The sequence below is a fragment of the Bufo bufo genome, chromosome 6, assembly GCF_905171765.1.
Source record: "Bufo bufo chromosome 6, aBufBuf1.1, whole genome shotgun sequence".
In the NCBI taxonomy this organism is placed as follows: Eukaryota; Metazoa; Chordata; class Amphibia; order Anura; family Bufonidae; genus Bufo; species Bufo bufo.
The window spans coordinates 235,822,155-235,894,243 of record NC_053394.1 but is presented as its reverse complement, the minus strand read 5'-3'; the positions used below and the strand labels follow the sequence as shown (position 1 = coordinate 235,894,243).

Genomic DNA, 72,089 nt, shown 5'->3' with positions numbered 1-72,089 from the left:
TGTTGGGGTCCCAGGAGGAGGCTACTGATTCCTGTCCTCCAGACAAGTTGTTTGTTCCTGCTGAACTGCGGTACAAGGTGTTCAAGGAACATCATGATACGGTCCTTGGGGGACATCCTGGAAGCAAATCCACTATAGATCTTATTTCCTGGAGATTCTGGTGGTCAGGGTTGCGCAAGGGTGTGGAGGGTTATGTGGCAGCTTGTGAGACCTGTGCACGTGCGAAGGTGGCTCACACTCGGCCTTCAGGATCCCTTCTTCCTTTGTCCATCCCATCTCGTCCTTGGACGCATTTGTCCATGGACTTTATTACTGATTTACTGAGTTCCTCTGGGAAAACTGTGATTTTTTATGGTAGTGGACCGCTTCAGTAAGATGGCCCACTTTGTACCGTTACCTAGCTTGCCCAATGTCAAAACTCTCGCTCATGTTTTTATCGATAACATTGTAAAACTACATGGCATTCCCTCTGATGTGGTGTCTGATAGGGGGACGCAATTTGTTTCCAGGTTTTGGAGGGCGTTTTGCTCTTGTCTGGGAATTCAACTGTCTTTCTCTTCGGCTTTTCATCCCCAGTCGAATGGTCAGACAGAGCGCACTAACCAAAACCTGGAGACCTATTTGAGGTGTTTTGTTGCCGAGAACCAGGATGACTGGTCCTCGTTCTTGTCTCTAGCCAAATTTGCCTTAAATAACCGTAGACAGGAGTCCACTGATAAGTCGCCATTTTTTTGGCCCATATGGTTTTCACCCACAGTTTGGTACTTTTTCTGGGACTGGATCTTCTAGAATGCCAGAAAAGGAGAGATTCTCTTCTGCCTTGTCATCTATTTGGCGGAAGATCCAAGTTAATTTGGAAAAGATGGGTGAAAGATATAAACGGGTGGCTGACAGGAGACGTATGACTGGTCCGGACCTGTGTGTGTGTGTGTGTGTGATTCGGTGTGGTTGTCCACTAAAAACATTAAGCTCAAGGTACCATCTTGGAAGGGTCCAAGATTTATTGGCCCTTACAAAATCTCTGCTGTAGTCAACCCAGTGGCATTTCGTCTGGATCTTCCGCAGACCTGGAAGATCCATAATGTGTTTCACAGGTCTTTACTGAAGAAATATGTGGAGCCTGTGGAACCATCTCCATTGCCACCTCCCCCTGCCCTGGTGGATGGCAATTTAGAGTTTGAGATCTCTAGGATTCTCGACTCACGTGTTCTTCGGGGTTCCCTCCAGTACCTTGTCCCGAGGAAAGAATGTGGATTCTGGCTTCTGATGTTAGTGCTAGCCGCCTGGTGAGGGCCTTTCACAGGGCACACCCGGATAAAGTTGGTCCAGGGTGTCCGGAGGTCACCCGTAGAAGGGGGGGTACTGTCACGCCTTGCCCTGTGAATGTGCAGAGATCTGTTAGACTGGCTGACCATGTCTGACTCCTCTCTTTGTTTTGGTTTGGGTTTGAGCTGGATCCACCTTCCCTCAGGTGTACTGGGTTGATTGTTAGTGAGGCTATTTATTCCTCCCTCTCCCAGTGGCCTGTGTGGGTTATAGTTCATTCCTGTGGGTTTTGGATGTGTTGTGGATCGTCTGCTTCAGTTCAGCTCAAGATAAGTCCTCTCTGTTTCTTCCCTTGGTGTCTTTTATGTAGGCCTCTAGGGAGATGCTTGCTTCCTCCTGTTTGAAGATGCAGGTCACTTCTCCCCTTTTCACTACTGCTCAGGGTTTTCCCAGGGTGTATAGACTTAGGCACGAGGGCATGTGCATATCCGCCATTAGGGTATGCACATGTGCACAGGAGTATAGGGAAAGCCTTAGGGATTGCTAGGGGGTGACCCTTTTCTCCCTATCTTTTGGGCCTAGTCAATTGTTCTGTTTGTTTTGCCTGTGTTTGGGTATTCCCCTGCTTACCTACCTACTGTGACACTCTAGGCCTTAATGAGAGACTTAATTACGGTTGCTTTATATAATTACACACTTTTTTATCATTAACCAATTTTTTTCCTTTATTGTGTATATATGGTTCAAGCAACTAGGTCGAATGCCCCTGGTACTATTATTTGGGAGCTTCTGTGTTCCCTTATTTTGCTAGTTTTTCTTTTTGCGCTTTCTTTCATGTCCTCTTGCCCTTAATTCTGCCAAAAATGCTGTTATCGTCTGTATTTACAATGTTACTATGGACTCACAGGATTGGTGTGTCCCACATGGTTTCCTGTTTACCTTGTCTCCAGGCAACCATCTGCGCCGCCTCTCCCTATCTTGTTACTGGCCGCCCGCTCCCATGTGATCGTGGCGCTGGCGTCTGGCATCACACTTGGCGCTGGCGTCTGACGTCACACGCCGACGCCCGAAGGGGCGGCGTTCTCCTTAGGAGTAGCGCGCGCAAGTTGTATTTATATTCCACTGGTTAGGTGCATTATCGTGGCTGGTAGTTCTTTATTTCCCCCAACCATAGGGGACCTGCCATATGTAGGATTATCATATCCTCCTGACCAACCAGCATAGGATCACCATTTCCTTTGCACATTTGCACCCTCTCACCTGGGGGGCATTTACAATTATCTCTACATCTGACCCAGTTATCCCTGCAGGCTGGATATTTGCTTTCTTTCCTTTTGTACTTATTCCCCTGAAGAGTCGTCACGGACAGAAATGTGCCACGTCGGGATTTCATCAGGAGATCACTAGCTGGCTACGTTCATTTTCAGAAATAGGGACCAGGTCCGAAATAGGGACAGGTATCCCGACGGGGTCGCCCCTGATGGGGCGGGTGCTCTTTATAGATAGGTAGAAGATATAGATAGGTAGAATGAAACCAGTCCCCTTCCCTACTATTAGGGCTTAACAGGGCACAGTGCTCCGTCGTCTATACAGACCCCATCCATTACTGTGGCTTTCCATCGGGCCAACACTCTGATGTCCTCTGGATTTGCCTCCCTTGAAACCATCGCTGCTCTTACCTTTCATTAGGTGGAGCAGTTTTTTTTATTTATTCTTTCTCTACCAGCGTTGGGGTACCAGGATTGGACCCCCCAAGTTTTTAGAATATTGCATCACAGTGGTGTGTTTTATCTGCATATTTAATTAAAAGTTATGTTTTAGATACTGACACTCTCCCCTTGGGGGCTTATTTTGTGTTTTGATATTGGAGTGCTGCATAAAGCCTATACACATTTAGAACTTTCATTTTTGTTGATATTACTAGGGCCAGATCTGCTTACATAGTCGTCAGCTCGAGAACTGGTGGTGCTGCTAATTCTGTGGGCGCATGTGCAAATCGTGCCAGACCTACGATAAGCTCAGCTTCTGCTAGCTCTGTGTGGGCAACTCTCAAATGGTGTATTTTCTCCACAAGGCTGGCACACAAAACCACAGCTCTGTGCAAGATCTGCAGGATTAAAATAAGTCATACTGTATATTTGACAGATGCATAGATAGATAGATAGATAGATAGATAGATATAACCTTCCAGCAAAAGCCAGTTTGAACCAAATGCCAAAGCTAAATTTTTTAAATCTCACGTGTCACTTTATTTGATAATAACTTTGGAATGTTTTCACAGACAGCATGGAGTTAAAACAAAACTTTTACTAAACATAGAAATAAAAAACAATAATGTTGTTTAAAAAACATAGGGGCCCAAAAAATTGGAGACAAAAACAAAAAGAACAAGGGAGGGCCATAGAGCGGAATTGGCTAGATGGGGGTGGGGGGTCGGATACTCTCCCTATATTACCCTAGCCTCTGTGAAGAAGCCCTCAGAGTTTGAGCAATCTCTCAGAAGTCTTAGATATTGTCCTTTCAAAATCCTTCTCTTAAGGGTAGTAGTTTCCCCAGTGTAGGAGATTATTGGTCGCATTTGGCTTATGAAAAACTGTAGAAACCAATTAGTCTCCTTCCTTAGTAATTTTTACATTGAGAATGGCAATAGAATCCAAATGGACTTCACTAGTAAAGGAAAGGCCGATATTGTTGTTATTAAAGGAAGTGATAAAATCTGTGAATTCATTAATGGCACAGGTCCAGATAACAAAGACATTGTCTATATACCCTGTCCAGTATAGGATCTTGTCACTCCACCACATCCGTGTGTCTGGAAATACAATAATGTCTTCCAATCAGCCCAGGAGAAGATTAGCATAAGTGGAGACACACTGGCTCGCCATTGCGGTCCATCTAAACGGTGGTAATAAAGTGAGTAAACAAAAAAAAAGTTATGCCAGAGAACAAATTCAAAGAGAGATAGTACACATTTATTGTGCGCCTGAAGTGGACACCCCTGGTTTTTAACTAATGTTTTACAACAGGTAATCCCCAGTTGTGTGGAATTGAAAGATAATGATTCAACATCTATACTTGCCAAAAGACAAGATGGGTCAATACTGAGAGATTCACTCTTATTTTAAAAAATCCATCGTATCACGCGTATAAGGGTGCATTTTGACGTCTGCGCCGTGTTTTGCTGTCCACAAATTGGTTTAGCAATATAGGTTCCACTATTTTGTGTTACCGAGTCCACCCTAGAGACAATAGGACTCCCCTTTAGACGAGATAGACCTTTGTGTATTTTGGGCGGCCCATAAAAAGTTGCAATCTGGGGTGTACTCGGTAACAGGAACTGGTGCTCAGACTGGTTTATGACCTTGTCCTTTAGACCTAGGTTAAGGATCCATCTAAGATCTGTTAGAAAACGTTGTGTTGGATCAGTACTCAAAACCTGATAGCAGCAATTGTCAACTGCCAAATTCATACACATTTTTTTATAAATGTCATGGTCCAAAACCACCAGATTGTCCCCCTTGTTGGAAGGTTTGATTATAATCGAATCACCTTTCTCAAGACTAAGAAGGCCATCAAGTTCTCCCTTAAATTATGAAAATACTTTGTCAATCTTTTCTAGGTCAGAGATAACTATCTGTAAAAAGATATCGATATGATCCGAACTTACAATACTCACAAAAAGTTAGGGACATTTGGCTTGTGGGTGAAATGTCAGGATGAACTTAAAATGCACTTTAACCTTTACGGATGAACTTAATATGACCTTCTCTAAACATTTGAATGCACGTGTCCAACTGTTCAATGTTTCAGTACTTTTTGCACAACTTGCTGTTCCCTAACTAGGAGGTTAATGGCAAAATTCACAACAGGTGTTTGATCCATGATTTACCTAATACATTTTCTTGTTTAATTAGAATTGGTATTTAAACAGTCTTCCTTTTCATGCTGTTCACATTTTGAATCATGAAACCAAAACGACACCTAACAATTGATCAACAGTACCTTGACATTGCTTCAAGCATGATGTTCTCAGACGGAAGTGGCCACTCAGCAGGTTGCAACAGAGATACAGAGAGACTGGAAGAGTCACAGAAAGGCATAAAAGTGGATGTCCTTTGGCCCCATCTCACATTGATGATTGCTTCATTGTAAGCAATACCCAGCGGAACCGGATGATGAATGCCACACAACTCCAGGAAAGATATGAGTGAACGGTGGCGTTACATAATGGGTAGTGTTGATCGAGCATCGTAGTGCTCGGGGGCTCGGGCCGAACACATCGTGATATTCAGGTGCTCGACCGAGCACCCGATTATAATAGAAGTCAATGGGAGAACCCGAGCATTAAACCAGGTAACTCCTGCTCTGAAGAGGGGAGGGTGCCTGGTTCATAAGAAAATGTCAGAAATTGTTGGTAACACCACCGAAATGGTTCTGTAACAGCATGAGGAGGATGTATGGATGCATCTTGGACTCGATGGTCGCTGCTGGGAACTATGTTGTCCGAATAGTACGCCACTTTTACATAATGACAATAATGAGCACAAAACCAATGGGAAAAAAATAGATTTTAGAGGAAAAATTGATAGAAAACATTCTTTCCTGAATATATACTTGCATATAAATTGCAAGTGCTGCGAAAAATTACAAGGAAGAGGCACTCCGATACACCCTTAGTTACACATAAAGGAGGGCATCATACACACCCTTTAAAAATTATGATTGATGGCCTGCTGGTGACCCTCAAAAACATTAGGAGCAAGGGCCTGCTGATCTGACCATCTAAAACATTATGGGCGGTGGCCTGCTGCCACTTTGGTGACTCTAGTTATCCTGGGGCCGATGGCACGTCCCCGTGACGGCGACAATCCGTTCAGATATTTGGCCCATCAACTTTCGATGTAATTGTCAGCTCAAAACCTTTGTAAACTATGTGTAACGGGGAATCAGTGTTTGATTCCGGAGAGGGAGCCTGAAAAAATGGCTACCACATCCAAGGAAGGCAAGCAGGTGGCGTGGAGGTAGTGACGATAAATAACAATACAGGACTCTTAAGATGCCCTGTTATTGGAATGAGTAATACAGGGAATGTCTGTCACGACGGGGAGTGGGGAAAAAACCCCACCGTACGATGACTGGAGGATAAGGAAAGCAACTAGGCCTGAACACAAGGATAAGGGAGCAGGTCACCTCCTAATGCATCCCTATACCTGGCCCTAACTCCTCACCGTATGAGCGGACCTGGATGGTAGGACGGCTCATACCCTGGATACCTAAGGCCCTGAGTCGCCCTGAGAATCCCTCACAAAGGAGCTGAGGAGAGGCGCCCTGTTCTTCCAGGACACGGAAGAACAGGAGTCTCAAAAGGCCTAGAAGCAGGGAAAGGAAAAGACCATATGCAGCAAGAGAATCGGCAGGTAAGAAAACAAGACAACACACTTACCTGCCACTGCCACCACGACTGGAACCCGTGAATACGTACCGGAGCCCTAACACCAAACAGGACACCAGACCAGCAACTTACACAGGTATCCAGCACACCAGACTCCGCCAGGACCCCCATACCGCAAGGTGCATGGCAGCCCCAGGCGGCACTGCATACAGGCTAGGAAGTCAAGCAACCATGCTGGAAGATATCACCAAACATACCAGACATGGAACACCAAGCTAGACATGCAAACACCCTGAACATAACCCACTCAATACAAATAGGGACAGGGAGGGAAGGAGACACCGGGATGACATAGAACATCTATGACCACAAAGGTGGCCCTCACTGGAAAGATGGTAAAGCCAGGAGCAGTGAACCACCAGCACACACCAAGCCTGGAGAAACACTCAGCTACAGGCTTCCAGCAGAGACTAAATAGCCCAAGCAGCCACACCCACAAACACATAAACGCAGTGTTCACAAAACACTAGGAAGGGAGTTAACCCTTCCAACACCAGACAGAGGAAGGAAGCCACTTAAAGGGGAAGTGCGCACACAAGCAAACTAAGCCACACGTTACCACCGGCAACAGCATGCGTGGCAACCATGTCACGGCAATCACCCAGAAGGCTGAGACACTGCCACCACATGCTCTTACAGCAACACGTTGCCGCGGGCAACAGCAAGTGTGGCAACAGTGTCACAGCGTACACTATAGGCCGTGACAATGTCACTGCGGTATTTTGGATGAGAAAACGTTATACAGGAGAGGCCCTGCTGCCGCTTTGTTGACTCTAGATAACTTCTGCCTGATCGCATGTCCCCGTGACGTCCATGATCCATTTGGATATCTTCCCTATCAACTTTCGATGTAACAGTCAGCTCAAAACCATTGTAACTAAGGGTAACAGGGAATCAGTGTTTGATTCCGGAGAGGGAGCCTGAGAAACGGCTATGGCTACCACATCCAAGCAAGGCAGCATGCACGCAAATGATGAGAAGTTATTTTTGTAGCGGGGGTCAAGAAGGGTGAACAACCAGTAATCTGTGTTGTTTAAAATGCGTATAACACGCGGTTCACGGGAAAGGCAGCCTAACATGAAGTCATAACGGTATAGTAGGTGTAGCAGCACATGAGGGTATACTGGCCTTATATGTGGTGGTGCATTCAGTGTTAGACGCCAGTCCGTAGCGCCCCTCCAAGTAGGCAACCATAAAACAGTAGAATCGCAGCACTCTCTTGTCTCTATAAATCCTTTATTCCATCAAATTCATGCGACATTTCGACCTGAGCTGTCTTTTTCAAGCAACTGACAATAGATCATTACCAGGCTTAAATATCCTCCTTCTAGGAGGGGCTACCACACATGTCATCACAAATTAAAAACAATCTTAAAACAGCATAGGGTAAGTCATCCTTTCAAAATTAGCAAATCAGCACTTACTTTGGTACAGCTGGTGGAGTACTGGTGGGGATATATGGCTATTAAATTCCAGGCGTCATGTCAGTGTGATAGTGTTCCCTTAGCTCCTGCGTATATGCGCAGGCGTGCCGTGGCTAGATGCGCGCCAAAAGTCTTTGAATAACGGCGTCCCCTAGTTCCCAGTGCGCCGGCGCGTCAAAGCGGAACCCGCGCTTGCGCATAAGCACGTTTGATGTGCGCAGGCGCACCAGGTCAAAGACTCACGCAGGCGCACCTGTTCACTGCAGTCCATAGTCCTGTTGCGCAAGCGCTTGTTAGGGAGCTCACGCAGGCGTACACATGTACTGTCGGCTAGCGCAATGATGGGCATCTCGGTAATTCAGCCATATCTTTAGGGCACTAAGTAGGGAGGACATACAGTATCACATAATGATGTATAGTTTGGAGCATTAACAATGGTCTGTCTCAACAATCTTATTTAACTTTGTCAGATCGCAGAAGTAGATAACAGCAGCGTGTAATGACAATTAGCGGAATGCTATTGGAATTATATTCCACATTGTCTAGGTAAAATATAGGTATCAGCAAGCATACACACACCAATCCCTCGAGACAGTCTATTAGTGTTACTGACCATACTAAATAAATTTTTAGTATTGTGTGATCTCACTTTAACAGAGGGGTTTTGTGCCTTGAGGGTAAGCCCTTGAGGGAGTGAGGGACCCAGGGATGGGTCTCCTGCCTCCCCTCCTTGGTTAGATGTACATGGTTAATCGCCTCCCCCTACAAATATGATGGAGTTGGCGTTTACCATACGCAATGGCGGTCGCATGGAATGAAGGGGCTTCCTCCCGTTTCCCCGGTTGGACCCCGTCACACTATGACCATAAGCGTTGAATGGTTTAGGACTATAGGGTAGCCACATATCACAGTGTGATTCTACCACTGTCCGTGTACATGTCTATTTGCCTATCTCCCTGCTTTAGTGATACACACATTTATAATCATCAGAGTTTTCCCTATTAACTTGTTAGACTGTCAGCGAGGGTTTTATTGAAGTGTTATAACAATTGCACTCTGCTGTTATCTACTTCTGCGATCTGACAAAGTTAAATAAGATTGTTGAGACAGACCATTGTTAATGCTCCAAACTATACATCATTATGTGATACTGTATGTCCTCCCTACTTAGTGCCCTAAAGATATGGCTGAATTACTGAGATGCCCATCATTGCGCTAACCGACAGTACATGTGTACGCCTGCGTACATCGAAAGCGTTTATGCGCAAGCGCGGGTTCCGTTTTGACGCGCCGGCACACTGGGAACTAGGGGACGCCGTTATTCAAAGTCTTTTGGCGCGCATCTAGCCACGGCACGCCTGCGCATATACACAGGAGCTAAGGGAACACTATCACACTGACATGACATCTGGAATTTGATAGCCATATATCCCCACCAGTACTCCACCAGGTGTACCAAAGTAAGTGCTGATTTTCTAATTTTAAAAGGATGCCTTACCCTATGCTGTTTTAAGATTGTTTTTAATTTGTGATGACATGTGTGGTAGCCCTTCCTAGAAGGAGGATATTTAAGCCTGGTAATGATCTATTGTCAGTTGCTTGAAAAAGACCGCTCAGGTCGAAACGTCGCATGAATTTGATGGAATAAAGGATTTATAGAGACAAGAGAGTCCTGCGGTTCTACTGTTTTATGGTTGCCTAACATGACGTCAGCCATGTGTGCCTGTCGTTATTAGGAGGATCACTCCCAATCTCCTCATCCTCTTCCTCCTCTCCTGCCCACCCACGCAGAACAGATGGAATTAAACTTCCATGGGTACTACCCTCTGTAGCTGAGACAACCGTCTCCTGCTCCTCCTCCTCCTCTTCAGCCTCCAATTCACGCTGAGAAGATGAACTGAGGGTGGTCTGGCCATAAATTCATATTGAGGTCTTCCAGCTCAGGCCCTGGCGGAAAGTCCTCCTATCTAGTCTATCCCTACCATCAGGGGTACTGTGAAGAACGAGGGGCTCACTTAGACAATGCCCTTAGAAGAGGTAAGACACGTGGCTCACACCCGCTGGTTTGTGACAGTAAATTCAGGCCATGGACCCCACTGGTCACCCCAAGCCTGTTGTTCAGGAACTGAGATGAGACATCAGAGCGAATAACAGGATGTCCTGATGCAATTCATGCACAATGTCACTGCCGCCTGGATGCCATCTCTTCTCCAGCTACTGTAGGGTCGCTGCTACCCCTGCAATCCGGATTTGTGTGCCACTGGTGTGCAACTCCCTCTACCTTCACGCTGTTGTGGAGATTTAAAAACCTGTCGTGGCTTCCTGAACCAATGCTTCCCACTGAGCAGTCCAAGGTTGCCTTTATTGTGTCCCTGCTCTCTGATAAGGCCCTTGCTTGGGCAAATCCTATTTGGGAATAATGATGAACGGCATAGGCAATATTCGAATTTGCTATATTTCGCGAATTTTGGGCTGAATATTCGCCATAAATTTGCAAATTCAAGAATTCGTGATCTCCAGTCATTATTTACTTGATTGCGAAAATCGGCAATGTAATATATTCGCGATAAAAAGTTGCGATTAGAATATTCACGAGGGGAATACTAAGGGGTAGGCAACTTTCCTATTGGTTGCTAGGGATGTTGCTAATTGCTGATATTCTCGATAAATTTGCGATAAATTTAGGATTAGAATATTCGCGATCAACACTATTCGTGAATATGAATAAATAGCACTATATTCTAAATATTCGCGAATTCTCAAAGTGGCGATTTTCTTACCCTAGCTGCCGAACTTGCATGGAACAACGAGGCTCAACTAGCAGTGTTCTGGGGGGAGCATTTCTGACTGGATTAAGGATGAATTAGCTGGTTACGACCGTCCGTCCACTCTGACTGACCTGATCACTTTGGCCACAAGAATAGATTTATCTTTCAGGGAACGTTCTAAGAAAGTTGCATGCAGCAGAAGACAACCTTGCTTGGCTCTATCCTTCCAGAGGCCGGTTCTTCCTCTAGTGTCCACCTAATCTGAAGAGCCCATGCAAATAGAACACCTTTGATTGTCTGACCAGGAACGTCTATGCCGCAAAGCAGAGAACCTGTGTCTGTATTGTGGAGGCAAGGCGCCCTTTGTGCATAATTGTCCACAGAAGCTGGGAAACGCCAATATCTACAATCAGTTGGAGAGGTGGTCCTAGACAAGGTGAAGTCCTCTCGAAACTTTCAGATCTAGTGACTCTCTCTGTCTGTGCCTGAATTCTAGGACTTTGGGTCAGCCGGTAACTTCTTTCAGCAGGCTCTGGTCTATCAGTACCGGCTCCCTACCATCCATCTAGAAAGGCCTCTGTCAGTGGCTTCTGTAAATGGACTGCCACTTCCGTCTCACAAATGCATTGCAAGGACGGATCCGTCTCTCCGCTTGTCATGCGGACCGACGGATCCGTCTTGTACATTTTTTCACATTTTTACCGATCTGCGCATGCGTATTCTGAATGCCGGATCCGGCGCTAATTCATTCCTATGGGAGAAAATGCCGGATCCGGCGTTCAGGCAAGTCTTCAGTTTTTTTCGCCGGAGAGAGCATGCTACGGTTTTCTCTTTTGCCTGATCAGTCAAAATGACTGAACTGAAGACATCCTGATGCAAACTGAACGGATTACTCTCCATTCAGAATGCATGGGGATAAAACTGATCAGTTCTTTTCCGTTATAGAGCCCCTGTGACGGAACTCTATGCCGGAAAAGAACAACGCAAGTGTGAAAGTAGCCTAAGTTGCAAATAGGGGTTCTGCATTCAGAGATCTCCTTTTATGTGCTGCCAGCGTCTGTGAATCTGGTTATCCTTGGTCTTCCCTGGCTGCGTCCGCACACTCTTGATTGTTGGAGGTCCAACCTGCTTCCTCGCCTACAGTACCTGAAAACCTGCCTGGACTTCCACAGTAGTATGTCTGTTTTGCAGATGTCTTCAGTAAGAAAGAGGCTGAGGCCCTGCCTCCTCACCGTCCATATGATTGTCCGATTGATCTTCTGCCTGGTTCCACTTCTCCTCATGGTCGAGTCTACCCAGTCTCGCTTCCTGAGACTTAATCGATGTCTGATTACATCAAGGAGACTCTCAAGAGGGGATTTATCCAGAAATCTACTTTGACAGCTGGTGTCGGCTTCTTTGTGCAGAAAAAAGATGACCCTTACAGTCCTGTATCGACTATCGAGGTCTGAATAAGGTCACAGTCAAGAATCGATACCCTCTACCGCTAATCTCTAAACTCTTTGACATAATTCGGGGAGCTATGGTCTTCACAAAATTAGACCTGCGTGGTGCATACAACCTTGTCCGCATTCGCAAGGGCAATAAGTGGAAGACTGCTTTCAACTCGTCACCCCTTTTGGTATTCCAGGAGTTGGTAAACGACATCTTCCGGGATCTGACTCTATGTCTGCGTGATAGTGTACCTGGATGATATACTGATCTATTCTCCAGATTTGACCTCTCACCATAGGCATGTACGTTTAATATTACAACGGTTGAGAGAGAATCGATTTCATGCCAAACTCGAGAAATATATTTTTGAGAAGTCTTCTTTACCATTTCTGGGATACATCATCTCTGATGCCAGCCTGCAGATGGATCCTGAAAAATTTAATGCAGTAATGCACTGGCCCCGCCCACAGGGTCTTCGCTACATACAGTGCTTTCTAGGTTTTGCTAATTTTTATCGCCAGTTTATTCCTAATTTTTCATCTTTTACATCCCCGATCGCCGCCCTTACTAAGAAAGGGGTGAATGCCAGAGTCTGGACTCCTGGGGCTAAAGCGGCATTCATCCAATTAAAGGAGTTCTTTGCTTCTGCACCTGTTCTGCATCATCCAGATGTCTCAAGCCAATTATTTTTAGAAGTGGACGCCTCCTCCATAGGAGCTGGTGCTGTTTTACTACAGAAATGTTCCAAGCGCAAAATGTTTACCTGTGGATTTTTCTCCAAGCTCTTCTCCCCTGCTGAGAGTAATTACTATATAGGAGATAGAGAGCTGCTAGCCATAAAACTAGCCTTGGAGGAGTGGCTTTATCTATTGGAGAGGGCCCTGCATCCGATGATAATCTTCACCGACCACAAGAACCTTACGTATCTGCTAACAGCTCAGGATCTGAACCCACGCCAAACCAGATTAATTTTGAGCTTCACTTTCGCCCGGCCGAGAAGAACATCAAGGCGGATCCTCTGTCTCGGTCATTTGATTTCTCCATCCAGAAAGAGGAGCCCCAGTACATTGTAGATCCTGCTCGCTTGATCACAGTGGCTCCTGTCCTGGTCAAAGACATCCCTCCCTGGAAGACATTCGTGCCATCTGCCAAGAGAAAATGTATTCTAGCTTGGGGGCACAACCCCAAATTGGCTGGTCACCCAGGGATCCGCAAGACCATAGAACTTTTTTGTCTCGACACTACTGGTGGCCCACACTGCCTAAGGATGTACGTGATTATGTGTCTGCCTGCACCGTCTGTGTTCAGAATAAAGTCTCCAGGACCAAACCACCAGGGCTGTTGTTACCTCTTCCTGTCCCTGATGCCCTATGGCAACACATTGCCATGGACTTTGTTACGGATCTGCCCTCTTCTGCCAGATGTACAGCTATCTGGATAGTCGTGGACCGTTTCTCCAAGATTGCACACTTCGTTCCTTTGGCTGGACTGCACTCGACTGTTGAATTTACTGGACTAACTTGGCACATAGTTTCCGATCGCGGAGTCCTGTTTACCTCTAAGCTCTGGAGAGCTCTTTGCTGCTCGAAATTGAGTTAGAGTTCTCTTCTGGATATCATCCCCAGACCAACGGGCAAGTAGAGCGGGTAAATCAAATATTAGAGAACTATCTCCGGTATTTTGTTTCATCCCAACACGACAACTGGGTAAAATTGCTACCTTGCGCTGAGATCTCCTATAATCACCACTCTAGTGAGTCTACTGGATCCTGTTGATTCTTTGTCATTTATGGACAACATACTCTTACTCCTCTCCCTGTTCCTACATCTTCTGGGTAGTGATGAGTGGCTTAGGCAATATTCGAATTTGCGATGTTTCGTTAATTTTTGGCCGAATATTCGCCATAAATTGGCAAATTTGAGAATTTGTGATCTCGTCATTGTTTACTTTATAGCAAAAATCGGCAATGTAATATACTCGTAATAAATTTGCGATAAATTTGCGATTAGAATATTTACCACTATTCACGAATACGAATGTATAGCACTATATTCTATATATTCGCGAATTCTCGAAGTGGCAAAATTCGCAATTCGAATATTCGCACCCAACAGTACTTCTGGGGTACCAGATGCAGATTCCTCTTTTAAGGATTTTTTTTTGAAGATTTGGCGTGGGACCAAGGACTGCATCAACAAAGCGGTCACTCGCATAAAAACTAATGCAGACAAGAGAAGAAGAAAATCGCCTCAGTTCTCTTCAGGGGATAAGGTATGGCTCTCCTTTAAAAATACCCATTTAAGGGTTCCCAGTTTCAAGTTTGCCTTTAGGTTCCTTGGACCCTTTGAAGTATTAGAGGATCAACAAAGTAACACATAAGTTACATCTGCCTCTCTTTGCGGATTCCTAATGCCTTCCACGTGTCCTTACTGAAACCAGTAGTTCTGAATTGCATCCCTACTGCTCCTTCTACTCCAACTCCGGTATCTGGAGATTCTGAGGATGTATTTGAGGTCAAAGACATCCTGGACATCAAGAAGCATGAGAAGAAGATCTACTATCTCGTGGACTGGAAGGGCTTTGGCCCAGAGGAGAGGTCTCGTCTTGGACTCAAGAAAAGAGTGCGTAAGGGGGGGGTACTGTAAGAGTGCTGATGTTCCCCTGCTTACCGCCGCAGTCCCGGGCTCCGTGTTCAGCGGTAATCGGCTGCCGGTGTTTCCATTCACCGCTGTAGTCCTGGGCTCTGTCTTTGCTGGCATTGTTTGTTCTGGAATCCGTTCCACAGTTTCCTTCCAGCCCTGGCCACAGAAAAACTTACTGCTTATTCCCTGTAGCATGTCCATAAGGGCCCATGCGCATCACTTCCTGTGTTTTATGGGCTAGCTCATGTGACCTTGCTGACCAATCCTAGCCCTCCTGCACAGGTGTGTCAAGGTCCTTGTGTCCTGCAAATGTTGTGGATATCTCTGCTTGTGTTCCTGGACTCCGCTACCTGTTTGATCCCTGCCTGCTTGCCTTGACTCTCCTGTTGCCAACCTGGATTGCCTGATCTGTACCTGTGCCGCCTGTCCTTAGGACAGCGATACAGATAAATGGTGCGGCGTGGCAGGGGCAGCCTATCCCTATTCCTATGATAGGCTACAGGCACAAGACCTGCAGCCTATCAGAGGCCGGTGCAGGCATTGCGATGACGTCATCACTCCTCCTGAACCATACAGCGGACACAGGCTGGAAGAGGCCTGCATCACATTGCTGAAAGCGCCATAGAGGTAAGTATATGTGTTTATTTTTTTCATTTACCTACGGGTGCACTATGGAGGGAGAGGAACACTATGGGGGGCATCTACTGGGGCCCTATCTTATATAATACTGGTACTCATGGGGGTCACTATGGAGAAGGGGGGAGAGGAGCACTATTAGGCATCTACTGGGGGCCCTATCTAATATACTAGCACACATGGGGGGCACTATAGAGGGAGTTGAGGAGAGGAGCACTGAGGTGGCCTCTACTGGGGGCCCTATTTAATATTCTGGAACACATGGGTGGGCACTATGGAGAGGGGGAGCACTATGGGGCATATAATGGGGGCCCTATCTTATATGATGGCATACATGGGGGGACTATGGAGAAGTGGGAAGGAGCACTATGGGGGCATCTACTGGGGGCCCTATCTTATAAACTGGCACACATGGGGGGACTATGGAAAAGGGGGAGAGGAGAACTATGGGGCATCTACTGGGAGGCATTATATATTGGCACTCATGGGGGGCACTATGGAGGGGGTGGGGGAGAGGAGCACTATGGGGCATCTACTGGGGGGCATAATATACTGTCACACATAGCTGGCACTATGGAAAAGTGGGGGAGAGGAGCACTATGGGGGCATCTACTGGGGGGCATTATATACTGGCACACATGACGGGCACTATGGAGAAGTTGGGGAGAGGAGCACTATTGAGGCATTATATAGGGGCATTATACTTGCACACAGTATGGCGGCACTATAGAGAAGGGGGTAGAGGAGCATATATATATACACTCACCTAAAGAATTATTAGGAACACCTGTTCTATTTCTCATTAATGCAATTATCTAGTCAACCAATCACATGGCAGTTGCTTCAATGCATTTAGGGGGGTAGTTCTGGTCAAGACAATCTCCTGAACTCCAAACTGAATGTCAGAATGGGAAAGAAAGGTGATTTAAGCAATTTTGAGCGTGGCATGGTTGTTGGTGCCAGACGGACCGGTCTGAGTATTTCACAATCTGCTCAGTTACTGGGATTTTCACGCACAACCATTTCTAGGGTTTACAAAGAATGGTGTGAAAAGGGAAAAACATCCAGTATGCGGCAGTCCTGTGGGCGAAAATGCCTTGTGGATGCTAGAGGTCAGAGGAGAATGGGCCGATAGAAGAGCAACGCTGACTGAAATAACCACTCGTTACAACCGAGATATGCAGCAAAGCATTTGTGAAGCCACAACACGCACAACCTTGAGGCAGATGGGCTACTACAAATAGGAAAAAGAGGCTACAATTTGCACAAGCTCAACAAAATTGGACTGTTGAAGACTTGAAAAATGTTGCCTGGTCTGTTGAGTCTCGATTTCTGTTGAGACATTCAAATGGAAGAGTCCGAATTTGGCGTAAACAGAATGAGAACATGTATCCATCATGCCTTGTTACCACTGTGAGCATCTTTGGGATGTGGTGGAACGGGAGCTTCGTGCCCTGGATGTGCATCCCTCAAATCTCCATCAACTGCAAGATGCTATCCTATCAATATGGGCCAACATTTCTAAAGAATGCTATCAGCACCTTGTTGAATCAATGCCACGTAGAATTAAGGCAGTTCTGAAGGCAAATGAGAAATAGAACAGGTGTTCCTAATAATTCTTTAGGTGAGTGTATATATATATATATATATATATATATATACCGTATATATACAGTTGTGTTCAAAATTATTCAACCCCCAATGCTGTAAAGGGTTTTAGGGAATTTAGTGTACATTTGTAATTGTGTTCAGAATGAAATCTTACAAGGACTTTTTAAAGAACCAAATGCAACTAAAATGACATCAATTGTTTTTGTAATGCAGTATTAAATGTTTTTTTTGTGATTTCTTCATTGACACAATTATTCAACCCCTTAAAGACTACCACTCTTAAGAACAGAGGTTCATTCAAGTGTTTTCGATCAGGTATTGAAAACACCTGTGGATGTCAAGGAGCAGCAATCAAGCATAATAAGCACCAATTAGGCAGATTTAAAAGAACTGTGATACTCAGCTCCTTCTAGACATTTACTGGTGTGTTTACAAACATGGTGAAGTCAAGAGAATGGTCCAGGAAGACAAGAGAAGAGGTGATTTCTCTTCACAGGAAGGGCAATGGCTATAAGAAGATTGCAAAGATGTTAAACATACCAAGAGACACCATAGGAATCATCATTTGCAAATTCAAGGCAAAGGGCACTGTTGAAACGCTACCTGGTCGTGGCAGAAAGAAGATGCTGACTTCGACCTGCTGTGCGCTACCTGAAGCACAAAGTGGAGAAAAGTCCCCGTGTGACTGCTGAGGAACTGAAAAAAGATTTGTCAGATGTGGGTACTGAAGTTTCAGCTCAGACAATAAGGCGCACACTGCGTAATAAAGGCCATCATGCCAGAACTCCCAGGCGCACTCCAAAGAATAAGAAGAGTCGACTGCAGTATGCCAAAAGTCATGTGGACAAACCACAAAAGTTTGGGGATAGTGTTCTGTGGACTGATGAAACAAAATTAGAACTGTTTGGGCCCATGGATCAACGCTATGTTTGGAGGAGGAAGAACAAGGCCTATGAAGAAATGAACACCTTGCCTACTGTGAAGCATGGCGGGGGGGTCAATCATGCTTTGGGGCTGTTTTGCTTCTACAGGTACAGGGAAGCTTCAGCGTGTGCAAGGTACCATGAATTCTCTTCAGTACCAGGAGATATTGGATGAAAATGTGATGCAGTCCGTCACAAACCTGAGGGTTGGGAGACGTTGGACCTTTCAACAGAACAATGATCCCAAGCATACCTCCAAGTCCACTAGAGCATGGTTGCAGATTAAAGGCTGGAACATTTTGAAGTGGCCATCACAGTCACCAGACTTAAATCCGATTGAGAACCTCTGGTGGGACTTAAAGAAAGCAGTTGCAGCTCGCAAGCCTAAGAATGTGACTGAACTGGAGGCTTTTGCCCATGAAGAATGGGCGAAGATACCCGTAGATCGCTGCAAGACACTTGTGTCAAGCTATGCTTCACGTTTAAAAGCTGTTATAACTGGAAAAGGATGTTGTACTAAGTACTAAGATTGAATGTCACTTGGGGGTTGAATAAAACTGATAATGATGTGAGCACAGAAAAGACATTTGTGGTTATTTCATTATAAATGTTATGTTATATTTGTCTGACTTACAAGTGCCTCTTTGATTTAATTGTAAACAATGATCAAAATCAATGTCAAACTGGCCAAAACACTCAATTTCAGTGGGGGTTGAATAATTTTGAACACAACTGTATGTTTATATATTAGTGCAGACAGTTACAAATAGTGTTTGGCACGAATATTCGAATCACGAATATTAATCGTGAATATCGGCACTTCGAGAATTCGCTAATATTTTGAATATAGTGATATATATTCGTAATTTCGAATATTCTAGATTTTTTTTTTTTTCATCAGTAACCTCCCTTCTTGCTTGTGGGCCAATGAGAAGGCTGCAATGTCTTTGTCTGAGCTTAGCAACATCCCTAGCAACCAATAGGAAAGTTGCCTACCCCTCACTATATAAGAACCTCCCCAGCAGCCATTTTCTACAGTTTTTTAAAGTTCTGAGAGAGACAGCAGTGTCATTGCTGTGCTCTGTGCTTTCCACACTACATTAGATAGATAGTTAGAGAGCTTATATATATATATATATATATATATATATATAATACAGATAGTTAGTGGGAGATAGTCAGTGTAGGTTATATCCTGATATAGTGTAGCTGTTGCAGTGCAGCGTGTTAGGTAGTGTGATAGGTCCTGCTGTCCATACATACATGCAGACCTGCTAAAATGTGAAGTTTCACGTATTGCACCAAAATATTCGCATCATTAGTGCCGATTAGCGCAATCGCAAATATATTGGAGCGCTCTAACTGCATATAAAGCCATTTTTAAAGTTCTGCCATGCCAACCATTTTCTCCAGTCTCAGGAAACTTCTAGCAGCTTGGAAAATGTAGCAAAAGTGACCCACGCCTGTATTTTGCGCGCAATACGCGAATATTACATTGCCGATTTTTCACAATCAAGAAATTAATCGCGAATTCACTAATATATGATGAATATTCGCCCAAATATTTGTGAAATATCGCAAATTCGAATATAGCCCCTGCTGCTCATCACTAGTTACAACCACTATTACCTCATGTACCTCACACAATAATCATAATACTGTATATAATTGACCATATATATCTGTACACATTGCATCTATTAAACCTTGTCCTTGTCACATAAGTACACTGCACTATAAATATTATGTGTATATATATATATATCTACACATACACACTGCATATATTATACAGTATAATAGATGCAGTGGACACAGGTATGTAGTATACCCAGCAGTGCGCTGATATATGACGTACAAGGTACAATAGATGCAGTATGTTAACATACAGCAGTATACTGATATGTGAGGCACGAGGTATAATAGATGCAGTGTGTTAAGATATATAGGGGTTCATTTATTATTAGATATATGCCAATTTTTGGCGTATCTCTGTTGCAGATCTGGTCGCAATGGGGATTTGCAGCTAAATGTGCGTCTTTTCCCAGCTCACGCAAGGTCTAAAAGAGGGGGCTTGGCGTGGACGGTGAAGGCAGTGGTCTGGCCAGCCCATCTTATTTATAATTTTCGACATCTGTTTTAGGAATAGAAAACTATCTAAACCTATGCCAGCAAGGTAGCTGGCGTAGATTTAGGCCGGCGGTGGATGCACCTAAGTCATGTAGAGGGGGGGTAAAGGAGTATTAAGACCAGCGTCTAAAACACCGGTCTTAATAAATGACCCCAACAGTATATACAGCAGTGTACTGATATGTGAGGTATAAGCTGCAATTTATACCCCATACCTCACATATCAGTACACTGCTGTATATACTGCCCAAGAACGGTAGTGGGAATGGGGCATGGAGGCACAATTTAGATTCTTGCTATGGGGCCCAGTGATTTCTATGTACACCCCTGTGCACAGCTATATGACATGCTAAGTGTGTTGTCCCTGGTGATGAACTTTGAAGTTTTGAAATTTCTGTGTTGATAACTTTTGAACCACAAGAGATATTGCAAATCTGATTGTCTCAAATGATTTCTGAGAAATTCTGGCCTTTTTTGATATGCTACATGACCCCCTTCCCACTGGAAAAATTTGCCCTTGATCCAATAAGGCAGCTTTTAAGATGGCGGCCATGTTTCAGACATAGCCTAAAACATAGGGTCCCTCACGCATTACATATGTATGTAGCAGAAGTGTATTGAGAGCAGCATCATCTATATCAGCTTAAACGGAGTGCCAGCAGTTCAAATGTGTCCCAACAACAAAATACCAAAAAAGGCCGCAGCACATCCAAATGGTGAAAAAATGTGTTGTCCTTTTATTTAACCATATAGCGACGTTTCAGTCCTCTTAGGGCTCTTTCACACTTGCGTTCTTTTCTTCCGGCATAGAGTTCCGTCGTCGGGGCTCTATGCCGGAAGAATCCTGATCAGGATTATCCTAATGCATTCTGAATGGAATGAAATCCATTCAGGATGCATCAGGATGTCTTTAGTTCCGGACCGGAACGTTTTTTGGCCGGAGAAAATACTGCAACATGCTGCGCTTCTTGCTCCGGCCAAAAATCCGGAACACTTGCCGCATCGACGGATCCGGAATAATAGCCCATTGAAATGTATTATTCCGGATCCGTCCTAACATTTTCAGACGCAACGACGGATCCGGAAGTTGCGTCTGCGCCTGCGCCAGGAAGTAGGAAGGTCTTGGCTGGCGCGAACTTCCTCAGACAACCCGCCCGGGAGAGGACAGGTCGTGTCTTCAGCTCCTGGAGGTGAGTATTCAGTGTGTGTTTTGTCTTTTAATACATTAACTACATGCATCTACTATGTCCTAGACATAGTAGATGCATGTAGGAGGCAGCAAATGAATTTCGGGGGTAGTAGTCCCCTGGGGAATGCTGCCCCCAGCACCCACCATGCAGTCACCCCAGCTTCAGTCCCAAGTGCTTTTACTTTGGGACTGCAGCTGGGTGGGGTGACTGCATGGTGGATGTTGGGGGTAGTAGTCCCCTGGGGAATGCTGCCCCCAGCACCCACCGTGCAGTCACCCCAGCTTCAGTCCCAAGTGCTTTTGCTTTGGGACTGCAGCTGGCTGGGGTGACTGCATGGTGGATGTTGGGGGTAGTAGTCACATGGGGAATGCTGCCCCCAGCACCCACCGTGCAGTCACCCCAGCTTCAGTCCCAAGTGCTTTTGCTTTGGGACTGCAGCTGGCTGGGGTGACTGCATGGTGGATGTTGGGGGGTAGTAGTCCCCTGGTTAAGGTGGTACTGTTGTTTAATATTAATGTGTTAACTTTCATCTTTTTGTTCTCATTTTTCTTAGGTTATATTTTTTGGGAGACAGACCTGATCAAGAAACTTTTTAAAAAAATGTCCAGTAAGTATCATTTTTGAGTTTTTTTTTTCAATGATTCAAAATCAATTGATTAATTATTTTTAATTGTTTCAATAGGCGATTCAAGTGAGTCCGGGAACTCTCCTCCAAGGCGACGAGTTCGCTTGGAAACGGTATGTCATTTTTAAAAGTTTTATTTTACTATCCCATCCATGTCCAAAATATTATTATTTTTTTTCATTTACAGCAATCGTCAACGGAGGAGAGGTATTCCGGCCCTGCTCCGACAGCGGGAGAGGAGGAAGTCGGGGGTGGACACCATGAATCGGTAATTTAAAAAAAAAAGAAATGTATTGTGTTTTTTCTTAATTCTTAAAATTTTTGGTTATTAAAAGTTTGATATTCTTTTATTTTAGTCTAATCCTACTGTTGCCTCAAGAGGTCGTCAGCAACCACCCACAAGACGCCGGGGAGCACGCGGCGGTCGGGGACGTGTGAGTATATTGAATCTTGTTATATCATATGTGTAAAAATTATTAAATTATTTTTTTAAATTAATAAATTATTTTATCATTTTTTTTAGGGTTCAAGGGCCTTTGCCAGAACGGATGAGGAGGAATTGTATGGTTTCTATATCGACAATGATCTCCTCATCCATCTGGTGGAGGAACGCATCCCACTCTGGGACCATACCGACCGCCGCCATGCAGACCATTACCTGACCCGGAGTCTGTGGATGGAGATTTGCGGAAAAATGCTAACGGATTGGGACGACCTCAGTGAAGGCAAACAGGAAGATTGCAGTAAGTATCCTTAATTTTTTTTAATTGATTAGTTATCTGTCATGTCCAAACTGCGGCCCTCCAGCTGTTGCAAAACTTCAACTCCCAGCATGCCCTATCCAGGCATGTTGGGAGTAGTAGTTTTGCAACAGCTGTAGGGCTGCAGTTTGGTAATGCCAGTAATTTGAGAGTAATGTTTATTTTTATATTTTTCAGAGACGGCAGTCATGGTGCGATGGCGCTCAATAAGGGACCGCTATAAGAAAGATTACAACGAGGAGGTCAATCGCCAAAGTGGGTCTGGTGGAACCCGCCGGCAGCCGTTCCGCTATGCAGCTGCCCTAGGGTTTCTACGTAGAACCCTAGAGCTGCGAAGGTAAGTAAAAAAAATGCCTAAAAAAATTGTAAAATGTTGAAAACAATTTTAAAACCATGCTAATTTTTTATTTTTTTTACAGAACAACTAGCAGTACTCGGGCGCCAGAACCTCCTTGTGAAGGTCATCAAGAGGCGGCCCCTGCTGAGCTGCCACCCGCGGATCCCTCTCCACCTCGTCCAGCACCTGGTCAGGACCCAAATCGTCCTCTATTGGTGCCCTCTGGTGACTCAACAATGGCCGTTATGGCGCCAATTTTTGAGGCGTTGATGCGTCGCCAGAGGGCCGGTAGAAGCCGCCAAGCTGATTATGAAGACCTCACAAGGCTCTTGTATGAGACCTTGTGTGGTTACAGCAATAGGATTGTAGCCATGGAGGCCGAGCTGAGAAGTCTGCGGGACTGTGTGGCGCAGTTTTCTCAGCCGGGCCCGCTACAACCCTATTGGCTGTCAGTTAATCAGCTGGTGGCGGACTTCACGCCCGACCAGGTGTTGGAGTTGAGACGTAGGGTGGAGGATGCGGTGTGGGATTTGAGACACCGCACAACTTCCGTCCCCCAACCACCAACCTATCCCCCCCTCCAATTCCTATTCCCCCTCCCATTCCTATCCCCCCTCCCATTCCTATCCCCCACCACAACCTCCTCACCACTTCCAACCTCCTCACCCCTTCCAACCTCCGCAAACTCCAACCCGTCCACCTCAACCACCTCCCCATTCTACAACCCCCGAGCCTTTTCAACACTGTTCTCTCTCTCCTCCTAACTATTTTCAACAATCAACTTTCACCACTCCTTCTTCGCTGGCTCGGACAACTCCTTCACCCAATCCCCAATCCATACTCCCGCTGTCTCTCCTCCCACATCGCACATTTCAGTCTCCACCAGAACTTACGAAGGTGGAGAGGGATCAAGCCGTGCACTGCCTTCCACCCCCCAACCTCCTCCTCCAAATCCTCAATACCAGGATTTGTAATTTTTGTTGTTTGAAATTTTATATTAATATTGTTTTATTTATATATATTTTTATTTTTTTAAATTCAGTAAAATTCAGTTAAAAGTTTTTATGTGTCCTTGTGTTTTTTTTTACTTATCTAAAAATAAAGGCCTGACATGCTCTCCCACCGCTTGTGGAGCGACACTGCAACTGTCGCTCTACAGGCGGTGGTAGAGGGTGTGGTGGATAAAGGCCTGACATGCTCTCCCACCGCTTGTGGAGCGACACTGCAACTGTCGCTCTACAGGCGGTGGTAGAGGGTGTGGTGGATAAAGGCCTGACATGCTCTCACACCACTTGTGGAGCGACACTGCAACTGTCGCTCTACAGGCGGTGGTAGAGGGTGTGGTGGATAAAGGCCTGACATGCTCTCACACCGCTTGTGGAGCGACACTGCAACTGTCGCTCTACAGGCGGTGGGAGAGGGTGTGGTGGATATAGGCCTGACATGCTCTCACACCACTTGTGGAGCGACACTGCAACTGTCGCTCTACAGGCGGTGGGAGAGAGTGTGGTGGATAAAGGCCTGACATGCTCTCACACCGCTTGTGGAGCGACACTGCAACTGTCGCTCTACAGGCGGTGGGAGAGGGTGTGGTGGATAAAGGCCTGACATGCTCTCACACCGCTTGTGGAGCGACACTGCAACTGTCGCTCTACAGGCGGTGGGAGAGGGTGTGGTGGATAAAGGCCTGACATGCTCTCACACCGCTTGTGGAGCGACACTGCAACTGTCGCTCTACAGGCGGTGGTAGAGGGTGTGGTGGATAAAGGCCTGACATGCTCTCACACCGCTTGTGGAGCGACACTGCAACTGTCGCTCTACAGGCAGTGGTAGAGGGTGTGGTGGATAAAGGCCTGACATGCTCTCACACCGCTTGTGGAGCGACACTGCAACTGTCGCTCTACAGGCGTTGGGAGAGGGTGTGGTGGATAAAGGCCTGACATGCTCTCACACCGCTTGGGGAGCCAGCCAATGATAGTGGCTACTCATGCGGTGATAAGATTTTTTGTAAAAATAATATAATTTATTTAAAAAGAAACACCATACTACTATATTTGAAAAAGTTATTAAACTTTATTAATGAACAATTTTTTGGAGAAAAAAAACAGCAACAGTAAAAAATTTCAATTTAAACATTCTGGTCCTGCCACTGTAAACGTCCAGCATCTGAGCTGAAGTAGGCAGCAAATGAATCGCGCATGGCGGACACTGCCACAGTACCACGTGTTCCAAAAGTTTCAATACTAGTCATTTCGCTGTCCTTGATTATTCGCTCAATGGCGGGTTCTTTAGTCCGTATGAAATTGTGAAGAACTACCCCACACTTTACCACTTCGTCTACTGTTTCAATCTTCAACTGAATCGGTTTAGCAAAAACTCTCCATTTAGAGACAAGGATCCCAAAGGTGCACTCGACCATTCTTCGTGCCCTTGTTAACCGATAATTAAAAATGCGTTTTGTGGCATCCAATCCACGGCTGAAGTAGGGTTTAATCAGGTTTCCAGACATTTTGAAAGCTTCATCACCCACCAAGACGTATGGCAGTGGTGGACTGTCGGTTCCAGGCATAGGTTCAGGAGGTGGAAAGTCAAATTGCCGATTGTACACGCTCCGTCCCATGAAAGAGTTTTTAAAAATCATTGAATCATTGGTGCGGCCATATGCACCAATATCAACTGCCACAAACCGGTACTCAGCATCAGCGATGGCCATTAAAACAATTGAAAAATACTTTTTATAATTAAAAAATTCAGATCCGGTACCTGGTGGCTTTATAACACGGATATGTTTTCCGTCCACTGCGCCGACACAATGCGGAAATTGACACACCTCATAAAAATTTTTTTCAATTTGAAGCCATCTCTGCTGATTGGGAGTAGGTATGAACTCCTCATGCAGTTCCTCCCATAAAACTTGACACGTTTCTTTAACAATTGTTGAAATCGTTGAAATCTCAAGCCGGAAATGGTAGTGTAGCGACGTGAAACTGTCACCTGTAGCCAGAAAGCTGAAGAAAAAATAAATAAAATATTAGATTAGTAATTTGAAATACTTAAAAATTTTAGATTATTAATTTGTCAAATTTGATATGGCCTGAATCACTATAATTATCATAAATATCGTTATGAGTAAAATTTTTCTATACTTGAAAGCATCAATATATATTTACCGTAATATTTAAATACATACAGATTATTATAGCTGCAAAAAAAATATTTGTAAAAAATTTAATGAAATGTAAATACTAAACAACACATATAAATAATTAAAATTAATATATCTTCCATTATCTTACCGGATGGTCAACATGAGTCGTTCTGTAGGTGACACACTCCTGCGGAAATACGTATCCATCCTGGCCAGTCTCTGTGATACTCGGTCTAGGAGCTCATCAAAGCTAGCCATATTCATGCGAAAAAAATTATACAATTTTTCAGGATAATGACACAATTCCGGGTACAGGACTTCAAATGCTCCTTCGGTAATCCGTGCTGACGAAATTGGATGAACCCAATACAGACGAAGACGACGCCGACGTCTATCTCGCTGTTGTTTCCTCCATCTTGAAACCAAGATCAGGGCTTTGAAAGCAAACTCTTGTTCAGGCATCATCCTGGCGACAATCCTAACAGAATCTGAGCTAGTCCCTTATTAAGGTTTACTTTTTATAGACCAAAATATTTGCATATTTTATTGGTTTCTGATTAATTTTTAGTGATAGGATAAGATTCTTATAAGAAATTAATTTGCATACCGGATCCGCTCAAAAATACACGACGGATCCGCTGTTTCGACGGATCCGTACGACGGATCCGGAAAAAAAGCGTAAGCATTGCATTCAGGATTTCCGGATCCGTATCTCCGGAAAAAAAACGGAAAGACGCATCCGGAATGAAAAAATGATGCATTTTTCCGGATACGGCGTGTAATTCCGGCAAGTGGAGTACACGCCGGATCCGGACAACGCAAGTGTGAAAGAGCCCTTACTGGGACTGTTCCCAAGCAAGTGCATACAAATCAGTTGTGCATAGTTAAAGGTATAATATAATTTACATATATGATTAGTAATTAAAAAATGTGTACAAAATAATAACATATCTTTCACAAAATACAATATAAGGGTCTATTCACACGTCCTTATGTGTTTTGTGGATCCGCAAAACACGGACACCGGCAATGTGTGTTCCGCATTTTGCAGACCGCACATCGCGGGCACTCTCATAGAAAACGCCTTTTCTTGTCCCTAATTGCGGACAAGAATAGGACATGTTCTATTTTTTTGCGGAAGGGAAGTGCGGATCCAGAAGTGCGGTTGCAGACAGCACATTCCGGCCCCATTGAAAATGAATGGGTCCGCACTGTTCCGCAAAATTGCAGAACGGATGCGGACCCATTTAGCAGACGTGTGAATGGACCCTAATAGTGAGAACCATTATTTGGAATAGTGAAATAATAAATAGAAAAATAGTGAGAACCATAGATGAAAGAACATACTAATTTACTTAGGCACTTAGAACAGTGAATGTTGGTTATTACCGCTATGTGGTTATTTATACCATGCAGTATTTCCAATTTCCTGCCAGTGCTATAATGGTCTCCTGACAGGGATACATTAAATACTACTTTTACTTAACTGCATACAGGGTCATAATTCTACTTGGAGTGGGTGATTACAGTGCACGACAGGTAGACTATGTCTATTTGGAGTCTTGGTGTTCTCTGGCAAATGCCAAACGTCCTGCACGGTGTTGGGCTGTAAGCACAACCCCCACCTGTGGACGTCGGGCCCTCATATCACCCTCATGGAGTATGAGCAGACACATGCACATTTGTTGCCTGCTGGAGGTCATTTTGCAGGGCTCTGGCAGTGCTCCTCCTGTTCCTCCTTGCACAAAGGCGGAGGTAGCAGTCCTGCTGCTGGGTTGTTGCCCTCCTACGGCCTCCTCCACGTCTCCTGATGTACTGGCCTGTCTCCTGGTAGCGCCTCCATGCTCTGGATACTACGCTGACAGACACAGCAAACCTTCTTGCCACAGCTCGCATTGATGTGCCATCCTGGATAAGCTGCACTTCCTGAGCCTCTTGTGTGGGTTGTAGACTCCGTCTCATGCTACCACTAGAGTGAAAGCACCGCCAGCATTCAAAAGTGACCAAAACATCAGCCAGGAAGCATAGGAACTGAGAAGTGGTCTGTGGTCACCACCTGCAGAACCACTCCTCTATTGGGGGTGTCTTGCTAATTGCCTATAATTCCCACCTGTTGTCTATCCCATTTGCACAACAGCATGTGAAATTGATTGTCACTCAGTGTTTTTTCCTAAGTGGACAGTTTGATTTCACAGAAGTGTGATTGACTTGGAGTTACATTGTGTTGTTTAAGTGTTCCCTTTATTTTTTTGAGCAGTGTATATATATTAGGCAGCTTACCCGACAATTTCCTTACAGGGGTTTTTCCACTAACAATACATATTCCCTATCTACAGGTTAGAGGATATCTGATTGCTGGGGGTCTGATTGCTGGGATCCACAGGGATCACGAAAACAGAGGTCCCAAACTACCCCTTGAGAATCGTGCGGCGGGTACGCCTGTGTAACCACTGATCTGTTCACATCTATGCGACTGCTTAAGATTGCGTGGCCCAATGATTGGACGCTTAAGGCAGGTTTGCACGTCCCGATGTTATAGCCGATTGTTGGGAAGGAAGGGTTCCTTCCCGACAGTTGGCTGCTTGTTCAGTGAAGGAGATCACTGCATTTACATGGAGCGATCTCCTTCACAGTATGAGGACAAGGCATGGCTATTGCGATCCCTTGTCCCCATACAGAACCATTGTTTCTGGGCAGCAGATCACTGTTTAGATCGCACAATCTGCTGCCCAGAAACAATAATTGGTGTGCCTGCACGAACTACAGGATCTCCTGATGAATTAGTGTTTCCCTTGTGCATCGGGTGATCATCGGCACATTTAGAGTCTGGAACGAGCATTTGCAATAATCTTCCCAAAAATCGTGCAGTCTAAATCCATCTTTATGCTTTATCCTGTGGATAAACCCCTTAACTTGCATAGACAAAAATGGAAGGAAAAAAGTTATGACTTTCAAAGCCACATGTACTAAAAAAAAATGTGTCTGCTTAGGCAGGGGGGTAAATAGCCCAGTATTGAACTGGCTAACTTCTTCCTCAAGCATTTCTTCAGTAGTGATGAGCGGCAGGGGCTATATTCAAATTCGCAATATTTCACGAATATTTGGGCGAATATTCGTCATATATTCGCGAATTCACAAATTCGAGATCATTTTTTTGATTGCGAAAAATCGGCACTGTACGGTAATATGCGCATAATGCGCGTGAAATACAGGCGTGGATCACTTTTGCTACATTTTCCAAGCTGCTAGAAGTTTCCTGAGACTGGAGAAAATGGTTGGCACAGCAGAACATTAAAAATGGCTTTATATACAGTTAGAGTGCTCCAGTATATTCACGATTGCGCTAATCGGCACTAAGGATGCGAATGTTTTGGCGCAATACGTGAAACATCACATTTTAGCAGGTCTGCATGTATGTATGGACAGCAGAACCTATCACACTACCCAACACACTGCACTGCAACAGCTACACTATATCTGGATATACAGCAATACATTATATCAGCAATACATTGGAAGAACAAAAAGGACACTAAAAAAGAGAGTGTCGGAACACATTGCGAATATACGCAAGGGATATGAGAAGCATACGGTCTCTAGGCATTTTAAAACTCATCACAATCAAGATCCGAGTACACTACGATATGTGGCCCTAGAAAGAATACAACCCAATTGGAGGGGAGGGAACCACATTATGCATATGTCCCGGGTAGAGTCAAAAAGGATTTTTGAATTTGGCTCGTTGGTTCCGAAAGGTCTCAACGCAGAATTAGAAGTATTCGGCTTTCTATAGGTTGCCTGGGACCGATGAGACATCGGGGTTAGCTGTTTTTAATCCAGCTCCCTGATCTCCCCTTGCTCCCAGGCACCACTATATCTACATTCAGCGAGAAACAACATTTCAGCTGAATAAACATATGAAGAAAGATGTGCAAAAATATATGATAAGTTTCTGTTGAATTACTATAAGAATATTGTCTGTTGAACAACTATGCGAACCTTGGGTTGTAGGTTAGGGATTCTTATATATATAATAATTGAAAGGGTATATGAATTTTCTCCATTAAAATGTATGAGAACAAAAAAACGCATAGGAAATGCATGTGTGCATTGAGACCTATTATGGTGTCACTATGAAGGAATTATGCTAATACTAACTTGGTCATTATAAGTATGTTTGCGATTGTGGACATTTGGCGAAAAATACATAAAGGATATATATATAGTTTGTGTGATATGTAATAATATTTGATATTTCGACATTTGTCTGTTTTTATGCTTGTCTCCATTTTAGAATCCATTTCATGTTTTATTTAGTTCTTTAACCTGATCTCAGGTTTTGTCAATTATTCTAATTATTTTAATTGTGTACCCTATAAAATGTTTGGAAAAGCGCAGTCTGGTAGCTACTGAGGAAGAGGCAGGTAGCCTCGAAACGCGTCTAGCGGACTACGCAAATTTCCACATCTAGTACTGGTCCGGACCCTAAGTACAAAAGATTCCGTGGACAAAGAAAATTATTCTTTGAAACAGCTATCTGCCAACATAACCTTTTGTTGCAGTATAGGACCTGGACCCATGCTATGCCAAATTATCACTATGGTATAAGGACCTGTGCAGCACGTGATTGGGCGTTTGCACCAGCTGATCTGATCATATGACTCATCCACACAGGATCACCTGATCAAACGTACGCCCTCCGAGCTGAGCACTTCTAACTAACTCAGCGTTTAGCGTCCAGCGCTTTGGTGACCGCATCCCTCACCGTTACGTGACCACTCACCCTGAGCACGTCTTCCAAGCTGCACGCTTTCCTTTTTACCTACTCAACATCCAGCGTCCAAAGTCCAGCGCCTTGGTGACCACATTCCTTCACCGCTCCGTGCAAGTAGACCATTTATCAACATCATTGGTACTACTGAGTGGTAAGAGTCTCATGGAGACGATTCTATTTGGCAACCACTGACAGGTGGACTATATTTATTTTTGCCACATTCTATTTCAGGAGACATTATCTCAGGAGACTATATTACAGTCTGATATTCACTCAGAGTGCGGTCTCAATTTGTGACATTGCGTTTATTTGTTTTATTTACTGTTTTATTGTATTGAGTGTTTTATATATATTGGCCTTTTTAAAATATAATATTTTATAATTGAATAAATTTCCACTATTATTCCAGAAGGTGGTGTGCCTGCTCTTCTTTGCTTATATATCTCTATTTTTAACTGAGTGAGTGACCCATTAAGCAGTGAACCCACCGTTATCCGTTCATCAGAGTGTTGAGCCTCCCTATTTTGTTACTTTTACTATATCAGGATATAACCTACACTGACTATCTCCCACTAACTATCTGTATTATATATATATATATATATATATATATATTGTGAGACAGTGACAGGTCTCATTCAGGTTAGAGGCAAGGAAGGGGTGGATAGTGTGGTCCACACCCCTGTTCCACCACAGGTGAGAGAAGCTGGAGGTAATCAGCCTGGCATAAGGCACCTCCCAGAGTGTCAGAAAGGGGGTAGTGTGTTACCTGTGGACAGAGGCCTGGAGGCTCTGTCTGTGTGGTCTCAGCTGGGCAAGGCTGAGGGACCACAAGGCTGGGAGATAGCCTGGAGTTGGGGGACGCAGCGAAGCCTGGGAGGGTCTCAGGGCCATAGTCAGGCAGACTACTGAGCCCCAATCCCCCACAAGAAATACTGAACTGGAGACAGTGGGCGTACTGTGCTCTGTACAGCCAGGAGGCTGTGGGACATTGGCTGACAAAGCCGCATGAGTTCACAGGGTGTGAACTGGGACCTAGGTGAGTCAGGAAACTTAATGTTTAGTTAGAGCCTGGACGGGCGAGTGTTTATTATTTTGTCATTTTATTGTTGCTGGTGTTGAACAATAAATGCACTGTTTGGACCTGAAACCTGGTGTCCTAAAGGTGTATCTGTGAGAATGACCCCCGGTGAAGAGCTAACCCCCCACAATATATATATATATATATATATATAAGCTATCTAACTATCTATCTAATGTAGTGTGGAAAACACAGAGCACAGCAATGACACTGCTCTCTCTCTCTCTCGCTCAGAACTTTAAAAAAATGTAGAAAATGGCTGCTGGGGAGGTTCTTATACAGGAAAGGGTAGGCAACTTTCCTATTGGTTGCTAGGGATGTTGCTAAGCTCAGACAAAGATATTGCAGCCTTCTCATTGGCCCACAAGCAAGAAGGGAGGTTACTGATGAAAACAAATCTAGAATATTCTAAATTACGAATATACCGTATATCACTATATTATAAATATTCGCGAATTCTCAAAGTAATGATGTTTGTGAATAATATTCACGATTCGAATATTCGCGCCCACCACTATTCTTCAGTAGTGGCTTCAACTGTAATATGCTTAGAACCTACTAAAATTTAATTTAAATAAAGAAGGAATAAAGCAGCAAACCATGGGCAGTGTCAAAATATTCAGCCACAGCTGAAAGCATACAAACACTCAGAACTCAACAATGTATTTTTTGCCAGAGGCGAGCCCTTGACTAGCTGGGTGGAATTTTCCAGTATGAACAGATCAGCCTGCAGGGAATAGAAAACAATGCTGCTCAAAAATTAATTCCGCCACTTGTTGATTTTCGAATTGTGACAACTATGCCATGATCTACTAACGTCACGACCAATGGGTCATTCTGCCGTAGGGCACAAGGAGGGGCATCATTCTTCACATAAAAACACATCACTGATAACTCTGCCTAACAGTTTCCTTTATATGCTGCCTGGTTCTGACATATCACATTCAAGTGACTCAGACTTTAAAGATGTCTTTCTTAAATAAGGGAGTTAATTTAAACACAAGCAACCTCGGTAAGCAATGATTACTTATCTACCAATAACTACTTAACAGTTTTGTCAGAGTTTAGAGAAACCACTTATGGTTGAAGCCGTCATGAGATATTTTGGTTCCGTCATACTGTGACTGCTATTTACTTTGAAATATTAACATTTTTGCCAAGTTTGCTAAAATTCTAAGCCTAGGTTTTCACAGTGATTCTCAAGACAATCTGGAATTATTATCAAGTACTTTGAAAGCTATTGAAGTTTATATATTGTTATGATAAATAGATGTACATGTAGGTAAATTGTATTTTGCTATAACTGATATATATATATGCACATGTATGTAAAGTTTCTTTTTGTCCATATACATTAATGTTCTAGAATCCAAACAGTCTAATCCAGGGGTATACAGTCCAGGGTCCATAGTGCCACAAGTAGCCCAGAATGCCATTCCGTGCAGCCACCAACCATCTAGATACAAAAAAGCATGTCTGTGTGTGCCTACTCACATGTAGTTTCCATGTCAAAGAGGGGTAACGCACAGCTGAGGAGCAGGTACAGACATAGTACTAATGGTGCACTGTGTATCCACCTTTGGGACCTTCATATATCAGGGGAATGGGGGTCCAATAACCCCTATAAGTTAGAGGTGGACTCCTCCATTATAGTTGTGAAATGCTAAGTAGTTACCACAACACCCATACTCTACGAACGAAAGGACCACATGCATGCATGGTCTCCTAACTCTCTGGTATGTTTATTGTGGAGAAGGGGACCATCATTATCCCAATAGGTGGGTGTAGTGGAAGTAGAATATGCACCTTTCAGACATTTAGGACATATACCTTTGATATGCCATAAATGTCTCAGATGGTAACAAACCTTTAAGTTTCCATCACTAAACTATTTTTGATCACTAAAGGCCCTATTTATATTACTGTATTGTCAGCCGAACCCGAAGAGATAGGTAAGTTTGGCCAACAACCTAATGTATGTGGGGAACTGCAACAGATAATGTTGGAGGAGACAAAGACAATTTTTTGCCCAATTCTTCTGTTTTCTCAGGATATAAGCCGTTGACAGAAGTGTTTGACAGCAATTTTCTCCTCTCTTCCCATTGAATTCATGGCCATTCGGCTGACAGCTACTGAATGCGTAGAAACAGCTTAAACAGGTTGTGCTACAAAAATATTCTAAATTTTTCAAACCAGCACCTGGATCTAAGTACTTTTGTAAGCCACTCTAAGGGTATATCCACATGGGATGTCATTTGCAACAGAAAGAATGTACAGCAGAAACCACTAGAAAAAGTATGTTTTACATAAGAATTTTGTGTGGATTTAACCCAGATTTCACACTGTACTGCAAAATGTGAAATCCACAGATACAATCCACCATAAGAACTGGCATGCTAGTGCTACAGATTTAACATCCACACCACAGGTCAATTACTGTGCAAATACTGCATGTGTTTCTTCTATAACATGTAGATGAGATTTTGTAAAGTGTCATCCACTTTACTGCTATTATAAACCCTGTGTGTTGTCTGCCTGTAATTCTGCAGTAGAAAATCCACAGCGTATCCATACCATATCGACATAAATTTAATTCAATTTCCATACATTAAATATTTTTTACATTTGTCAAAGAGTTTAATAAATCATTACATGTAGCAAGGAATTAAAAACTTTGTAGACCCATCCTTTAAGCAGCTTTTTACCATGTTTTTTTTATAATTTAGTAATTTTCTTGAGTTAATGGAGGGTGCATTGTAAGTTGAATATAATCAGAATACATTTTCAGTTTCTGAGTTTAAACCAGAGTGCCTCCAGTCACTGACAGCTGCAGATCTCTTGAAAATGGTTAGCAATTAAAAGTCTGATGAGTATCAGTTGATTGACGAAAGTTTATCAGAAAGCTGAATTATGCATACAAGGTCATCAATTTCATCAAGCACATTCAGCATACATGCACTGTCAGCAAAATTTATAGCAAGAAAGAATGTCTTGTTGCTAATGTTGCACTGAAACACTGAAAACCATAAATCACTGGGTAAACATCCAGCTAAAAATAAAGTGGTTGACCCATTCTTGAAATAAAGGCAGATGATCGCTATGGGTCTGGCTTCTGAAACCCCTAGTGATCAGCTGCTAACACTGGGGCCACTTGTGGCCAGACATCCCTCCAGTGGCTACTACAAAAGAAGTGTACTATTACCTGGCAGTCATTTAAATGGATATGTTGGGTCAGCCAGAGAAAAAAACTTTGGCTCATAGATGGTGGTCACGAGCTGGAGGAACCCCTTATTATGTCCATTCGGAAAAGGGGGGTTCTCTAAGAGAGACAACTCATTAAATTCATTTTTCTTCACCTTAGGCCTGAATTAAGACATACAATTTTTGGGAGATTTTTGATGGAGGTTACATTGTAGCTAATCGGTAGGTCCAAAAGGAGAGAAAAGTGTAAAAGGAATGATACTTAGTTTATTTTTCTACATCAAAAGCCTTTTCCAATAACTGCATTTGTCGATCACACTTATGACTACATGGATATAGTTTTTTTGGCGGCTAGTAAATTCAGTTTGTTTTTCCCTGTGAATCATGAGTCCACTACTGACCTAAATGAGATAGACAGAAACCTAAGTATTTAATATTAGACGTCTGATGTCTTAGATCCTAAAGCTGTAATATAAACTTCACGGATCACCATGACACTAAACTGTACTGTGCCTGGGAGCTGGAGATAACTGTCTGTTTTAGGGTGTGCCCTGAGAATTCATGTTTTTTCATTTTGACTAATGCCTTTTCATCAAGTTGAACCACACCTTCAATCTGGTTGAATGGTGTTTGAAGCTCACGGTCCTTCTACACATACCATGCACAAAAAATACAATCCCCGCACCACACCCAGCAGTGTTCTGGTTACCCATGCTTCACTGAAAGAAACTGGTTTAACAAATAATCATTGTTGATGTTTCATTATGCATGATGTTGATGTTTTCCTTTTTATGTCTTTCCACCTTTGTCAATCTATAAAAGTCAAATAATTGTACTGTGTTGGGTATTAAATAACATTTGAACTTGCGGGTCACGTCTATGTAATTACCTGAAAGGGTATATAAAATAAATACAACACACATGGAAACAACATTTTACTCAGTTTGAATATGTGGCAGCCACTGAATGCAGTATAGACATATATGTGCACCAGCAACATGCTGCCAACTTATAAACAGAATCTAAGAAAGTTAAAAGCAGATACCATAAGCCTGATTGATTTTATTACAGTGCAGCAAGGAAAAGAGGCGGCCCAGGACTCAGCCAACCAGTGTGTGCAGGAAGGTCAGAAAATTGCTCAAGAAGGTAGGCACTCTCTGTACAATATCCAAATTCATCCAACATGGAAAGCATGAATTGCACCATGCACGTGACCTACCATTATCAGGGGAGAGTTGGGAGGCCCTCATACATATTAGATGGTCAGCTGCTCCCACCAATATCTGTTGCTTCAGCCGATATCCATCTAATCTGTATGACCGGCTTCACTGTAAACAAAAAAACAAACACAATAAAGAGCATTGGGTATAAAATGTAAAAATGCTGACATATTAAAAAGGGAAGATAGCTGAAAACTAAAGCCAGACCTATGCAGCAGAGAGCCGTAGGCCATACCCGACTCTTCACACTCAAACATACACTTACAGATCATGTATATTACAAAAAGTACTGGGCATGTTGAAAATCCTACATGACTAATCTTTCCTGCCCTGATAGCAGATGTGGCTGGTTGAACATATACTTACTAGAACATGTGCCAATGGAGATAACTAAAAATTGTAGTTAGCCACTTAGCAATTCTTTTTCATTTCTCAAATTCATCATACTTAGGAATCCTAATAAAAAAATTAATTTAAGCTACTTAGTAATCATTTCTATTTTATTCCAACACCAGTTGTAGACAAAGGATGCCAAGTTGCTAAGGATGCTGGAGGGAAGGCAGTCGATCAACTGAAAGGTGGAATCAAAAATAAGTGAAGACCTGACCAGATGACTGTCAATGTATCCAAATATATTCTCTTTAATAATGATTACTTATATAAATTTTAACAAATCAAATCTATTATGTCCCAATAACAAAATGCAATAAAAGATTGTTGGATAACTGAAACAGTTTTTTGTGTGTGGATGGGTGGCAAGGTGATCTATAGACCCTAACAGCAGCAGGATGCTCACTTGATAAAAAGGCAAAAGTGCAATAACTTAAGGCGTCTTTTGTGCGTCCCTGTCGTGATGATGTCAGTGAGAAAACAGTGATTCATCCGTGTTGATGTCTGTGAAGGGTTCGTTGTTTGTGTGCTAGTTTTTTTACCCTCCGTGTGTCATCCATATTCCACATGCACTGCTAGACTGAAAAGGGGGATTTCCAGAGCATCTCCTACCAATGGTTACGGAAAACCACTGTTAGAGCACAGATGCCATCCATGTTCTATCAGTGGTTTTCATGGACCCATAGACTTCAATAGGCGTGTTTAGTCTGCATTAGAGATGAGCGAACCCGAACTGTATAGTTCGGGTTCGTACCGAATTTTGGGGTGTTCGTGACACGGACCCGAACCCGAACATTTACGTAAAAGTCCGGGTTCGGTTTCGGTGTTCGGCGGTTTCTTGGCACTTTGTGAAAGGCTGCAAAGCAGCCAATCAACAAGCGTCATACTACTTGCCCCAAGAGGCCATCACAGCCATGCCTACTATTGGCATGGCTGTGATTGGCCAGTGCAGCATGTGACCCAGCCTTTATTTAAGCTGGAGTCACGTAGCGCCGCACGTCACTCTGCTCTGATCAGTGTAGGGATAGGATGCAGCTGCTGCTGTTAGGGCCAGATTAGGCAGGGATTTACTCATCAAAAACACTTAATGAAGTGATCGATCTACAGCTGTGTATCATTCAACTTCTGCTAGTTAATTGCTCATTGTTTTTAGGCTGCCCAGAGCGTTTTTCTGTCACTTTTTTCTGGGGTGATCGGCGGCCATTTTGTGTCTTGTGGTGCGCCAGCACAAGCTGCCACCAAGTCCATTTAACCATCAAAAGTGTGTTTTTTTTTGCTATATCCTACATCAGGGGCTTGGCTGTGCTTGCTATTTTATTGAGGGGTGAAATACAATTGCCAAAATAGCAGTACCCTAAATCTGGTGTTTCAGCTGTGGCTAGCCAATTATAATACTGTCTGCTGTCTGGCAAAGGATATATTTTTTTCTGGGGTGAAATTCAATTCCCAAAATAGCAATACCCTAAATCTGTGGTTTCTGCTGTAGCAGGCCAAGTTTGAATCTATCCATAAAAGGGTATATTACATTGAAGGTGCAAATTCAAGTGCGGATAGGGTCATCCTCAATAACTTCACACGCTACCGTGCATCTCCAAGTGTAATTCTGTCCGTAAAGAAATACCTGTCATCCAGGGCCTAAATACTAGGCCTACAATTTATATTCAGCTAAATCTGTGGTTACTGCTGTGGCTGGTCAAGTTATTTAGTGTCCGTCAAATCACAGTTTTTGTTCTGGGTTGAAATTCAATTCCCAAATTAGCAATTCCCTAAATCAGTGGTTTCTGCTGTAGCAGGCCAAGTTTAAATCTATCCATAAAAGGGTATAGTACATTGAAGGTGCTGATAGGGTCATCCTCAATAACTTCACACGCTACAGTGCATCTCCAAGTGTAATTCTGTCCGTAAAGGGATACCTGTCATTCAGGGCCTAAATACTAGGCCTACAATTTATATTCAGCTAAATCTGTGGTTACTGCTGTGCCTGTATTAGTGTAATACAGTACCTAAATAGATAGCCAGATAGTGTTAGGTGCCTGTAAAAAAAGGCCTGAATTTGAATTCAATACATTGGGCCAAATTTTTTTTTTTCTTATTGTGGGGAACGGTAACAATGAGGAAAACATCTAGTAAGGGACGTGGACGCGGACATGGTCGTGGTGGTGTTAGTGGACCCTCTGGTGCTGGGAGAGGACGTGGCCGTTCTGCCACAGCCACACGTCCTAGTGTACCAACTTCCTCAGGTCCCAGTAGACGCCAGAATTTACAGCGATATTTGGTGGGGCCCAATGCCGTTCTAAGGATGGTAAGGCCTGAGCAGGTACAGACATTAGTCTATTGGGTGGCCGACAGTGGATCCAGGATGTTCACATTATCTCCCACCCAGTCTTCTGCAGAAAGCGCACAGATGGCGCCTGAAAACCAAGCCAATCAGTCTGTCACATCACCCCCATGCATATCAGCCAATCAGTCTGTCACATCACCCCCATGCATATCAGGGAAACTGTCTGAGCCTCAACTTATGCAGCAGTCTCTTATGCTATTTGAAGACTCTGCTGGCAGGGTTTCCCAAGGGCATCGACCTAGCCCTTCCCCAGCGGTGGAAGACATAGAATGCACTGACGCACAACCACTTATGTTTCCTGATGATGAGGACATGGGAATACCACCTCAGCACAACTCTGATGATGATGAAACACAGGTGCCAACTGCTGCGTCTTTCTGCAGTGTGCAGACTGAACAGGAGGTCAGGGAGGAATACTGGGTAGGGGACGATGAGGTCCTAGACCCCACACGGAATGAAGGTCGTGCCACTGACTTTCAGACTTCGGAGGAAGAGGCAGTGGTGAGATCGAGCCAACAACGTAGCAAAAGAAGGAGCAGTGGGCAAAAACAGAACACCAGCCGCCAAGAGAGTACGCCTGCTACTGGCCACCGCCACCTGGGACCGAGCACCCCAAAGGCAGCTTCAAGGAGTTCCCTGGCATGGCAGTTCTTCAAACAATGTGCTGATGACACGACCCGAGTGGTTTGCACGCTGTGCCATCAGAGCCTGAAACGAGGCATTAACGTTCTGAACCTTAGCACAACCTGCATGACCAGGCATCTGCATGCAAAGCATGAACTGCAGTGGAGTAAACACCTTAAAAACAAGGAACTCACTCAGGCTCCCCCTGCTACCTCTTCTGCTGCTGCCGCCTCCGCCTCTTCCTCCGCCTCTGGAGGAACGTTGGCACCTGCCGCCCAGCAAACAGAGGATGTACCACCAACACCACCACCTCCGTCACCAAGCATCTCCACCATGTCACACGGCAACGTTCAGCTCTCCATCTCACAAACATTTGGGAGAAAGCGTAAATTCCCACCTAGCCACCCTAGATCCCTGGCCCTGAATGCCAGCATTTCTAAACTTTTGGCCTATGAAATGCTGTCATTCAGGCTGGTGGACACAGACAGCTTCAATTAGCTCATGTCGCTTGCTGTCCCACAGTATGTTGTTACCAGCCGCCACTACTTCTCCAAGAGAGCCGTGTCTTCCCTGCACAACCAAGTATCCGATAAATATAAAATAATCAGCAGGCACTCACCATCTGTATTTCACACATATATAACACATTTATTGTTATTTAAAATTTTAAATAACAAAATGAATAAAAATATTAAAAAATAAAATAAAATGGATAACAATATATCTTAATTATGCACACAGTATAGAAAGTTAATAACCATATATCAATATATAATGGATAAATGTGGTAGAGTCAATTTGTAAAAAATCGATTAAATATTCAGATAAAAAGATCGAATATTCAAAAGATTGAATAGTCAGATAAAAAAAATCGGATAAGTGGTCGAATAAAAATCAGATAAATAGCAGAGAAGTGTCCTTAGAATCCTTCATATATAATTTTCGGATATTATATGAATATAATTTCGAAAATTCGCTAAGTGTACTTGTCTTCTTATTCTTATGGGTAATCCAACATAATCCAGTGTTAAATTAGTTGCAGAATGTTCATAATATATTATAATTGCTCTAGTTTCAGTCGATCATTTTTCATACATTTCCTTGATTTATACCATGAAAGATCTGATATTCACAGTAGAGCACTGCAGCTATATGGTTTATCAGTGGGTGATTTTCGAATTAATAGTTCAATATAAATAGTCTTGTTATAAAATTCGATTGTGCTTGCTGTGGAGGCGTCCCTCTCACAGTTAAGCTACTCACCCAAGTCTAGAGCGCTTGTCTATGTGATGTGTTGATTTCGTTCAGCTGTCAGCGTCTCACATGGCATTGAATGGAAAAAAGATGAAGTTGTTGGAAATCTTGTATGATCCTTACTTTTTCGATTCTTTAATCTTTAATCCTGCAGGATGATTTGGTCTGTAGTTTGGTTCCTTTAGTCCGCCAGACGCGTTTCGAGGTGACCTCACCTCTTCCTCAGCGGCTTAAGAATGGCCGCTGCTCGCCTGTCTGCGCTACAGCGTAACTTCGGCCTTCCCGCTCGCCGCGTTATATGCGACGTGCCCACCATGCTGGACAGACTGTGCGAGCAGCAGCAGGCCATAGTGGAGTTTCAGCTGCAGCACGCACAGGTCAGTCGCACTGCGGAACAGCAGCACTTCACCACCAATGACTGGGCCTCCATGCGAGACCTGTGTGCCCTGTTGCGCTGTTTCGAGTACTCCACCAACATGGCCAGTGGCGATGACGCCGTTATCAGCGTTACAATACCACTTCTATGTCTCCTTGAGAAAACACTTAGGGCAATGATGGGATGATGGAAGAGGAGGTGGCCCAGGAGAAGGAGGAAGAGGGGTCTTTTTAGCACTTTCAGGCCAGTCTCTTAGAAGTGACTCAGAGGGAGGTTTTTTGCCATAGCAGAGGCCAGGTACAAATGTGGCCAGACAGGGCCCACTACTGGAGGACGAGGAGGATGAGGAGGAGGTGGAGGAGGAGGATGAAGCATGTTCACAGCGGGGTGGCACCCAACGCAGCTCGGGCCCATCACTGGTGCGTGGCTGGGGGGAAACACAGGACGATGACGATACGCCTCCCACAGAGGACAGCTTGTCCTTACCTCTGGGCAGCCTGCCACACATGAGAGACTATATGCTGCAGTGCCTGCGCAAGGACAGCAGAGTTGCCCACATTTTAATGTGTTCGGACTACTGGGTTGCCACCCTGCTGGATCCCCAATACAAAGACAATGTGCCCACCTTACTTCCTGCACTCGAGCGTGATAGGAAGATGTGCGAGTACAAGCGCACGTTGGTAGACGCGCTACTGAGAGCATTCCCAAATATCACAGGGGAACAAGGGGAAGCCCAAGGCGAAGGCAGAGGAGGAGCAAGAGGTCGTTAACGCAGCTGTGTCTCCAATGGCCAGCTCCTCTGAGGGCAGGGTTAGCATGGCAGAGATGTGGAAAAGTTTTGTCACCACGCCACAGCTAACTGCACCACCACCTGATACGGAACGTGTTAGCAGGAGGCAGCATTTCATTAACATGGTGGAACAGTAAGTGTGCACACCCCTCCACGTACTGACTGATGGTTCGGCCCTATTCAACTTCTGGGTCTCCAAATTGTCCACGTGGCCAGAGCTAGCCTTTTATGCCTTGGAGGTGCTGGCCTGCCCGGCGGCCAGCGTTTTGTCTGAACGTGTATTCAGCACGGCAGGGGGCGTCATTACAGACAAACACAGCCGCCTGTCCACAGCCAATGTGGACAAGCTGACGTTCATAAAAATGAACCAGGCATGGATCCCACGGGACCTGTCCATCCCTTGTGCAGATTAGACATTTATAACTGCATCCCCTTAACAATATATTCTCCAGGGCACTTCATTTAATCCTCTTTTTTTTATTTTACCATTATATTGCGGGGCAACCCAAAGTTGAATGAACCTCTCCTTCGTCTGGGTGCCGGAGCCTAAATATCTGACAGTGGCCTGTTCCAGTGGTGGGTGACATGAAGCCTGATTCTCTGCAATGGGACCTCTCTCCTCTGTCTGGGTGCCGGGGCCTAAATATCTGAAAGTGGCCTGTTCCAGTGGTGGGTGACATGAAGCCTGATTCTCTGCAATGGGACCTCTCTCCTCTGTCTGGGTACCGGGGCCTAAATATCTGACAGTGGCCTGTTCCAGTGGTGGGTGACATGAAGCCTGATTCTCTGCAATGGGACCTCTCTCCTCTGTCTGGGTGCCGGGGCCTAAATATCTGACAGTGGCCTGTTCCAGTGGTGGGTGACATGAAGCCTGATTCTCTGCAATGGGACCTCTCTCCTCTGTCTGGGTGCCGGGGCCTAAATATCTGACAGTGGCCTGTTCCAGTGGTGGGTGACATGAAGCCTGATTCTCTGCAATGCGACCTCTCTCCTCTGTCTGGGTGCCGGGACCTAAATATCTGACAGTGGCCTGTTCCAGTGGTGGGTGACATGAAGCCTGATTCTCTGCAATGGGACCTCTCTCCTCTGTCTGGGTGCCGGCGCCTAAATATCTGACAGTGGCCTGTTCCAGTGGTGGGTGACATGAAGCCTGATTCTCTGCAATGGGACCTCTCTCCTCTGTCTGGGTGCCGGGGCCTAAATATCTGACAGTGGCCTGTTACAGTGGTGGTGCAATCATAGGAGATAGGGGAACATCCAAAAATAGAAAAGGGGAGTGCCGGCCCACGGTATATAATGCACAATGTACCAAGAAAGAAAAAGAATACCGAAACAGGAGCCGCACATCTACAAAATTACAAATTTATTAAGGCAACAGACACAGCATAAAAAGAATTAAAATCGTTGTATACAACAGGTCTGGGCCATGTGAGCCGTGTATCGGCACATGCCCATCTGAGTCACCACAAATTCATATATAAACCCCCACATCCATCAGCATATAGTGATATAAAGTGCATGGAATCCATCAACAATAAATAAGAATCAAATACTTATCATAAAAATGGCATGATGGGGGGTGTGTGGCGGTCAGAAGAAAAGCCCAACGAGTATCGCCAGACTTGCTGGCTTCCTCAGGAGTGCCTGTTACAGTGGTGGGTGACATGAAGCCTTATTCTCTGCTATGGGACCTCTCTCCTCTGTCTGGGTGCCGGGGCCTAAATATCTGACAGTGGCCTGTTCCAGTGGTGGGTGATATGAAGCCTGATTCTCTGCAATGGGATCTCTCTCCTCTGTCTGGGTGCCGGGGCCTAAATATCTGACAGTGGCCTGTTCCAGTGGTGGGTGACATGAAACCTGATTCTCTGCTATAGGACCTCTCTCCTCTGTCTGGGTGCCGGGGCCAAAATATCTGACAGTGGCCTCTTCCAGTGGTGGGTGACATGAAGCCTGATTCTCTGCTATGGGACCTCTCTCCAATTGATATTGGTTAATTTTTATTTTTATTTTTATTCATTTCCCTATCCACATTTGTTTGCAGGGGATTTACCTACATTTTGCTGCCTTATGCAGCCCTCTAGCCCTTTCCTGGGCTATTTTACAGCCTTTTTAGTGCCGAAAAGTTCGGGTTCGGGGCGAAGTTCGGGTCGAGTTCGGATCCCGAACCCGAACATTTTCGGGAAGTTCGGACAAACTTCTCGAACCCGAACATCCAGGTGTTCGCTCAACTCTAGTCTGCATCACAGACCAAAGTAGTGCAAAAACACATTAAAATCAATGGATACTTGTGCTGTCCATGGAGAAGACAAAAGTGCACATCTGTGATTTAGGCCTCATGCACACGACCGTATTTTTTCAAAGTCCGCAAAACTCGGTTCCGTTGGTCCGTGACCGTTTTTTCGTCCGTGGGTCTTCCGTGATTTTTGGAGGATCCACGGACATGAAAAAAAAGTCGTTTTGGTGTCCGCCTGGCCGTGCGGAGCCAAACGGATCCGTCCTGACTTACAATGCAAGTCAATGTGGACGGATCCGTTTGACGTTGACACAATATGGTGCAATTGCAAACGGATCCGTCCCCCATTGACTTTCAATGTAAAGTCAGGAGTTAATATACCATAGGATCAGAGTTTTCTCCAATCCGATGGTATATTTTAACTTGAAGCGTCCCCATCACCATGGGAACGCTTCTATGTTAGAATATACCATCGTATTTGAGTTAGATCGTGAAACTCAGATCCGACAGTATATTCTAACACAAAGGCGTTCCCATGGTGATGGGGACGCTTCAAGTTAGAATATACTGAGAACTGTGTACATGACTGCCCCCTGCTGCCTGGCAGCACCCGATCTCTTACAGGGGGCTGTGATCCGCACAATTAACCCCTCAGGTGCTGCACCTGAAGGGGTTAATTTTGCATATCATAGCCCCCTATAAGAGATCAGGGGCTGCCAGGCAGCAGGGGGCAGACCCCCCTCCCTCCCCAGTTTTAATTTCATTGGTGGCCAGTGCGGCCCCCCCGCCCCCTCCCTCCCTCTATTGTATTATTTTCATTGGTGGCACAGTGTGCGCCCCCCCCTCCCTCCCTCTATTGTATTATTTTCATTGGTGGCACAGTGTGCGGCCCCCCTCCCTCCCTCTATTGTATTATTTTCATTGGTGGCCAGTGTGCGCCCCCCCGGCCCCCCCTCTATTGTATTAATATCATTGGTGGCCAGTGTGCGGCCTCCCCTCTCCCCCCCCTATCATTGGTTGCAGTCGAGAGTTAGAAGCATTATACTTACCTGCTGAGCTCCTCCTACTGGTAAGTGACAGGTCTGTGCGGCGCATTGCTTAATGATCTGTCACTTACCAGTAGGAGGAGCTCCCGGCCGGTCACAGACAGCGCAGCAGGTAAGTATGATGCTTCTAATATTGCTAAGTAACCATGGCAACCAGGTCTGCAGTAGCGTCCTGGTTGCCATGGTTACCGATCGGAGCCCCAGCGATTAAACTGGGTCTCCGATCGGAACTCTCCACTGCCACCAATGATCAGGGAGGGGGGGAGATGGGAGGCCGCACACTGGCCACCAATGATAATACAATAGAGGGGGGGGGGGGGGCGGGGGGGCTGCACACTGTGCCACCAATGAAAATAATACAATAGAGGGAGGGAGGGGGGGGGCCGCACTGGCCACCAATGAAATTCAAACTGGGGAGGGAGGGGGGTCTGCCCCCTGCTGCCTGGCAGCCCCTGATCTCTTATAGGGGTCTATGATATGCACAATTAACCCCTTAAGGTGCAGCACCTGAGGGGTTAATTGTGCGGATCACAGCCCCCTGTAAGAGATCGGGTGCTGCCAGGCAGCAGGGGGCAGTCATGTACACAGTTCGTAGTATATTCTAACTAGAAGCGTCCCTATAACTATGGGAACGCCTCTGTGTTAGAATATACTGTCGGATTTGAGTTTTCACGAAACACAGATCACGGATGCGGCTGCAAAACGGTGCCTTTTCCGATTTTTCCACGGACCCATTGAAAGTCAATCGGTCCGCAAAAAAAAAAAGGGAAAAGGCACAACGGACACGGATGCACACCATGGTCGTGTGCATGAGGCCTTACTGACATGTGAAAGAGGCCTAGCAGGAATCATTAATGATTAATTAATATACCTTTTCATTCTTTTATTTGCCTTTCACCCATGTCTGCTAAGGTATGAGGTACCGCTCTGAAGAACATTTTCATACTTAATAAGTTGTTGTAAATCAGATTAATAGAAATATATCCCCGTCCTGTGTCCTGTTAACACTTATCCTCATACAGATATAAAGAGCTTGCTGAAAAACACAGAAAGAAGGCAATAATATTAAGTCAACATCAATATGTACTCATGAGCAAGTTATCTGAGGGTGCACATAAGTTGAAATGGAGAAGCTGAAAATGAAATAAACGTATAGCAATTAAACAAATAACAGCAGCTATAAAAGGGGTAAGGAGCATTTTCAACAATGTCCTGGCTTTTTGGAAAGTCAAATATGCGATATAATGGACAAATAAATTGCATTTGTAAAATTTAAGACTGTGATGACAGCTTGTATTAGCATAATAACGGTCTAAGCCATTAGTCTCACACACACAAAGTGTAATTTGCCATTCCTAGGCACTGTTCAAAGGATCAAAAGAACTAACTGGAAATGGAGCTTTAAAGACCAATTCTGCCACAGTACATGAATATACATAGTATACACAATAAAAGCAGCATAACCTACAGGTGATGTTTTCTTTAGTGTTTTCGCTAAATATTTGTGATATATTCTTTAATTCGTGACTTCGTTATATTCGTGCATTTTTTTTTTATCATGAGAAGTCGTCATTGAAATATTCGGGTTTGCATGCGCATATATGGGAGTGGCTTAGTCTTGCGAGCGTTTTCAAACATTCGGTTCAGAAGTAGTCTGGAAAAAATGGTCAGAAGTAATTTTACAGACGTCGAGTTAGATCTCCTGATCACTGTAAATAATTCAACATTACAGCACTGTATTACATATCACATGCTTGTTATTTAAGTGTATTTATATGCAGATAAAGTGTTCCCTAAATATTTGTGATATTGAAAATTATTACTAATATTTTTTGCAATACATACAAATTCACATTATATCTTGAGTAGATATTAATGATTTGGGGCAATAAGTATTGTTGTGACTCACAACAATACTTAATATCTACTTAAACAAAATAAAATGTGAATTTGTATGTATTTCAAAAAATATTAGCAATCATTTTCGATATCACGAATAATTAGGAACACTTTATCTGACATCACACCACTATGTCTGTAGCATGTATGTATGTATGGATAGCAGACAAATATCTCTCATATGCACATTGCACATCCATTTTCCTGCCTCACACTATGTTTTGCATCTGATCAATGGTAAGTAAAGTTGATGTGCTGGTCCAAATTATAGAAGTAGTACAGGCCTGGAGAGAAATGACACTGACACACACAGGTGGGAGTCAACGCATATCTCTGGTTTATTACGGAACAGCAGACAGTCTATATGTTAACAGGAAATGTAGAACAGGAAAATGCGGGGGAGGCAGTGTGGCGTATATCTTTACTATTTGCTATAAGCTATGTAATTTCTGTCACATCTGTGTGCGAGAGTAGGTTCACCCCCCCCCCCCCCCCTTCCAGGTGGGTGAAGCTGTTACTTTCTGTTTCTTTGAAGCTGCTTGCTTGAGCTGAATGGAAACCGTCTTGAGGCACATAATAAAGCAGAAAGCAAGATTCTTATTAAAGGCATTGGCTGGGTGCCAGGCCACCATTTTAACTACAGTATAGTTCTCAAAAAGCAAGTATCCATATTGTATCAATAGTCTATAACAGTCCCCCCTTGGAGACTTGATTGTAGCCTTTTCCTTGCCTAGTAAATCCCCTGGGCATACCATTCGTATCCTCTTCACCCGCAGTGGCGACAACCTACCCCTTCTAGGTAGGCTCCCGGTTGCTCGGACTTGTGATTATACCCTGGGATTCATCTAACCCTATCTCTGCACGGCATCATAGCGAGGAAGGGGAACCGTGTTAAATGGCGTATCCTTTTGTTCTTCCTCACCGTAGAGAAGCATGATAGGTTGCTCATCAGTTTTCTTTATTCTTTTTAAAAGACGGGTCACACAAGTAAGAACAGGCTTAATTACCATGTATATCACCAATAGTATTAGGGCTACCTGTAATATTACTTGGACAATTCCCATGAGCCAACCCCCAATAACTTTAAACCAGTTGGCGGGGTTAAGGAAGGAGAAGGTATCAGACCACCATGTATCTTTATCAGCTTTATGTGCGTCCAGCCATTTATCCCTTAAATCCGCCATTTTCTCTAGACCCATCTTAACTTGCAAATTACCCTGCGGGTCTATGAAATGGCGGCCAGTGGGTCCCACAACCTGGCACATACTTCCATCTTTAGCTGTAACATAGTCTAAAACTAATGTGTGTTGGTTGGTGACAATGATCAACTGGTTTTGCACAATGTTCGAGGTATTCATAAGTCTCATCACTTCCCATATTTGATCATCTAGATAATCAGTTGTCACCACCAAATGATCCCACATCTGCACTATCATGGGATATATGAAAATGCTACCAAGAATTTTATTGGAAATGCTCATTTCTACAACATGTGGCTTACCGTTTGGTCTGGGTGTGTTATCTTTGGCCCTACGGTACAAGGTGTGTTTAGGAATAACATTTATGTCTATTTCAGAGTGTTGTACTATAAAGGTGGCAGGAGTAAGCCTGGCGATGGTGCATAGTCCTGTGACATTCTTGGATAACCATTTGTACGCTTTGTGTCAACAAACTAAGTATATGTCTTCTGGAACTGCCACTGCTGTGCTATTGAATAATTGGGTAATTAATTTTATCCCTTTCGCTAGCTCATATTCTTTTAACTGACCTTTGGTGTTGTTAGCTAATATACCTGTGATAAGGTCCTGTACAGTATGGTTGTTACAGGGTAGGTCTTTTCCATTCACAGCATCTACACCAATACACTGCATGTGGCTGTCTGCTTTTGAGTCATTGCAACCTGAGTGTTTGTGTGGACTAAATGTCATACTTTTGGTTTGTACTTGGAGACGATAACATTGTGTCCAGCTAGGAAAATATGTGACATTAGCCCAGAGTCCCTCTTGCCAGGGGGTAGAGCTATAATCTATCGAGGGTCCTGATCTGTTTATCATGAGGCATGGGGCATCTGCCCACCCGGCGACAGGTAAGGACACTTCCCTGTCCTTATCTTTTCTGGATTTAACTCAGTATATGCTAGTGAGAAAAATAGTAGAGTTAGACAGGTCAATCAGTTCAGAAAGTTCCAGGGGTATTGCAAAATAAGGCATACTGGCTGAGCTCAAAGGACTGTGGGTACAGATCCAACAATCTCTCAGAATTTAAGTCTCATTCAACCCCTGGACTACAATTTGATGGTGCCGTATCAGTGAATTGTCCCATTCATCAATCCTGCGGATATTCCTACAGTCAAAGTCATGATTAGTAGGTGGACCCTCATGGCTTATTGTTCCAGGGTCGTCGGGACAGCCTTTACTCTTTTACAATGTGAGGCATGGATCCAGGTAGGTCTCCCTTCGAGTTTCACAGATGTCGGGGTAGTCAGCAACACCTGGTAAGGCCCCTTGTATCGTGGTTCGAGGGTGTTTCTGACGTGTTTCTTGACCATCACCCACTCTCCAGGTTTGAGACTGTGGCTTCCCTCTAGGGAGTCAGGATCTGGAATGAAAGAGAAGACTTGTGCACGTATGTTAGACAATTGTTTACTCAGGGCAATCACATATTTTGCAACAGATTCATAATGCATTTGTAATTGCTGTGGGAAGTACTGCCCCATCCTAGACCCTGTCCCAAACAAAATTGCATATGGAGTCAGTTTGTGTGGAGGCCTAGGGGTGTGTCTAACTGAAAATAGTGCTATTGGCAGGCATTGTACCCAACTGAGCCCTGTCTCCCTATACATTTTCAGCATCTTGGACTTCAGTACCCTGTTCAGTGTGACCCTACCATCTTCCAGACTTCTCGGGTTAAGCTAGCAGTGAATGCTGGGCCCTGATCACTTTCAATGACCTCAGGTACTTCGAACCTACAAACAGTTTCCTGCATTAGTTTCTTAGCAGTTGTTGTGGCTGTCTGATTTTGGACAGGGTAGGCTTCTGGCCACCCAGAGAACAAGTCTACCACTACTAGCACATATTGAAACCCTTGGCACATTGGCATCTGGATGTGGTCAATTAGAATCCGTTGGTACTGGTACTGGGTTTTGGGGAGACATTTGATTGGTGTAGGCTCAGTTCTTCCCGGGTTGCACTGTGCACAGATAAGGCAAGACTGAGTATGCCTCACCAGGACAGGGGTTATCCCTGGGGCCACCCATATTTTGTAAATTAGTTCTTTCATGATGGTCTTAGATTGGTGGGTGGGCTCATGAGCTATTGAAGCTATCAGAGGATTGAGAGCTTTGGGCAGACATAATCTCTTTCCTTGGGTCCACAGTCCAGATTCTTTCTCTTCTTGGGCTGACTCTTTCAGCCAATCCAATTTTTCTTGTGGCGTGGCCTGCTTCTGTAACTGGACTAGAAGGTCCCAGGAAACCTCTTTTGGTTTCTGTGTTAGGTCTGTGGTAAACTCTGTTGCCATCAAGACTTATGAGGTCTGTTCTTCTTCCTCTTTCACTGCTGCTTGCTTTGCAGCTTGATCAGCTAGGGCATTTCCTCTGGCTTCAGGGGTGTCAGCTCGAGTGTGAGCCTTTACCTTAATCACTTCCACTTGGGTGGGCAGGAGTACTGCTGCCATTAGAGCCGCTACTGCAGAAGCATTTTTGATTGGGGTTCCTGCGGCCGTGATGTAATCCCGGGCCTTCCATATTACTCCAAAGTCATGAACTACTCCAAAGGCAAATCTAGAGTCAGTGTAAATGTTGGCAGTTGAGTCTTTTGCCATGATGCAGGCTTTAGTAAGGGCAATGAGTTCAGCCTCCTGTGCTGACTGGTCTGGGTGCCATTGTCTTGCACACAGCACCTCATGCTCACTAGTGACTGCCATGCCTGTATGGAACTTCACCTTGTCATCGGCGTACCTTGAGCCGTCGTCCACAAAGAGTCCAGTTTGGATTCAGTAATGGAGTGTCCTGAATTGATGGTGGCGTTCCTACTTCAGCCTCCATCATTGTGAGGCAGTCATGTTCTGGTTCAGCATAAATTGAGTCAGAGGAACCCCATAGTTCTTATTCTTGAAGATCCTCTTCGGCCTGTAGATCAATAAGATCTTCAGATTCTCCAGTATACTTCCCCCCTTGTTAGAGGGAGAAGAGCAGCAGGATTGAGGATATGACATCTTTGAATAGTGACATTATCAGGTAGGAGCAGGCTACCTTGCAACCGTAGGTGACGTTGATTAGTCAGATGCCTAGGTTGTGTTTGTTGGAGAATGACAGAAATGTCATGTGGTGCTAGGATAGTGAGGGGGTGGCCTAGTACCATATCAGAAGTGGTGTCCTGCAGGACACTGGCTGCATGTACAGCTCTGACACAGGAAGGGGCTGCCCTGGATTCTGGGTCCAGTCTCTTTGTATGGTAGGACTTTGGGGTCCTTCAGGGTCACAGTGACTGGTGGGACATTGAGGCGTCCGATATCCTGGGGTCCTTTGGCCCAGACAGTATCGGGGATGAGGTGCAAAATGGTTCGCAGCGAATCCCCTTGCTCATTTGAATCAGTGCAGAATTTTATTGTCAGACATCTGACGTGAACGTCACATAACTTGAGCGAAAACCACAAAGAAGCGAGACAGTGTCTTATCACAAAGAGGATGTTAAACTAGTACAGCAGAAACTAGCATTTCTGAGAAAATAAAAGGTGGGGGTCATTAGCTCCCCCCACAGCTGCACAAAGCTGTCGTGCAATGTGGTGGAATGATCTGCTAATTTTGCTTTTGCCCATTTCTGTAGTTGCTCTATAAAGTATTCCCCAGACTCATGATCCCAGGGGTCAAAGTTCTGACCCTTCAGCTCAGGGATGGGAATGTGGTCCATTATCAGTAAGGAGTATTTGCCTGTCTTGTTCTCCATGATGCTTTGCAGGTCTGACCATGTGCATCCATAGGTTTGGTTCACCTGAGATAGTTTTTTATAAAATGGCATTGGGTGGGTATCGGGATCTGGCAAGAGATTCACTATGGTGAACAACTGCTGTGGGGTGAAGGACACATATTTGGGCGGGCCCTGGGGACGTGTTAGTGCCAGGGCTTCCCTAAGGGTTTCGTAATTGGCCCTCTCTAGCTCTTGTATGTTTCTTTGCAATGCAGTAATCTGAGACTGGAGGGCGGTGTTTGGGTTCTGTGCAGCAGGACTACCTTTGTTCCATGGTGCCAATTGGGGAGGGGTGGGAGTCCTTGTGCCCAACACAGATTCTACCGCCTCGTCAGACTGCGTTTGATCGGGCTCTTCTGTCTGACCTCTGACCATTATGGGTGTGGGGGTCGTGATCTGACTGGGAGTCATAAAAGTGCCATCCGGGTTTATCATCGGGTACAGCGTAGAGACCACCGGGACACTAGGGGTGACGGGGGGATCCAGGCCAAAGGAGATTAAAAGGTACAGTCATGGGCATTGGCTGTGGAAAAGATGGCGCCGTAGCGGGGACTGGTGAGACGTGCTGGAGAACTACAGAGGTGTGGTTATGTGGGCATAAAGCACCACAGGCTATGCACGTATTACTGGAGGCGGAATTCTGTTGACCGCACACTTTACAAGTCCAGCCTTTTTCCTGTCTGACGCCACCATCATAGGGTGGTGGCTTTTCTCGCCCAGGTAATATACTGGGTTTACAGTAGTATCTCTGGCTGCTTTCATTAAAATTTAGTTCTCCCCCCTGTCTTTTCAAATTCCTTACTACAATCCAACCACACACGGACGGCATCTTTAAACTTTTTGTCCTCCAATTTCCCTCTTTTCTCATTCAACAATGTCTGCCACGTAACAGGGCAGTGTGCCACCATTTGGTATGTTATAAAAAAAATTCTAACTTGCTTAAACATTTAACAAATCGTTTTCCTCATTTGTCTGCCACGTACTGCTCAGGGGAACAGTAACCCTTCGGGACACTTTCATCGTTTCCCATCTCGCCTCACTCTGTGGAGGCCTTCATAACCTATACTTGTATCAAGTGCTCAGATATCTCTCTAGTCAGACCTTCGACTCAATGGCTAAGTCTGACTGCCTCCTCCCCATCTGTGATCCGGGCAGACGCCTCTGGCTGTCCCGCGATCTGAGAATGAGACTGTGCGCAGGCGAGATGCGATCCCGGCCAGTGAGGGTGCCGGGCGCATGCGCTGAAGATAGCCGGGGACACTAGTAGTCGCCCAGCGCCGCCCAGCGAAGTGAATATTGATGAGCTGGGCGGCGCTTCAAACGGCAGTTGTGGCGAGGCTGGCTGGGCGCAAGCTGAGGTGAAACACCGCCCCTTGGGCAAATTGAACCCGATTCCAGCAGGTTATAAAACTTCACATTACTGTAGTTATAAGGTGGACAGGGGGGATACTTACATGATTCTTATACACTTTATAAGACCTGTACGGTCATATATATACCTTAATATGCTTTTTGGCCGTCAGTGTCCCTTTAACTCAGTCACTGTTCACACATACACACGTACACACACAGGTGTCAGTTTAGTCTTCACCACAGGCACAGTTTATTGCAGCAAACAATAATAAACATGTTCAAGCTTTACCTTTAATCTTTCTTCAGCCCACACATATTGGATAACAAAGTCCCACACTTTGTGTTTAGTCCAAGCAGGGTAACAAAACAGTAGTATCAAAACACTCTCTACAGTCTTTCAGAGATCAGGTTCCCCTCTCAGCTTGTTCAGCCTTCAGATCGCCTGTCCACACTTTATCTCACCAGCCTTTTTAACCACATCTTTATGAAAACACTGGATTGAGTACGGGAGTGACCTGTCCCACCCATTGTCTCTGGTCACTCCTAAAACCCGGACCCAAAATCCACTTTAATGATAACCTCCCAGTAACCTAATGTTACTGGCGTACTGATTCCTGGGAATTATCTCACTGAGGCATACATTCTCAGTGAGACATACCGACCATCCATGATTCTCCCTTTTGGGCTACTACAGTGCACATGGACTGATCCCCTGGGTGGGACCAAAGGGAATAAAACTTAACATTTAATCAAAGATGCTTTAGAATAAGTGGCACAAAAAAGGACAATCACAAAATACATAAATAGACAAGCCCGGGTGGGCCAAAAGACAAGAGCACAGAAAAGAAAACCAGTGTAGAAGAGGAACGTTCTCACCCAAGATGAACTTGATGGATGGATGGATGGGTCTTTTCAGACGGTGCCAAGGCAAGAGAACATCATGGGAATTTTCCAATTCTTGGAGGTGGTGATCACTGGAGACCATGCATAGAAGATGACGTACAATAGATTGCTGGGTAGTAGGCAAGGTCAGGAACAGAGTCCCTAGTAAATCCCTGAGGGGAGGGAAGGGGCTAGTAGACCCTGCCTACCTATACGGAGTACTTGCCCCGCAAGGAGCGACCCCGTCCGGATACCTATCCCTGGTGGGGGCCGGTATTCCTAGTGTACCCTAAAGATATCCCGACGTGTCACGTTTAGTTGAAAAAACTAATCAGGGGAAGTAAAAATTACAGGGTAACAGGCAAAGGGGCGCCTGTAGCAATAGCAAAACTGGTAGCCAGGTGGGCTACAAATTGTTACATTTAAAGCCAAACAGGCTACAGGCTATGAGCAGGGTCGTTAAGGCCAGATTGGCTCAAGAACGACAAAAAATGGACCAGTGGGACCAGTTAAAGCTCAAGGTACGGTGGCCAGGCCAGTGGAACCTGACAACACGCTTGTCTTCACAGAAAGACCTCAGGTGCTGGCATGCCAGTGGGCTGCCGTAGCACAATGGAGCGCTGTACAGAAGCACAATATAGTCACTGTGGGGCCCTAAACGTAGGGTCTGTAGTATGGGGCTGTCGGCCGACTAAAGACCCTACCACTGACTGCCGGACCCCTGCTGCATGCGCCAGCATAAGTAAAATCAACTATGCCGACACATTAACCCTTCATGTGCCGCGGTCAGCACTGACCGCGGCATGTGCGATGTTGGGCGGGGATCGGAGCTGCCATCGGGTCTCCGGGCTGCTGTGACGAGGACCTGATGGCATGGAAGGCAGCCCGATGCCTTCCTTAGGCATAAGGGCTGCCTTCCAATGGAGAGCCTGTGAGATCCAGCCCCCTGGATCTCACAGGCAGGAAGCTGTATGTGTAATACATACTGTATTACACATACAGCCAATCCATTCCAATACAGAAGTATTGGAATGCATTGTAAAAGTTAAAGTCCCAAAGTAGGACAAAAAATAAAGTGAAAAAAAGTTGAAAAAATAACATTTTCCCCAAAATAATTTAAAGTTTCAAGTAAAAAAAACAAAAATGTCATTTACCCAAAGTAAAAAAAAAATTTAAAAAATAGGTAAAAAAAGAAAAGTATACATATTAGGTATCGCCGGGTCCGTATCGACCAGCTCTATAAAGTTATTACATGACCTAACCCCTCAGATAAACACCGTCCAAAAAATAAAATAAAAACTGTGCTAAATAAACCATTTCTTGTCACCTTACATCACTAAAAGTACAACACTAAGGCCCCTTTCACACAGGCGAGTTTTCCACGCGGGTGCAATGCGTGAGTTGAACGCATTGCACCCGCACTGAATCCAGAGCCATTCATTTCTATGGGGCTGTGCACATGAGTGGTGATTTTCACGCATCACTTGTGCGTTGCGTGAAAATCGCAGCAAGCTCTATTTTGTGCATTTTTCACACAACGCAGGCCCCATAGAAGTGAATGGGGCTGTGTGAAAATCGCAAGCATCCGCAAGCAAATGGTGATGGATCATCTGATGGACCATGTGATGAGCGTAGTGACGTCATCAAAGGTCCTATTCCTCAAAGAAGAAGACAGAAGAGATGCCGGCTGCGCAAACAAGTGGATTAAGGTGAGTAAAATTTTTATTTTATTTTTTGTAACCCCTCCAGCCCTATTGTACTATGCATTCTGTATGCAGAATGCTATTATTTCCCCTTATAACCATGTTATAAGGGGAAATAATACAATCTACACAACCTTGAACCCAAACCTGAACTTCTGTGAAGAAGTTTGGGTCTGGGTACCACATTCAGTTTTTTATCGCATTGCACCCACGCGATAAAAACTGAACAACGGAGCGCAATCGCACCCACACCCGCGCGATAAAAACTGAACAACGGAACGCAATCGCAGTCAAAACTAGCGCGGGTTTTCCGCAACGCATCCGGACCTTATCCGGACACGCTCGTGTGAAAGAGGCCTAAGCGATCAAAAAGACGTATGCCCGCCAAAATAGTACCAATCTAACCATCACCTCATCCCGCAAAAAATGAGCCCCTACCTAAGACAATCGCCCAAAACAACTATGGCTCAGAATAGAGACAAAACATAGGTTTTTTTTGTTTTAAAAATGCTGTTATTGTGTAAAACTTAAAGGGCTTCTGTCACCCCACTAAACATTTTTTTTTGGTTACTTATAATGCCTATAATGCGATTTATGCATACATACTGTAATTAATCATTTTTGTTCAGCAGATTCTGTTAAAAATTTACTGTTACTTTTAAAATATGCAAATGACCTTGCTACCAGCAAGTAGGGCGGCTACTTGCTGGTAGCAGCCGCATCCTCCTATCCTAAAGACGCCCCCTCCGCATGCTGATTGACAGGGCCAGCGGACGGGATCTTTCTCTGCTGGCCCTGTTTGCATTCAAAATCTGGCGCCTGCGCCGTACCTGTCTTCAGTCGGTTCAGGCGCACTGAGAGGAGGACGCTCGCTCGGTCGCTCCTTCCTCAATGCGCCTGCGCCGGGTGTAGATGTGACGTCATCGGCGCAGGCGCATTGAGGATTTTTCACCCTATATTAGTACCAATCAAACCGTCATCTCATCCCGAAAAAAATGAGCCCCTACACAAGACAGTCTCCCAAAAAATAAATAAAGCTACGGCTTTCTGAATGGGTAGACACTAAAAAATCATTTTATTTCCAAAATGCTTTGTTATGTAAAACTGAAACAAACAAAGTAGTCATATTTGGTATTGTCGCGTCCATAACAACCTGCTCTATAAAAATACCACATGATCTAACCTGTCAGATGAATGTTGTAAATAACAAAAAAAAAAAACGGTGCCAAAACAGCTATTTCTTGTTACCTTGCCTCACAAAAAGTGTAATATAGAGCAACCAAAAATCATATGTACAACAAAACTGCCACCTTATCCCGTAGTTTCCAAAATGGGGGCACTTTTTTGGAGTTTCTACTCTAGGGGTGCATCAGGGGGGCTTCAGATGGGACATGGTGTAAAAAAAACAGTCCAGCAAAATCTGCCTTCCAAAAACCGTATGGCATTCCTTTCCTTCTGCGCAATTTCGTGTGCCGTATAGCAGTTTATGGCCACATATGAGGTGTTTCTGTAAATTACAGAATCAGGGCCATAAATATTGATTTTTGTTTGGCTGTTAACCCTTGGATTCAAATGGAAAATCTGCTGGGTGGTTACTATTATGTAGGCCGCACAAAGTGACTTCAGACCTGAACTAGTCCTGAAAAAGTGGGTTTTAGAAATTTTCTGAAAAATTTGCTTCTAAACTTCTAAGCCTTCTAAGGTCCCCAAAAAATAAAATGGCATTCACAAAATGATCCAAACATGAAGTAGACATATGAGGAATGTAAGGTAAGAACTATTTTTGGAGGTATTACTATCGATTATAAAAGTAGAGAAATTGAAATTTGCTAATTTGCTAATTTTTCCAAATTTTGGGTAAATGTTGCATTTTTTTTATAAATAAAAAGATTTTTTTGGACTTAATTTTACCACTGTCATGAAGTACAATTTGTGACGAGAAAACAATCTCAGAATGGCTTGGATAAGTAAAAGCGTTTTAAAGTTATCACCACATAAAGTGACACATGTCAGATTTGCTAAAAATGGCCTGGTCCTTAAGGTGAAAAATGGCAGGGTCCTTAAGGGGTTAAACAGTAAGTAACTTTTTTGTCAACACAATGGGACCTTTCTCAAGTAGTGACCAAAGTGAATAGTGCCAAGTACAAGGCTAAATATCAAATGTGGTGATTTTTAACAGAAAAATATTATTACGTGCATCACCAAAAATTAACATGATAATTACATTTTCTATAAATAAAATATACTTTAAAAAAATAAATACATTTGATACAAGTATCCATACAGTGAACAGATTAATAACTTCACTAACACTATGTTGATTAATACATTTGCTTAATTCCTCTGAGTGACGATTTTAAAAAATATTTGAAAAACCAAATGTGTCATAAAAAAATAAGCAGTTCCGATACCAAAAAATTTAAGGAGTGGGCTAAGAACTAACCAGCATCGATCCAATATAGCGTCCCGTTTTGTTAACTGTGCATGTCAAAGCATAGCTTCCGCCTTACAGACAAATATATGTGATGCAATGAGTAGAATCTCTCACAAAATGGTGACATGGCTTCAAGAACATTATATAGTCCACAGTTTATACTGCAAAGATAAAAGCTGTGTTTATATAAAATTAGCATGTGCAAATGATCATTACATAATTGTCAAGAAATAACATTAAATATAAATGTATATATTGATATATACATGTGGCAATAACGCTCTATTCCCAAAACCGGATTTCCACACGGATGAGTATAACGCCAGTCACACCCAACCATGTAGAGAGGTCAACACGGAAGTCAGGCATCCTTTCCAAGACGAAAGACAACACCATGTTCGAACCTAAATCCGGATTAAAACAAAACAAGAAAATAATACAATAATAAAAATTAGGTTCATCAATCAGTCCTGTACAATGTTAACTGCACAAAACCTTTTGACAAGGGAAGCCCACATGCGGTCCCCACCTTGCTACAGTAAGAACCACAACAGGGCCGCCCAAAACCCAATTAAAGCAAAATTATAACTTATAAACTGAAATAAATTAAAACAAAACTTTCTTTGGTGAATGAAGCGTAACACCGCATGATTGTATGTTATTAAAAAGATTTTGAATATATATATATATATATAACTATATAAATCTTGACAATATACGATGAATAGAGCACATGCGCAAATATTAAACATGCACAGCAGTTTACAAGAATTATAATACTCAATACTTGTCATAGTCCAAGGGTGAATAAGTGGTCCATGCTGGTTGTCCTAAGCATATTCTTACATCAACAGTTAATTGTTAACACTGTACTATAATGCAGACACATAACTTGGCAGGATTAGGCCAAACAGTAGCAGGTAAATAGTAACGCAACAGTATAAGGACTACAAATCGAAGGACCAAACTCTGCAGGATCATGACAGACAGCAGCATGTAAATAGAAACTCTGTAGTATAAGGGCCACACATTGCTTGCCTCAACTCTGCAGGATCAGGACAGACCAAAGCAGGTAAACACCATAGTATAAGGTCTAAACATAGCTCGCCTAACTCAGCAGGACAGGCAGCAGCATCAGAAACTAAAGGTAATGGTTTAGTATAAGGACTGGACAAATCACAGTATGATCAGGACAGGCAGCAGCAGGTATATGATAACGTTCTAGTATTAGGCCTACACAGAGCTTGGCCTAACTCATCAAGACAGACACCAGCAGCAGCAGGTAATGGTGTAGTGTAAGGCCTAGACATACAGTGCTGCCCAAAATTATTCATACCCTTCAGACTGTCACAGCCTGTGGGAAAATCTAAAGTTCTATACCATTCCAAATAGTCCAAGCTTTTCTAAAGCATCCTAATTACCCTGATTAATTGGGAACAGCTGTTTTAATCAACTCAACAGGTGAAAAACAGCAGCTCTCTGCAGTTGGTTTGTGGACAGTCATGGGTAAGACAAAGGAGCTCAGTGAGGACCTGTGACTGCGCATTGTGGCTGCTCACAAGTCAGGAAAGGGCTACAAGGCCATTTCTAAATGTTTTTAAGTTCCAGTGGCTACAGTGTAAAGTATTATTAATAAATGCAAGATGTTCCACACTGTGGAAAATCTCAGAGGACGTGGTCGGAAGCCAAAAGTGACACCTGTGCTGGCCAGGAGGATAGTTAGAGAGGTGAAAAAGATCACCACCAAGGCCATCCTGGTGAATCTGGGCTCTGCTGGTGGCAATGTCTCAAGGCAGACAATCCAACGGACACTGCACACTGCTGGGTTCCACGGATGCAGACCAAGGAGGACGCTACTTCTCCAGATAAGGCACACAAAAGCTCTCTTGGCCTTTGCAAAAGCTCATCTGGACAAAGAAGAAGACTTCTGGTCGTCTGTGTTTTGGTCAGATGAAACAAAAATTGAATTGTTTGGTCACAATGATGTTTCCTTCATTTGGCGTAAAAAAGGAGAAGCCTTCAACCCAGGGGCGGATTAAGTGCATGATAGGCCCGGGGCTGTCTACCCAAATTGGGCCCCTCCCTCCATTTTAGTTTAGGTTTTTTTTGTATGAAGAGGCTGCGGTGCTTTATGAGCGCCACAGTCTCTTCCTAGGCCATATGACATCTTCAGACTAAAAAAAATACCCCAAATTGGGTCCTAAACTGAAAAATTTGGTCGCCAAATTTAAAATACATATAATTATAATAAAAAAGACATGGAGGAGAATACAGCACCACATACCTCTTACATCCAGTGACATCTCCTGTCATGTAGACTTCTTTCCTCTTCTCCTCCATTTGACCCAGACCACCATGGCAAATTCTTTCAGCCACATCTTGTCTCTACAGTTTGTAACACAGACACGTTAGATTTCTAAATTTTTCCATCAACCTCCTCATCCTGGTGTCCCCACAGTGTCATCCTGCTGCCACTCCCAATACTGTGCCCGTTTTGCTCCCCAATGTCCAAGGTACTATACTGCTGAAAAAATAGTGACCCTAATAGATATAATTGGAGTCATTTATCAAACTAGTCAAATATGAAAGGTGGAATCTGATTGGCTGCTATGGGCAACTATGCCAGTTCTGCTTTACACCAGTTTGATAAATTACCCCAAATGTTTCTATAGTGTCCACAGCAGCTATAATGTCCCCTAGAGTGCCCCCAGTAATAATACCACCCTCTATTGTGCTCCAGGCAATAATCCCTGTATAGTGTCCCCAAAAATAGTAGAATTGCCCCTACAGTGCCTCCCCAATAGCAACACCCCCATATAGTAATTTCCACCACACTGCCCCATATAGTAATCCCCCCATAGTAATTTGCCCCCACACAGTAATTTCCCCCAAACTGCCCCATATAGTAGTTTGCCCCCACACAGTAATTTTCCCTACATAGTAATTTGCCCCACACTGCCCCTACATAGTAATTTCCACCACACTGCCCCACATAGTAATTTCCACCACACTGCCCCCACATAGTAATTTCCCCCACACTGCCCCACATAGTAATTTGCCCCCACATAGCAATTTCCCCACACTGTCCCCGCATAGCAATTTCCCCTTACACTTCCCCCACATAGTAATTTGCCCCTACACTGCCCCACATAGTAATTTGCCCTCACTGTCCCCACATAGCAATTTCCCCACACTGTCCCCACACAATAGTTTTCCCCACACTGCCCCCACATAGCAATTTCCCCACACTGCCCCCACACAATAGTTTCCCCCACACTGCCCCCACATAGTAATTTGTCCCCACATAGCAATTTCCCCACACTGTCCCCACATAGAAATTACCCCACACTGTCCCCATATAGCAATTACCCCCCACTGTCCCCACGTAGCAATTACCCCACACTGTCTCCACATAGCAATTACCCACACTGTCCCCACATAGCAATTACCCACACTGTCCCCACATAGAAATTTCCCCCACACTGCCCCCACACAATAGTTTCCCCCACACTGCCCCACATAGTAATTTACCCCCACACTGTGCCATATAGTAATTTGCCCCCACATAGTAGTCCCTCCCATAATAATTTGCCCCCACACTGCCCCCACATAGTAATTTGCCCCCACACTGCCCCATATAGTAATTTTCCCCCACATAGTAGTCCCTCCCATAATAATTTGCCCCCACAGCAACCCCATATAGTAATTTGCCCCCACATAGTAGTCCCTCCCATAATAATTTGCCCCCACACTGCCCCCACATAGTAATTTGCCCCCACACTGCCCCATATAGTAATTTGCCCCCACATAGTAGTCCCTCCCATAATTATTTGCCACCACATAGTAATTTGTCCCCACATAGTATTCCCTCCCATAATAATTTGGCCCCACACAGCCCTCACATTCCCCCCCATGTACTCGATGTCTCTTCCCTAATATGTCCTCCTGTGTGTGTGTGTCCCACATGTCCCCCAAAGTAGGCACATGAAATAAAAAAAATAAAAAATGATAAAAAAATGAAAAGCTAAAATACTCACCTATGTCCAGGGCCAGGCGCTTGCTCACAGAGGATGGCGGGATGAGGCAGGCATGCACACGTCACAGTGCTGCGTCCCGGCACAGGCGCACGATAACGTCATCACGCACACTTGAGCCGGGATTTCACACTTGAGCCTGAAGCCTATGGCGGTGATCGGCGACGGGACAGGGAGCTATGCGCTCCCGTGCCCCACCGCAGTATGTGGGCGTTCGGGTCGGCGTTGGGCCCCCCAGCGGTGCTGGACCCGGAGCTGCCGACCCGAACGTCCCTATTGTAATCCGCCACTGCTTCAACCCAAAGAACACCAGCCCCACTTTCAAACATTGTGGTGGGAACCAAATGCTTTGGGATGTTTTTCAGCCAATGGACCAGGGAACCTAATCACAGTAAACGGCACCATGAAAAAAGAGCAATACATGAGGATTCTCAATGACAACATCAGGCAGTCTGCAGAGAAACTTGGCCTTTGGCACCAGTGGACATTTCAGCATGACAATGACCCAAAACACACAGCAAAAGTGGTGAAGAAATGGTTAGCAGACAACATTAACATTTTGGAGTGGCCCAGCCAGAGTCCAGACTTGAATCCAATTGAGAATCTGTGGAGGCAGCTAAAGATAAGGGTGATGGCAAGAAGACCCTCCAACCTGAAAGATTTGGAGCTCATTGCTAAAGATGAATGGGCAAAAATACCAGTGGAGACATGCAAAAAGCTGGTCTGCAATTATAGGAAGCGTTTGATTGCTGTAATAGCCAATAAAAGCTTTTCTATTGATTATTGAGAAGGGTATGAATAATTTTGGACTAGACACTTTTTGCTCAAATGTAAATAAAAGCTGAGAAATGTTTTTTTCCACAATAATGCCTCTTGTACATCGTCTTATTATCTTTTGGGAGACACCTATGTCATTTCCCATCAAAAAAATACTTGCTGGTTGAATAAAAGTAACTTTAAAGGTCACCCCACTAAACAGTTTTTTTTTTTTTTTGTTACTTATAATCCCTATACTGCGATTTATGCATACATACTGTAATTAATCATTTTGGTTCAGCAGATTCTGTTAAAAACATACTTTTAAAATATGCAAATTAACTTGCTACCAGCAAGTAGGGCGGCTACTTGCTGGTAGCAGCCGCATCCTCCTATTCTAAAGACGCCCCTTCCGCATGTTGATGGACAGGGCCAGCGGAGGGGATCGTCCTCTGGCTGGCCCTGCCTGTTATCAAGATCTCGCGCCTGCGCCGTAACAGTATTCAGTTGGCGCAGGCGCACTGAGAGGCGGACGCTCGCTCGGCCGCTCCATCCTCAATGCGCCTGCGCCGATGACGTCACATCTATACCCGGCGCAGGGGCATTGAGGAAGGAGCGGCCGAGTGAGCGTCCTCCTCTCAGTGCGCCTGCGCCGACTGAAGACAGGTACGGCGCAGGCGCCAGATTTTGAATGCAAACAGGGCCAGCAGAGAAAGATCCTGTTCGCTGGCCCTGTCAATCAACATGCGAAGGGGGCGTCTTTAGGATAGGAGGATGCGGCTGCCACCAGCAAGTAGCCGCCCTACTTGCTGGTAGCAAGGTAATTTGCATATCTTAAAAGTACGTTTTTAACAGAATCTGCTGAACCAAAATGATTAATTACAGTATGTATGCATAAATCGCAGTATAGGGATTATAAGTAACCAAAAAAATAAAAAACAGTTTAGTGGGGTGACAGAAGCCCTTTAAGTCAAAATTTGCCTGGGATATGAATAATTATGGGCAGCACTGTATCTCAACATGATCATGACATAAAGCAGCAGCAGGTATATGATAACAATGTAGTATAAGGCCTACACATAGATCGCCCCAAACTCGGCAATACAGATAGCAGCTGTTTCTAAGTTTGCAGCAGAAATGTGTTCCCAGGAATGGCCCCCCACCAGACCTGAGCAACACCAAAACTAAACGAAGACACCTCTGACTGCAGCAGGTTCAAAGTTTGCAGCAGAAATGTGTTCCCAGGAATGCCCCCCCCCCCCCATCAGACCGGGTCAACACCAAAACTAAACAAAGAAGACACTTCTGACCACAGCAGGTTCTAAGTTTGCAGCAAGAATGTGTTCCCAGGAATGCCCCCCTTCCCCACCAGACCGGGGCAACACCAAAAATAAAATAAAATACATGTAACATTGTGTACAGCAGTAATGTGATAACATGGATAGTGAATGCAATGTTTTTAGTTGAAATTATTTTAGGGAAAGTTATTTTACATTTTGAACGCACTATATAAATGAGCAACAAATAAGCTATACACGCCATCCACAAGTCCACAACGATGAAGCACAGATAAATTAGTTATATGGGTTAAGTTTACCATCTATTCGATGTCACTCCAGAACACACTGAACAGACTCCAAACTCCTCTCTGCTGGATGACAGTGTAGGTGCTCCCCTGTGCCTGTCAGCCCCTTCCTGGTGAAGTCTGCTCTGGGCTGTGTGAAACTACTCCCTGTGTGTAACCAAGTCTCGCAGCTAAAGGCTTATTCTGCAGCATGACCGGCGATAGATGAACCAGGCTGTGCACTGGAGGCAGCCGCTGAGGACCCCGCTAGTAGCCGGGGAACGTGACAGTCAGGACTGAGGGACACTTCCACACCCGAGCCAAGGCAAGCAAGTTCTTCACTGGCTTCTGTGTTCTGACGGGCCGAGGACGGCTGGGTGGTGCCGATATCCTTAGTCCAGAGTGTTTGCTGCGCCGATTGTGTATGGGTGGGGCGAGCGGCGGTACACATGCCTCCTCACAGACAAAACGAGGATGAGAGAGCCACTGCCAAATCCCGCCACTCCTACTGCCCTGTGGCTTGGAGGAATCAGCACACGGTGAGGCCGGCCGTGTTACCGCATATGTTCTGCTATAGGCTAGATGTGCCTGATAAGGAAACTGAGAGCAGACTGGTGCTGGCAGCACGTGGAGTGCTGTGTGCCAATTGGTATCTGAGAGATCTATTTTCCAGTATGTTTTTTTTGCCACTAATTTATGTCGCCCGTTAATGTAAAAACACTGGATTTAAAAAAAATTAAAAACATAAAAATACATTAATAAATTTGTTAAGTAAAGTCTAAATACATGATATATAAAAAATAATCAATATAGAAAGTAATCGATACATAAATACATAAAATAAAAACATTCATTAAGTAATTAAATAAATCTACATATATATGATTACACTAATTCATCAGTACATAAATATGACAATAAATAAAATATTAAATATACAAAAAATTATAAATTTAATTAAATTAATATATTATCCAAATACATGATTAAAATAATTAATTTAAATAGAAATATATCAATAAATGCATATATTATTGTGTGTCTGACACCACCCGCACCAGTTGGAAGGGATGTCACTGGGGTATTGACAGGCGTTACCCCCTCCTCCTCCTGCTACATCCCTTCCAAAAGGTCCTGTCCATCAGGATGACTAAACTGCAATTCAGCCTCCTGCATTGCCTCCCACAAGACGTCCCTCTCCGCGTCGCTGTCGTCAAACAGGAGCAGGGTAGATTCTTGGGGGCTGGGGGTTGGTCCTGCAGGAGGCAGAGTGCTGCAGGTGCTGTTGCTGCTGCTGGTAGCCGGGGCAGAGGACTCCGTGGCACTGGAATGTGCCACGAGAGCCACTGGAATGTGCCACGAGAGCCACCACTGCCTCGGCATCTTGGGAACTAATGGGGCGGCTGCCACACTCGAAGAACTCATGGATCAGGCAGATGCCCCTGACACCTGCGCCCGCCTGTCCGTGGATAGAGGAGCGGGCCCCATGCTGGCAGCGGTCCAGCACCGGAACTAACTCCCTTAGTACCCATACCACGACCACGGCTGCCTGCACGACCCGGTGCACTCAAGCTGCTGATATATTCCCCCCCCAAAAAAATATATATAAATAAAAAGTGAATTTGGGCAAACATTATTGGGGTGGGGACGATGGGGAAAAAATGAAAGACACCAAATATACAAAAAAAAAAAATATATATATATATACAGTTAGACAAAATAATTTTTTTTACACACACTAAAGAGACACAGACACTAACTAAAAGACTAAAAAAAATTAAACTAAAACACATTTATTTATTTTTGTTTTTTTCACTAACCTAAGCCGAAAAAGTTACACAAAACACAGAAAAACTAAGACTATAAAACTTTTTTCTTTTTTTTACACAAAAGACGAAGACACTAACTAAATGCTCAAACACAGACTAAAAGACAGCTTTTTTTGTTTTTTTCACTAACAGAAGACGAAAACGCTACACAAAACGCAGAAAAACTAAGACTACACAAAAGACGCAGACACTAAATACTAAAACAATGAGACAAAAAGACTTTTTTTTACTAACAAAAAACTAAAAAAATAATCACAGTCAATACACAAACTGGACGGACACAAACACTAACACTAAGACTTTTTTTCACAGACGGACGAAACAGACAGCTATACCCTACACTATCCTACAGTGGGATGTGAAAGTTTGGGCGACCTTGTTAATCGTCATGATTTTCCTGTATAAATCGTTGGTTGTTACGATAAAAAATGTCAGTTAAATATATCATATAGGAGACACACACAGTTATATTTGAGAAGTGAAATGAAGTTCATTGGATTTACAGAAAGTGTGCTATAATTGTTTAAACAAAATTAGGCAGGTGCCTAAATTTGGGCACCACAAAAAATAAATTAAATCAATATTTAGTAGATCCTCCTTTTGCAGAAATTACAGCCTCTAAATGCTTCCTGTAGGTTCCAATGAGAGTCTGGATTCTGGTTGAAGGTATTTTGGACCATTCCTCTTTACAAAACATCTGTAGTTCATTCAGGTTTGATGGCTTCCGAGCATGGACAGCTCTCTTTAAGTCACACCACAGATTTTCAATTATATTCAGGTCTGGGGACTGAGATGGCCATTCCAGAATGTTGTACTTGTTCCTCTGCATAAATGCCTTAGTGGATTTTGAGCAGTGTTTAGGGTCGTTGTCTTGTTGAAAGATCCAGCCCCGGCACAGCTTCAGCTTTGTCACTGATTCCTGGACATTGGTCTCCAGAATCTGCTGATACTGAGTGGAATCCATGCGTCCCTCAACTTTGACAAGATTCCCAGTCCCTGCACTGGCCACACAGCCCCACAGCATGATAGAACCACCACCATATTTTACTGTAGGTAGCAGGTGTTTTTCTTGGAATGCTGTGTTCTTTTATCCTTCATGCATCACGCCCCTTGTTATGGCCAAATAACTCAATTTTTGTTTCATCAGTCCACAGCACCTTATTCCAAAATGAAGCTGGCTTGTCCAAATGTGCTTTAGCCCACCTCAAGCGGCACTTTTTGTGCTGTGGGCGGAGAAAAGGCCTCCTCTGCATCACTCTCGCATACAGCATCTGCTTGTGTAAAGTGTGCCGAATGGTTGAACGATGCACAGTGACTCCATCTGCAGCAAGATGATGTTGTAGGTCTTTGGTGCTGGTCTGTGGGTTGACTCTGACTGTTCTCACCATTCGTTGCTTCTGTCTATCCGAGATTTTTCTTGGTCTGCCACTTCGAGCCTTAACTTGAACTGAGCCTGTGGTCTTCCATTTCCTCAATATGTTCCTAACTGTTGAAACAGACAGCTGAAATCTCTGAGACAGCTTTCTGTATCCTTCCCCTAAACCATGATGGTGAACAATCTTTGTCTTCAGGTCATTTGAGAGTTGTTTTGAGACCCCCATGTTGCTACTCTTCAGAGAAAATTAAAAGAGGAGGGAAACTTACAATTGACCCCCTAAAATACTCTTTCTCATAATTGGATTCACCTGTGTATGTAGGTCAGGGGTCACTGAGCTTACCAAGCCAATTTGAGTTCCAATAATTAGTTCTAAAGGTTTTGGAATCAATAAAATGACAACAGTGCCCAAATTTATGCACCTGCCTAATTTTGTTTAAACAATTATAGCACACTTTCTGTAAATCCAATAAATTTCATTTCACTTCTCAAATATCACTGTGTGTGTCTCCTATGTGATATATTTAACTGTCATTTTTTATCATAACAACCAACGATTTATACAGGAAAATCATGACGATTAACAAGGTTGCCCAAACTTTCGCATCCTACTGTATATCCCAATCTAACCTAAAGTACACCCTGCCCTGAAAAATATCAGCTAAACTATTCCCTAACTCTCACTAACTAATATATATTTAAGCTAACTAACTCTATAACCTACACTACACCCTGTACTGGACCCTATCAGCTAAGCTACACTATTCCTCTGGCCTAAATCCCTAACCTACAATATCAAGCACTATCTGTAATATACATTACAGCTACCTAACTCTATGACCTACACTAAACCCTACACTGCACCCTATCTGCTACACTATGCCCTAACACTAACTATATGTATTATATATGTCAACTAACTTAATTATCTCTATAACCTACACCCTGCACTAGACCCTATCAGCTATTCAACAACACTATTCCCTACTACTTAACACTAACTAGTGTAGGAAAGCGCAAGGGGCCGTCATTGACGGAAGATATGTGTTACCGAGGTTCCTGGCCTCGGTGAGGTAAGAGTCAGTGATTTTGAGTGTCAGCAGCAGCTAGTGCTGACTGATACTATTGATCATTTAGTGTGGTGTAAAGCTCTTACTGGGAGCAGCCAAAGTGCAGGGTGGGTGGCTGTTCCCAACGTTCCAGGCCGGGTTTTGGTTTGGGATAAAATCCCAGCAAGCAGTCGCAGCTGTGTGGATTATCCTCCATCTGATACTGGAGCTTTGTCAATCTGGGTGTTGGAGCCTGAGAGTTTGGGCCGGGACTAAGGCCTGCTATATTGTTTGGGAAAAAGCACGTGGACTTCTGCTTCACCCAAGGACTTATGTGCTGCAGCCTGGTGTGAACAAACACCAGACTCAAGGTGACTGTTTTTCCTTTACACTGTCTTTTTGTTGTCACTTTACTTATGTGTGAATAAAACACTGCACTGTTTAAGTTAAAGACGTTGTCATTGCCTCTGTACTGCGTCCGCAAGCCTGTCTACCAGGTGTCGGATGTGGGCAAACGCAGTGAGGCAGGCTGAAAAAATTAAGTTTTTCCCCTGCACATTAAGCCAGCAAGGTTACGACCCGTGTCCCTTGACAAAATGGAGGCGGTCGTGCAGGCCCTCAAGGAGGCTAACCTGCAGCAGCGGGAGGCTAACAAGCAGCAACAAGAAACTAACCAACTGCTATTGCAACATGTAATGACATTGCAGGTGGCAGGAGCATCCCAGAATGTCCACGGTGCCCAGAAAGCTGTCCGTGCGGCGATTCCAAAGATGACCCCCTCGGATGATGTCGAGACCTATCTGGCGGTCTTTGAAAAAGTGGCCGTGAGGAAAAAGTTACCCCGAGACCAGTGGGCTGAGGTCGTTGCTCCGTTCCTGGCATCTGGTCCCCAGCAAGTATTGTTTGATCTCCCTGATGATCAAGCGTCCGACTACCCGTCAGTAAAAGGTGAGATCCTGGCTAGACTCGGGGTGAATGTTTTGGTCCGGACCAAGAGGGTGCATCAGTGGGAATCCGCCAGACCACAATATTATGATCTGCTGCACCGATTGCAAAAATAGCTGCAGCCTGACATATTGACTGCTGCAGCCTGCACATATTGACTGCTATGTTGGATTGGCTGTTGGCGGATGTGTTTTGGAGGGCTTTGCCATACCCTCTCCAGCACTGCATCGGTCAGGTGTCTCCGAATAATGCCTTGGAGATGGTCGACCTGATGGAACGCTATGAGGCCACCATAAATCTGCAGGGGGGTTATTTTGGGAGGGGGCCAGCTAAACCCCAGAAATCTCCACTCCAAACCCGGCGGCTGGTGCCAGCCAAACACGCCCGGTATGTACCCCCCGCAGACCCAGCCCCGGTGGTCTGCTGGCGGTGTCATGAATCTGGACATATAAGAGCCGACTGTCCCCATAGGGGTAAACCCCTGGAAACCAACTATGGCTACCGCCACTCATATTATGCCAGGAAGTTATGTGCCACAGGTACCTCCAAGACTGTAAACAATAGTCACCTGTGCCAGGTGGAAGCGGAGGACACTTTAGCGCTGGCACTGCTGGATTCAAGGAGCCTGGTGTTCCTGGTAAGAGCTGCCCTGGTGCGGCCCGCCGAGTATACTGGTCGAAAAGTCAGCGTTGTCTACATTCATGGGGACTTAAAGGAGTATCCCACCACCCTGGTCTCTCTGTCAATGATGGCCGGCAGGTGGATGTATGAAGTTACCGTATGAGTTGATAATTGGGAGAGACTTCCCCCAATTTCCCAGCACTCTGGCTGGATGCGAAAGTTACCGATACCCGGGAGACAGATGTAACCCTAGTGGAGTGGCCTGGCTCAGGGGGGAGGCCAGAACCTTGGGAACCTGAGTCAGAAGGGCCAGCGGTAGGGGTGACCGCCACTTTGGTGGAAGAGGGGGAGACAACCCTGCTAAGTGTGATGGTGGGAGACGTGGAGGACTTGCCACCGGGTCCTGAGCTGGCAGACATCAATGTCTCTGGGGATAATTTTGGTACAGCACAGCACCAGGACCTGACTTTATTCCGAGCCTGGGAGAATGTGGTAGTAGTAGAGGGTGAGTCGCAACAACCGGGGGCTATGAGTCTATGTTCCCCCATTTTGTGGTTCAACAGGAGATGCTGTACCAGGTAAATAAACTGCGGGGTGAGCATATTGAGCAGCTGGTGGTGCCCAAGGCTTATCGCAAGCTGGTGTTGGAGTTAGCCCACCAACATGTTCTTGGGGGACACCTGGGCCAGCAGAAAACGCAGGACCGGATTCTACAGTGGTTCTACTGGCCCAGTGTGTTCAGAGAGGTGGAAGAGTATTGCAAGTCTAGCCCAACCTGCCAGATAACCAGCCCCCAGACACTCTTCCGTAGTCCTCTGGTACTGAAGCGGCTGCCACAGTGAAAATTGCTGACAGCCTCTCCTCTAAACAGGCTCAGGAGGCCAGGGAGTTCATTAGTCGGAACACAGATGTGTTCTCTGACCTTCCTGGATGCACTTCCATAATCCAACATGACATTATCACTGAGCCTCAGGCAAAAGTCCGGTTAAAACCGTACGGGG

The 72,089-nt window shown here is 44.5% G+C and overlaps 2 long non-coding RNA genes across 2 annotated transcripts; both read left to right on the top strand.

Moving 5' to 3' along the window:
* The first annotated feature begins 22,158 nt into the window (after positions 1–22,158).
* LOC121005280 lies at positions 22,159–22,502 on the top strand. Its single transcript, XR_005779902.1, has 3 exons — positions 22,159–22,214; positions 22,289–22,369; positions 22,458–22,502. It is a non-coding gene; the product is annotated as an uncharacterized LOC121005280 (long non-coding RNA).
* Positions 22,503–33,070: 10,568 nt separating this feature from the next.
* Positions 33,071–37,354, top strand: LOC121003854. Its single transcript, XR_005779613.1, has 3 exons — positions 33,071–33,214; positions 36,475–36,549; positions 37,139–37,354. It is a non-coding gene; the product is annotated as an uncharacterized LOC121003854 (long non-coding RNA).
* Positions 37,355–72,089: the final 34,735 nt, after the last annotated feature.